Source organism: Hyla sarda, chromosome 8 (assembly GCF_029499605.1).
Source record: "Hyla sarda isolate aHylSar1 chromosome 8, aHylSar1.hap1, whole genome shotgun sequence".
NCBI classification, from domain to species: Eukaryota; Metazoa; Chordata; class Amphibia; order Anura; family Hylidae; genus Hyla; species Hyla sarda.
In genome coordinates this window covers 29,485,756-29,557,844 of record NC_079196.1, presented here as the reverse complement: position 1 = coordinate 29,557,844, position 72,089 = coordinate 29,485,756, and the positions used below count along the sequence as shown (strand labels likewise).

At 43.8% G+C, this 72,089-nt stretch overlaps 1 long non-coding RNA gene across 1 annotated transcript; it reads left to right on the top strand.

Moving 5' to 3' along the window:
- Nucleotides 1-37,345: 37,345 nt before the first annotated feature.
- Nucleotides 37,346-48,537, top strand: LOC130284937 (uncharacterized). The gene is made up of 3 exons (XR_008847193.1): nucleotides 37,346-37,403; nucleotides 45,771-45,815; nucleotides 48,455-48,537. It is a non-coding gene; the product is annotated as an uncharacterized LOC130284937 (long non-coding RNA).
- Nucleotides 48,538-72,089: the final 23,552 nt, after the last annotated feature.

Here is a 72,089-nt window from a genome sequence, read left to right as displayed (position 1 = left end):
TGGAGGAGGAAGGAGACGCTGCGGAGGCCGATAATGTTGAGCCAAATCCACCCGGGGGTCTGCAACATCTGACCCCATACAGTGGGCTCCCTGCAGGGCAAGTGGCGATGTCATCTGGCCGTGGCTCTGGCGGTTCGGGGGATGAGAGCAGCACCAGTCACCAGGGAGGGGCGCTGATGGCCCAGATCCAGCTCCTGGAGTCCCCAGGTCGCCTCCAGGACTTCACGTTTGGGGATGAGTTACCGGAGGAGGCACCTGGGGGAAGGAAAAAGAAGCTAAAGAAGACCAAGCTCCAGGAGCAGGTAACATTTGTATATACCCCCCTCCCTGAGCCCCCCAGACTGGCCGCAGGGTCAGCTCACTGTGTGAACCCCATTTCTCAGCCCAGCCTGAGTTCTGCTGTGGACTCAGTGCAGGAGAGTGGGGAGAGTATGGAGTCTAGTGTGGCGGTGAGCTCCATCGCTGTTTGTAGTAACAGTGGTGGAGCAGACAATGTATCGGCTGTGAGGTCGGACAGTGATATTTGCCCAGCGATGGGCATGGATGGCTCTGGCACATTGGGCTGCTCCCTAACGGGAGGGGGGGGCGGCTTTGTGCCAGAGTCAGCTGCGGGAGCTCCGGTGGCTCTGAACGTTGACACTGCTGTTCCTTTGGAGCAGCGGTGTCATCGTGAAAGAGCTGCTGGGGCCAAGATGTCTTCGCCTCCCAGAAAGACTGGACTAAAACCTTTATTTTGTATTGGCGCCGCTAATCCAGAACAGCGGCGCCCAGGAGCAGAAAACTCCAGTACTGATGAGGCGGAGGGTACCAGTAAAAACAGGGCTGGGGCCGCTAATAAACAGGCTAGGCAGGCTTCCCGGTCCTTGTATAAAGGACTGGTGACCTGTCCTGTGGTGGTGGCTCCAGCTCTGGTACCCAGTGATGCTGATGGTACACTATCTGCACCAGAACGCACCGGTCCAGCCAGTATGAATGAGGAGGTTAATGTTGGAATGAATTGTAGTATGGGCTGTAGCACGGGTGGAGGTATGGGGGGCACATCAGCTAAAACAGGCAATAATGGTGTGAGTATGGATTATGTGGAGGAGGGTGGTGAAGGGGCACAGATTAGTGGTGGGGATGTAGGGCCTGGTCCAGTTGCACCCCCAGCGGTGGCAGCACCGGTACGCAGCTACGCAAATGTCACCGCTGGGGGGAGGGGGGCACCTTCCTCGTCTTCTGGCTCTGGGGGGGGCAATTTGCAGCAGCGTCTCCTGGGGGCCTTAAGGAGAGGGGAGAGATCAATCAATGTAGAGGGTAGGGAGGTTGATCTATCCTTTTGGATAGAAAGACATGGTCTTTCAGCCTTCCGAGAGGAAAGAGGGGGGGATACTGTGTGGTCCCTCCCAACAGCCGGGCCAGGTGGTCTCCGAAGGAATGTGGTCCGGCTGAGGTGGGGAGGCAGTGATACATGTCCTCCAAGATCTAAAGTTGTTGAGCTTCTGCTGAAGTTGGGCTTTAAGGCAGCTGACATCTACGCCTTGATACATCCTTATGGTACCCCTGAGTTCGATATCAGCTTTGTTCGGCCAGAGGGGCTTGAGCTCTTCTGGTCCAATTATGAGCTGGTAAAGAATGAGCCCGGCTGGCGAGACCTTGCCATTCAGGCGGTGTCTCGCCAAAACAATGTCAAGAAGGTGACCGTTTTAACCCGTAACGAATCACTTTCTTGTATTGACATCATGACGTGGCTAGGTCGGTATGGAGAGGTGGTGGAGGTCCCAAAAAAGAACAGGGATGAATATGGCATCTGGTCAGGGGCCTGGACGTTTATGGTCAAGCTTAAGCTTTCAGGAAACACCGTTACCCATATACCATCTGCAACCTTCCTCGGAAGGGATCGTATCCAGATCTTCTACCAGGGTCAGCCGAAGCTCTGTCACAGATGTGGTGACCCCACACATTTTAGTGCCAATTGCACTGTGCAGAAGTGCACTCTGTGTGGGGAAATAGGCCATCTCGCTGCATCTTGTGCAGAGATTAGGTGTCACCTGTGTGGTGACTTAGGTCACCCATTCAGTCGCTGCCCTCGTTCCTTTGTCAACGCGGTTGTTGCCCCAGTGGGGGTAAGCCATGAGGTGAACTCTGCTGGGGGGATGGCTGGCGGGGATGAAGGGGTGCAGGTGCCAGGGAAGAAAAGTAAGCAGAAGACGCCTGCCCAACTGAGGCGTCTCAAGAAGCGTCAAAGGGATAGGGAGATTCGGGAGTCACAGGAGCATCAGCCAACTGAGGTGGCTTCTGATCCTGTCCCTGCGACCAGTGTTACTGCTGAGGCCCTGGGGGATAGTGAACTGGATGAGGAGACTGGAAGGATCCACAAAGAGGAGGATACTGTCTCCTCGCTGTCCTCCCATGGTGAGAGCGCGGATGAGGACAGAGGGAGATGGGCAGAAACAAAGCGGGGTACTTGGAGGAATAAGAAAAAGGGAGATTTAAAATCTTCTCCCACCCGCCAGATGCCAAAGGAAGGTACAACTGCCCCCCCTCTGATTGGTCTCTCCAACCGGTTCCGAGCCCTCCGCGACATTTCCTCTTCGGAGGAGGAGGCTGGGGGTGAGGTTCCGGATGTTGCGGTGGGGCCCACAGGGGACCCTGAGTCCTCTCTCCCTGGGGAACCTATGTCTTCAGGGGGGGGGACTGGCTCAGAGTCAGGGGACGAGGAAAATGTAAATAAAGGGAAAATGGACACATCCATCTCACTAAAAAGGGGTAAACCATCATCTGATGAGGAGGGTGGTGGGGTGGATGGGAAGGATGGTGGGAAAAAGAAAGCTGTCTAACTCAATCACCCTTGATGGCGGCACCCTCTCCCTTGACTCTGGCATCCATTAATGTTGCCAGCATAAAGTCAGATACGGCTCGATTTGCAGCCTATGATTTTTTTGCCTATATTAATGCTGATATTTTATTTTTGCAAGAGACCAGGCTAACAGATATGTCATCTATCTACAAGGCTAAAAGAGAGTGGAGGAATGGGCCCTCCTACTGGTCTCTTGGGGCCGAGCCGTATAGCGGAGTGGCGGTCCTTTTTACCGCAGCGGTAGAATGCCGACGGGTTATCGAGTTAGAAATGGGGAGGTGCCTGATCTTAGATGTCCTCATGAAGGGACAAGAACTTCGCCTTATTAACATCTACGGCCCACAGTCTAAGTGGGACCGGAAGTGTCTCTTTATGAGGATCAAGCCCTATCTTTTTACAAGTCGGCAGGTGGTCTTTGGAGGGGACTTTAATGCTGTCACGAGGCCCCAAGACAGGGGAGGTGCCAGAGACAAGCTGACTTATGATAGCGTCGCCCTTAATAGCATAGCGAGTGAGGCTCGCCTGGTGGATGTCCACATCCGGCACACCCCAGGCCACGCGGGATTCACCTATCATAGGGGTAGTTGTAGGTCTAGGATAGATAGGTTTTTTTTAAAGGAGGAGGCCGTCTCTTCAGCAGTGTCTGTTGTTGAGGTGGAGTTCTCCGATCACTGTTTAATTTTGTTTTCTCTGAATGTCACAGAGACCCCCCGGATGGGCAGAGGCTATTGGAAGCTGAATTCGTCTCTCTTGGAAGAAGCGGAGATAAGACAGTCCTTTGAGGATTTTCTTCAGAGCCAGGTACCATTGCTGGGCCTTTGTAGCAGTAAGTCAGAGTGGTGGGAGATCTTCAAGGAAAGGGTTGCGAGATTCTTCCGCCAGCTCTCGGGCCTCAGAAGCCTAAACAGGTACCGTTTGTACCAGGGCCTGAGGAAGAAACTTGAGAACCTTGTCTCGACTGGAGGTAGTCGTGACGATATCTCCAGAGTGAAGTCCTTGTTGATGAAGTGCCAGTATGACAGACACGCATCTTTGGTTTTTGAGAGGGATTACGGGAAGTACCGCTCGCCCGACCCTTACAGAAACTGCAAGATGTCAGTGAATAGTAAAATAGTCTCAGGACTGATTGATAGTACGGGATCCTTGAAAAGGTCCAGATCAGGGATCCTGGAGGTCGTCAGATCCTTCTACTCGCACCTCTTGGGAAGGAAGGATCTAGATCGAGATAAGGTATCAGCTTTCTTGGCTGAAACCGTCCCTGAACCAGGAGTAGACTCCTCTCTTGACGTTTTGACAGAGATGATCCGGGAAGAGGAAGTCAGGATGGCTATTGATGGGCTTGCCCTCAAGAAGTCACCCGGTCCGGATGGCTTAACATCTGAGTTCTATAAGACCTTTAAGGACACTTTGGTTCCCCTCTTGACTGGGGTTTTTAATGAGTGTCTATCCTCGGGCACTCTGCCAAAGTCAATGAGGAGGTCAGCGCTGATCATCCTGTCAAAGGGTAAAGACCCGTCCCACATTGAGAATTGGCGTCCCATAGCGCTTCTCAATGTGGACCGAAAGATTCTGGCAAAAGTGCTGTTTAACCGGCTGGTGGAGTTTGCACCCCGGCTCCTTTCGGGGGCTCAGCATTGCTCTGTTCCGGGCCGCAGTACATTTAGTGCTGTGCTCAGTGTCCGAGAGGCTGTGGAGCAGGGTAGGGCTGGCCACTGGAAGGGGTACTTGCTGTCCTTGGATCAGGCAAAAGCGTTTGATCGGGTTAACCATGAATACCTCTGGTCTGTTCTTCTGAGATATGGCCTGCCGGGGGGGTTTGTTGATTGGCTTAAGACCTTGTACGCAGGGGCAGAGAGTTTCCCGCTTGTGAATGGTTGGATTGGCCGCTCTTTTGAGGTTGGGTCTGGCGTCCGTCAGGGTTGTCCTTTGAGCCCGTTGCTGTACGTGTTTGCAATTGATCCTTTCCTTAGGAGGATTGATTGTGGACCGTTGGCGGGGGTGAGAATGGACCTGGCGGTGACGGATTTGGCTCTGAGGGCGGTAGCGTATGCTGATGATGTCACCGTGTTTGTCTCCTCACAAGAGGAAGGCCAATGGGTGATGTCAGAGGTGGACCGCTACTCGGAGGCATCCGGGTCCAAGATCAACCGGGATAAGTGCGAGAGTCTCTGGCTGGGAGGGGGAGATCCTGGTTTTGATCTCCCGGACGCCCTTCCAGAGCCCCAGGAATCTGCAAAAGTTCTCGGCATCGAATTTGGCCAAGGGGATTACCCCAAACAAAACTGGGACAGCAGGCTTAAGATCGCCGCTCAGAAGGTGGATCAGTGGAAGGGTTGGTCTTTGACCCTCGGGGAAAGGGTTAACCTGATCAAAACATTCCTGCTCCCTTTACTGATATATCTGGGCAGTGTATGCATGTTGCCAGAACCTCTTTGGACCCGGGTCTACAGTGTGTTCTTCCAGATGTTATGGGGGAACAGACTGAACCTAGTGAAGAGGGAGGTTACTTACCGTACGAGGAGACTAGGGGGGTTGTGTATGGTCAACCCTGTGGTGTTCCTAGTGAATACATAGTTACATAGTTACATAGTTAGTACGGTCGAAAAAAGACATATGTCCATCAAGTTCAACCAGGGAATTAAGGGGTGGGGTGGTCCTTTCTTAAGACCAATATAGCAAACCTCTGGTCAGAGAGGGCTCCTCCGTGGGTATCCTCCTGTAGGGGATGGTTTTGGCCTTTCTTCCAGGAATGGGAGACAGGAGGGCAAGTGAAGGATCTTCGCACACCACACGGGCATCTCCCGGCTTACACTACCCCGGTTCTGAAGGTTATTCGTCGGTGGGGTCTGGGGATGGGGGAGATTAGGACTCTGTCGAGGAAATTCCTTGACAAGAGGGTCCTGTCTTCTCATTTCCAGAGGCCATTGGCGCTCAAGGACTGCCCAAGTCGGGATCTGGAGGTGGGTTTAGAGCTTTTGAATTCTATCAGGATCCCCTTGAAGTTTTGGGACTTGACTTGGCGCTGCTTCCACGGGAAACTGTGTGTGAGGGACAATCTGAAGTGCAGGAGCTCTGATGACCGGGGATGTCCCCGCGAAGAGTGTGGAGGCATGCTGGAAAGCATGGAGCATTTTCTGCTTCATTGTCCCTTTAACACAGAGGTTTACACCAGGGTGGGCGCTTCCATTGGTTGGCCTTGGCTGGCCAGTCTCTCCTATGCGGAATGGGCCTATGGGGCATTCAGAAACCTTGGAGGCTGGGACCGGTGCACTTTATTCCTAGTCAGCTCAGTGGTTAGGTACTACACGTGGAACGCACGGTGTTTAGTGTCGACGCAGCGTAAAATCCTCCCTGTGGATGTGGTGGTTAGGAACATTCTCGGTGACCTGGTGAAGGTGCGTTCTCTGGAGTACGAGAGGCTGGGTGCTGGCAGGGCCTCTCGTCTATGGAGGGGCTCTGCCTTTAAAGTGCCTTAGCCTGTTGTCTCCCCCTGGTGGTGGGCTGATGCTGGCACATTAGTCTTTTTGTTTTGAGCAGTTGGTTTATGGTAATATAGGGCTTGCAGGCGCTGAACTTGAGCTTTAGGGGTTTGTTGTTTGGCTTATAGTGTTATATGTATTTGTTATTGTATTTATTGTTGTAGTCTATTTGTATACTTATGTATTGTATATATTGTTAGTCTGTGTATATTTTATGTAATGTATATATTGTATATATTGTGTGATGCCACCTGGGGTTTGGGTTTAGTTTAGGTTGGGTGGTGGGTTAAAAAGGGGGGAGGGGGTTTGTATGGGACTTTTATATATACAGAAAATCCTGGACTGGTTCATGGACGTCTGGTAACATGTACTGGGGGCATGGGATGCGGGACCAGCTCAGGGCCAAAAAAAAAAAAAAAAAAAAAAAGTAGTGTTATTTTGTTTGTGTTGGTTTTTATTATTTTGTATATATTATTATTGTTGTTGTTGTTATTCTTTTTGGTATATTACTGGTATTGGGTTTTTGGTATTGCAACTGGGCCAGGAAATTCACATTTAGTATTAGTGTATATAGTTTATTAGTATGGTATGGGTATTATGGGTATTATAGGAATATGTCTTTTGTAAATATTGTATATATTTGTTTGTGTGCAGGAATGAGTGTGTGGTGGACCGGTGTTGTATTTTATGCTATGGTGTTGGTTTTATGATCGTTATATTGATATGTTCTGTCGGATATGATATGTTTATGTTTTGTAATTTTTTTTATTGTTATGTTTGAAATTTTAATAAAAGATCTACAGGATATAACTCAGGATCAGTACAGGATAAGTAATGTAATGTATGTACACAGTGATCCCACCAGTAGAATAGTGAGTAAAGCTCTGGAATATAATACAGGATATTACTCAGGATCAGTACAGGATAAGTAATGTAATGTATGTACACAGTGACCTCACCAGCAGAATAGTGAGTGCAGCTCTGCAGTATAATACAGGATATAACTAAGGAACAGTACAGGATAAGTAATGTAATGTATGTACACAGTGACCTCACCAGCAGAATAGTGAGTAAAGCTCTGGAATATAATACAGGATATTACTCAGGATCAGTACAGGATAAGTAATGTAATGTATGTACACAGTGACCTCACCAGCAGAATAGTGAGTACAGCTCTGGAGTATAATGCAGGATATATGTCACGATTCGGCTTACAGGTAGTGGATCCTCTGTGTCAGCGAGGGATTGGCGTGGACCGTGCTGGTGGACCGGTTCTAAGAGGCTACTGGTGTTCACCAGAGCCCGCCGCAAAGCGGGATGGTCTTGCTGCGGCAGTAGCAACCAGGTCGTATCCACTAGCAATGGCTCAACCTCGCTGACTGCTGAGAAGGCGTGGGACAGAAGGACTAGGCAGAGGCAAGGTCAGACGTAGCAGAAGGTCGGGGCAGGCGGCAAGGTTTGTAGTCAAGATGGATAGCAGGAGTTCAGGTAACACAGGCTTTGGACAACACTAAACGCTTTCACTGGCACAAGGCAACAAGATCCGGCAAGGGAGTGCAGGGGCAGTGAGCAGATATAGCCAGGGAGCAGGTGGAAGCCAATTAAGCTAATTGGGCCAGGCACCAATCATTGGTGCACTGGCCCTTTAAGTCTCAGAGAGCTGGCGGGCGCGCGCCCTAGAGAGCGGAGCCGCGCGTGCCTGCACATGACAGCAGGGGACCGGGACGGGTAAGTGACTTGGGATGCGATTCGCGAGCGGGCGCGTCCCGCTGTGCGAATCGCATCCCCGACGGCCATGTCAGTGCAGCGCTCCCGGTCAGCGGGGCCGACCGGGGCGCTGCAGGGAGAGAGACACCGTGAGCGCTCCGGGGAGGAGCAGGGACCCGGAGCGCTCGGCGTAACAGTACCCCCCCCCTTAGGTCTCCCCCTTTTTTTGTCCGACAACTGCTTTACCTGGGACGAGGACACCGGGAGAGAATGGAGGGATTCCTCAACGGCAGGCAGTACAGCAGGAGTGGGAATGGGGAGGGAGGGCAGAGGGCGAAGCCTGGCACGGGGCAGTGTGTCACCAGGACGGGGGCCATGAGGAGGCACTGAGGCTTGCCTGACGGGACTGGGAGGGGGGGAGAGGCACTTCCTATGGCAAGCAGAGTCCCAGTTCTTGATCTCCCCGGTGGTCCAGTCAAGGGTGGGAGAATGAAGCCGGAGCCATGGCAGACCGAGGAGGACCTCAGAGGTACAGTTGGGAAGGACGAAGAACTCATTCACTTCGTGATGGGGTCCAATACACATCAAGAGGGGTTCTGTGCGGTAACGCACGGTGCAATCCAATCTGACTCCGTTGACCGCGGAAATGTAGAGCGGCTTGACAAGACGGGTCACCGGGATGCGGAATTTATTCACAAAAGAATCCAGAATAAAATTCCCAGAGGCACCAGAGTCCAAGCAGGCCACGGCTGAGAGGGAGGAGTTGGCTGAAGGAGAAATCCGCACGGGCACCGTGAGACGTGGAGAAGCAGACTTTGAACCAAGAGACGCCACACCCACGTGAGCTGGGTGCGTGCGTGCGTTTCCCAGACGTGGAGGACGAATAGGGCAATCCACCAAGAAATGCTCGGTACTGGCACAGTACAGACAAAGATTTTCTTCCCTACGGCGATTCCTCTCTTCCTGGGTCAGGCGAGACCGATCCACTTGCATGGCCTCCTCGGCGGGAGGCCCAGGCGTAGATTGCAACGGATACTGTGGGAGAGGTGCCCAGAGATCTAAGTCTTTTTCCTGGCGGAGCACTTGATGTCTCTCAGAAAAACGCATGTCAATGCGGGTGGCCAAATGGATAAGTTCTTGCAGGTTGGCAGGAATCTCTCGTGCGGCCAGCACATCCTTGATGCTACTGGATAGGCCTTTTTTAAAGGTCGCGCAGAGAGCCTCGTTATTCCATGATAATTCGGAAGCAAGAGTACGAAATTGGATGGCGTACTCGCCGACTGAAGAATTACCCTGGACCAGGTTCAGCAGGGCAGTCTCGGCAGAAGAAGCTCGGGCTGGCTCCTCGAAGACACTACGGACCTCAGCGAAGAAGGACTGGACTGTGGCTGTGGCAGGATCATTGCGGTCCCAGAGCGGTGTGGCAAAAGACAAGGCCTTTCCTGAAAGAAGGCTCACTACGAACGCCACCTTAGACCGTTCTGTAGGAAACAAGTCCGACAACATCTCCATATGCAGGGAACACTGAGACAGAAATCCACGGCAGAGTCTAGAGTCCCCATCAAATTTGTCCGGCAGGGACAAGCGGAGGCTAGGAGCGGCCACTCGCTGCGGAGGAGGTGCAGGAGCTGGCGGAGGAGATGGTTGCTGCTGTAGCAGAGGCAGAAGTTGCTGTAACATGGCGGTCAACTGCGACAGCTGCTGTCCTTGTTGGGCAATCTGCTGCGATTGCTGAGCGACCACCGTGGGAAGGTCAGCGAGACTTGGCAGCGGCACCTCAGCGGGATCCATGGCCGGATCTACTGTCACGATTCGGCTTACAGGTAGTGGATCCTCTGTGTCAGCGAGGGATTGGCGTGGACCGTGCTGGTGGACCGGTTCTAAGAGGCTACTGGTGTTCACCAGAGCCCGCCGCAAAGCGGGATGGTCTTGCTGCGGCAGTAGCAACCAGGTCGTATCCACTAGCAACGGCTCAACCTCGCTGACTGCTGAGAAGGCGTGGGACAGAAGGACTAGACAGAGGCAAGGTCAGACGTAGCAGAAGGTCGGGGCAGGCGGCAAGGTTCGTAGTCAAGATGGATAGCAGGAGTTCAGGTAACACAGGCTTTGGACAACACTAAACGCTTTCACTGGCACAAGGCAACAAGATCCGGCAAGGGAGTGCAGGGGCAGTGAGCAGATATAGCCAGGGAGCAGGTGGAAGCCAATTAAGCTAATTGGGCCAGGCACCAATCATTGGTGCACTGGCCCTTTAAGTCTCAGAGAGCTGGCGCGCGCGCGCCCTAGAGAGCGGAGCCGCGCGCGCCAGCACATGACAGCAGGGGACCGGGACGGGTAAGTGACTTGGGATGCGATTCGCGAGCGGGCGCGTCCCGCTGTGCGAATCGCATCCCCGACGGCCATGTCAGTGCAGCGCTCCCGGTCAGCGGGGCCGACCGGGGCGCTGCAGGGAGAGAGACGCCGTGAGCGCTCCGGGGAGGAGCAGGGACCCGGAGCGCTCGGCGTAACAATATAACTCAGGATCAGTACAGGATAAGTAATGTAATGTATGTACACAGTGACCTCACCAGCAGAATAGTGAGTACAGCTCTGGAATATAATCAGGATATAACTCAGGATCAGTACAGGATAAGTAATGTAATGTATGTACACAGTGACCTCGCCAGCAGAATAGTGAGTACAGCTCTGGAGTATAATGCAGGATATAACTCAGGATCAGTACAGGATAAGTAATGTATTGTATGTACATAGTGACCTCACCAGCAGAATAGTGAGTACAGCTCTGGAATATAATACAGGATATAACTCAGGATCAGTACAGGATAAGTAATGTAATGTATGTACACAGTGACCTCACCAGCAGAATAGTGAGTACAGCTCTGGAGTATAATGCAGGATATAACTCAGGATCAGTACAGGATAAGTAATGTATTGTATGTACATAGTGACATCACCAGCAGAATAGTGAGTACAGCTCTGGAGTATAATGCAGGATATAACTCAGGATCAGTACAGGATAAGTAATGTAATGTATTTACACAGTGACCCCACCAGCAGAATAGTGAGTACAGCTCTGGAGTATAATGCAGGATATAACTCAGGATCAGTACAGGATAAGTAATGTAATGTATGTACACAGTGACCTCACCAGCAGAATAGTGAGTACAGCTCTGGAATATAATACAGGATATAACTCAGGATCAGTACAGGATAAGTAATGTAATGTATGTACACAGTGACCTCACCAGCAGAATAGTGAGTACAGCTCTGGAGTATAATGCAGGATATAACTCAGGATCAGTACAGGATAAGTAATGTATTGTATGTACATAGTGACATCACCAGCAGAATAGTGAGTACAGCTCTGGAGTATAATACAGGATACAACTCAGGATCAGTACAGGATAAGTAATGTAATGTATATACACAGTGACTTCCTATTCTGTTTTGGATTATCTTGACAGCTTTTTATTTTTATTTTTTCTGTCCATTGAGAAACTGTTCTGGGTAACTGAAAATTTTGCTGACTATTACCAAACATTTGTCACAAAAAAATTCCAAAAATATTTTCTGAATTTGCTCTGAAATATTTGCAGTTGGTCAGTTCTGGCAATGCTTCCCATCAGCTGTGTATGTTGTAGAGACTCTGTCCTCCTACCAATCTTGAAATAGTCCCTTTAATGAAGCAGCGATGGCTCATGATTGTCTGGTGACATAGCAGCATTCCAGACACACCAAATAATAAGACCACATAGCTGACCTATAAATAATCCCCATGAGATACCGGGCTGAAGGGCTCGTAGAAGTCAATAGAACCTATCAATAACTAGCAGTAACGAGAGCCATAGTGCTGCCCTATTACCCTAACTCCCAGGTACCGGGGGGCTTCAACATGTGGATTGTCTGCTGCAGATGTGGGTGGGAGAAATTACGCACTAGCATAGGTGACGTATTACTGAATTCTCATTAGTTTTGGGAGCAAATATTCGCATTTCAAATTTTTATCGGGAATATCGCAAATTCACGAATTCGTGAATATTGCGAATATATTCGCTATATATTCGAAATTGTGAATATGATGTATGTACAGTACACATAGAGCAGTGGTCACAAACTGTGGCACTCCAGATGTTGCAAAACTCCAACTCCCGGCATGCCCGGACAGCCGTTGGCTGTCCGGGCATGCCGGGAGTTGAAGTTTTTAAACATCTGGGGGACCACAATTCGAGACCACTGACATAGAGTATTCTCTGTTGAGGAGGGCCTAGACAGATTGGATGCCTGTGGTGATGATACTTGAAACTATTCCCAGTTGCAGGGGGTATGTTTCCCGTATGGGCACATACCGATGTCCCTGCTCCTGTATGTACATTGGCGTGAGTACAGTTGGAGGCTGCTACAACTGTATATCCATATATGCCTATGATATGACCTAGAAGTATAATGAATCACTGCGATAGGAGTTTGTAAAAACCGTAAGGCAGCTTTTCTCAACTAGGATACCTCCAGCCGTTGCTAAACTACAACTCCCAGCATGCCCATAGAACCAAATGCTTTATTGTTTGACTTTGTGTAATATGAACAGAAATGTTAGGCTAGCATGTGGTATGATGTATAGAGTCGTGCAGTGTTTCCTAACCAGTGTGCCTTTAACTGTTGCAAAACTACAACTCCCAGCATGCCCATACAACCAAATGCTTTATTGTTTGACTTTGTGTAATATGAACAGGAATGTTAGTCTAGCATGTGGTATGATGTATAGAGTCGTGCAGTGTTTCCTAACCAGTGTGCCTTTAACTGTTGCAAAACTACAACTCCCAGCATGCCCATACAACCAAATGCTTTATTGTTTGACTTTGTGTAATATGAACAGGAATGTTAGTCTAGCATGTGGTATGATGTATAGAGTAGTGCAGTGTTTCATAACCAGTGTGCCTTTAACTGTTGCAAAACTACAACTCCCAGCATGCCCATACAACCAAACGCTTTATTGTTTGACTTTGTGTAATATGAACAGGAATGTTAGTCTAGCATGTGGTATGATGTATAGAGTCGTGCAGTGTTTCCTAACCAGTCTGCTTTAACTGTTGCAAAACTACAACTCCCAGCATGACCATAGAACCAAATGCTTTATTGTTTGACTTTGTGTAATATGAACAGGAATGTAAGTCTAGCATGTGGTATGATGTATAGAGTAGTGCAGTGTTTCCTAACCAGTTTACCTTTAACTGTTGCAAAACTACAACTCCCAGCATGCCCATAGAACCAAATGCTTTATTGCTTGACTTTGTGTAATATGAACAGGAATGTTAGTCTAGCATGTGGTATGATGTATAGAGTCGTGCAGTGTTTCCTAACCAGTGTGCATTTAACTGTTGCAAAACTACAACTCCCAGCATGCCCATAGAACCAAACGCTTTATTGTTTGACTTTGTGTAATATGAACAGGAATGTTAGTCTAGCATGTGGTATGATGTATAGAGTTGTGCAGTGTTTCCTAACCAGTGTGCCTTTAACTGTTGTAAAAACTACAACTCCCAGCATGCCCATACAACCAAATGCTTTATTGTTTGACTTTGTGTAATATGAACAGGAATGTTAGTCTAGCATGTAGTATGATGTATAGAGTAGCGCAGTGTTTCCTAACCAGTATGCCTTTAACTGTTGCAAAACTACATCTCCCAGCATGCCAATAGAGCCAAATGCTTTATTGTTTGACTTTGTGTAATGTGAACAGGAATGTTAGTCTAGCATGTGGTATGATGTATAGAGAAGCGCAGTGTTTCCTAACCAGTGTGCCTTTAACTGTTGCAAAACTACAACTCCCAGCATGCCCATACAACCAAACGCTTTATTGTTTGACTTTATGTAATATGAACAGGAATGTTAGTCTAGCATGTGGTATGATATATAGAGTCGTGCAGTGTTTCCTAACCAGTGTGCCTTTAACTGTTGTAAAAACTACAACTCCCAGCATGCCCATACAACCAAATGCTTTATTGTTTGACTTTGTGTAATATGAACAGGAATGTTAGTCTAGCATGTAGTATGATGTATAGAGTAGCGCAGTGTTTCCTAACCAGTATGCCTTTAACTGTTGCAAAACTACATCTCCCAGCATGCCAATAGAGCCAAATGCTTTATTGTTTGACTTTGTGTAATGTGAACAGGAATGTTAGTCTAGCATGTGGTATGATGTATAGAGAAGCGCAGTGTTTCCTAACCAGTGTGCCTTTAACTGTTGCAAAACTACAACTCCCAGCATGCCCATACAACCAAACGCTTTATTGTTTGACTTTATGTAATATGAACAGGAATGTTAGTCTAGCATGTGGTATGATATATAGAGTCGTGCAGTGTTTCCTAACCAGTGTGCCTTTAACTGTTGCAAAACTACAACTCCCAGCATGCCCATACAACCAAATGCTTTATTGTTGGACTTTGTGTAATATGAACAGGAATGTTAGTCTAGCATGTGGTATGATGTATAGAGTAGCGCAGTGTTTCCTAACCAGTATGCCTTTAACTGTTGCAAAACTACATCTCCCAGCATGCCAATAGAGCCAAATGCTTTATTGTTTGACTTTGTGTAATGTGAACAGGAATGTTAGTCTAGCATGTGGTATGATGTATAGAGAAGCGCAGTGTTGCCTAACCAGTGTGCCTTTAACTGTTGCAAAACTACAACTCCCAGCATGCCCGGACAGCCAAAGGCTGTCCGGGCATGCTAGAAGTTGTAGTTTTGCAACAGCCAAAGGAACCCTGGTTGGGAAACACTGCAGTAAGGAGTTAATACAGAGAATATATTGGACATTATGCAAAAAATAACCTTAATACCTATAATACCCCTTTAAGGACATCTTTCGAATATAAAAAAAAAATGTCTCTGGCTTGTGACCGCCAAAGGTTGTTCATCATCCGGCTTCACGTATGTATATAGAAAAAGGCCAGACAGCTGAAAACACATTATCCTATATTGTAAAATATAGATTGTTTTATTGCACTCCTTAAATTATCGTCAGTGAAGCCAATTCTGGATCTGTATATATAACAGTTTTATTATATCCGGGATTTATGGCGTTGTAACGTGTCACTTGAAAATGACTGGGACAAACTCTTACATAAATTTGTGTTTTTTTTTTTATTATTATTATTTTTATTTTTTATTTTTGCTGACCTCTGGAGAAAACAAATGTTCCTGTAATATCAGTTTTTTTTTTTTTTTTTTTACTTTACCGGAGGATTCCTGGAACAGCGCAGCTTCTGGGTAACAGTAATACCTTTGCTTTGTCTCAGTTAATGCCAAAGAAGGAGCCGCTGAAGAATGTATCTCTCCTTCCAGTAAACACTGAATATAATTTACAAAATTAATACTTTTGTGTTAGCGGAGTAAAAGACAGACAGGAAAGTCGGAGACTGCCACACGAGGGCTACAACATAAATATTTTTCTGTGGTTTACCAATTTAGTCCCCCAATGTAATTACTGTAATGTTCCATCTTGTGTCCCGGACGCTGCCTGGACTGTGGAGCAATGACTCACGTAAGGAATACTTCTCAGCCCACCTCAGCATTCCTGGGGGCATCTTATCTTCTGAGCTGAGGTTCTTATCAGGAGACGCTCATATCTTACACTACAGATCACCCGCTGATACGTGGGAAGTTGTCTGACAGCAAGCATATCTGTGGGCTCCACAGGGGGGATAGTCATGGAGATACAATACATTCGCTTTAGGTGTTACTCTTGGCTTCTTGATAAGATGAACTGTTGCCAGATGCCTACCAGGGAAGAAGAATAGTGTTGGACAATAGAAATATGATCTGTCCAACCTATGTTTGCAGGGTCCGAATGGCCCACAAGAACCCCCAAAGCTCCAGCAGAAGACAATTCCATTTGAAGATGACATTGGAGCCAACCACCAGAATCCCCAAAGTTCCAGCAGAAGACAGCTGTATTTGCCAGTGACATTGGAGCCAACCACCAGAACCCCCAAAGCTCCAGCGTAAGACAACTCCATTTGAAGATGACATTGGAGCCAACCACCAGAATCCCCAAAGCTCCAGCGTAAGACAACTCCATTTGAAGATGACACTGGAGACAACCACCAGAATCCCCAAAGCTCCAGCGTAAGACAACTCCATTTGAAGATGACACTGGAGCAACCACCAGAATCCCCAAAGCTCCAGAAGAAAACAATTCCATTAGAAGATGAACTTGGAGCCAACCACCAGAATCTCCAAAGCTACTGCAGAAGACAACTCCATTTGTAGATAACATTGGAGCCAACCCCCAGAATCCCAGAGGCTGCAGTAAAAAACAATTCAATTTGGAGGTGACATTGGAGCCAACCACCAGAATCCAGAAGCTGCAGTAGAAGACAACTCCATTTGAAGATAACATTGGAGCCAACCACCAGAAGCCCCAAAACTCCAGCAGAAGACAACTCCATTTCTAGGTGACATTGGAGCAAACCACCAGAATTCCAAAGCTCTGGCAGAACACAACCCTATTTGAAGGTAATATTGGACCCAACCACATGTACTTTCCGCATGTACAATGAAAACAAGAATACAATAACATTAACAATAGACAGTCATACACATGATCTGTATTCATCAAAATAATTTCCTATAGTGGGTCCAAAGAAAGCCGGTCTAAGGGCCCTATTACACTGGGCGATTATTGCCCTGCATAATAGGACTAGCAATCAGCCAACAAGGGTGAAAATGCTCGTTAGGTCATTTTAAAGGGGTACTCCGGTAAAAAACTAACGTTTAACGTTCTGGCACCAGTTGATTAAAAAAAAAAAAAATTTCATCGGAATACCCCTTTAACCCATCAAAAAATGATTTGGCCGTTGGCTGCACATCTCCTCTGTAATAGGGGATGTGCTGATAGGAATGTGCTGATGGCTGATTAAAGTAAAGTTCCGCACATCTAGCGATTGTTCATGTAGCCCTGGCTACGCGATTACTGAGCCATGTAGTAGGCTTAGTAAATGAGAACCAATCTATGAGATGTTCAGGTCTTGTTATAGGGCCCAAACTCTGTATTTTCCCCCCAACAGCAAAGGTAGCTATACACATAAGATAGCAGTCAGCTGAATGACCTCTCCTGGTACCCCCAATACACATCGGCTGATTGTTCATGTTGCGGTGTCCCAATATCCCTGCCCCACCTACAAAATATAAGAAGTTGTTGTTTGGCAGTGAAAACCTACTCCTAGCTGCTGAAATCTGTGTATGGGGCACTGTGAGCTAAGGTATTCTGGGGATGTAAAGGTTAAATGGGTACTGTGAGATACAAAAACGTTTGATATGTTGTAAAGCATGTATAACCAATAGGTTTTGCAATTGCCTTCATGAGAAAATGTTCAGTATTTCATACTGAAATAGCCAGTCAAACAACTGCCCCCCCCCACACACACACACACCCCTGCCTGCTCTGACACATACTAGTCCTGCTGTGTCCATGCGTCATCACCTATGTCATGGACACACTTTCTTGATTGACAGCTGTGAGCGCAGGGCTCAGAGCTGGAGGAAAAATCCTCCCACTATCAGCTTGTATCCCACTACTGTCAGTGAGGACAAGCTGGGAGTTGTAGTTTTGCTAATGCTAGGGGAGATGTGAGCAGACAGCATACTGAGGGAGGGGGCGGAGACCTGCACAGTGAGGCCACGCCCCCTCCCTTTGAGAGGAATTCAGACTAGTGAGCTAAATTAAAAGTGTAATAAAAAAATAAAGGTGCTAGACACATAAAAATTAGATGGACATGGTCAGGATTAGGTACTGAGTGATATATATAAAAAAAATGCTTTTTTGTTGGATCTGATGGGTACGCTTTAAGTATTTGCATAAGCAGCATCAAATGAGTGATTCATGAGTCACATGACATGCTCCCCATATAGGCTGCTGTGCAGAAATTTCCAGAAAGGCTGTGGGAAGAGTTCTTAGACCCTTTGTCCTAGGGATATGTCAAAAGTTGGTCATGGTCTAAGGGTTCAGACTGCGACCGATGACAAGAACGAGCAGGGAGAGTAGAACAGGGCCTTGTGCTTCCCTCCCTGCTCTGTATCAATGAGACCAGGATGGGCCAAATAGACTTAAATTATAAGTTACACGACTCAGAACCAAGAATGCACTAAGCGCACACTTCATCCTGCTCATTTTTGGTCAGATCTTCCCTGACTAGGGAAAATTTTTGATAATTCTATATATATATAGTTAGTACGGTCGAAAAAAGACATATGTCCATCAAGTTCAACCAGGGAATTAAGGTGTAGGGGTGTGGCGGGATATTGGGGAAGGGATGGGATTTTATATTTCTTCATAAGCATTAATGTTATTTTGCTCCAGGAATGTATCTAACCCTGCTTTAAAGCTGTTAATTGTTCCTGCTGTGACCAGTTCCTGAGGTAGACCGTTCCATAAATTCACAGTCCTCACGGTAAAGAAGGCGTGTCGCCCCTTGAGACTAAACTTTTTCTTCTCCAGACGGAGGGAGTGCCCCCTTGTCCTTTGGGGGGGTTTAACCTGGAACAGTTTTTCTCCATATTTTTTGTATGGGCCATTAATATGCTTATATACGTTTATCATATCCCCCCTTAAACGTCTCTTCTCAAGACTAAACAATTGTAACTCCTTTAATCGCTCCTCATAGCTAAGAGAGTGTCTATTTAACGTTAAGAAAAGTATTCATATAAATGAATGGGTACAGTAATGGCCAATTAGAGAGGGTGTCGGCCATTGGGAAATCTTTCCGATATGATCTGTATAAACTGAACACTTATGACCACACAAGGGTCGGTACCTACAACAAGAGACACAGAACAGTCCTGGCCATATTTCTGTGCCTGTAAAGTTGTTTCATTAGATCTCAGCCGTATTTTTAGTAAATTGCATTTGCGCTCACGGCTCAGGAGTTGTTTGGCAGTAAAATAACTTCATAAGAGTTAAAGAGACAGCTGTGACAAATTCTGCCGTAGCGTTCCTCTCGTGACACTTTTTATATAAAAATAAATCTCCATGTGTTATTCATTGCTCAGCTGAATCCACGTACAGCCCAGTTCATTGAACTCTGTATCTCCTCATCAAGAACCATAAATACTGGAGATATATTTGTATTAGGGGCTTCTGATCTGCGCTGGAAAACTGAGATTGAAGGAAATATCATCAGCGATCTATTAAATTCAGTGAATCCGCTCATTTCGCCATTCGGTGAGGATGGAAGACATTGGTGTAAATTTATCATTGTCTTTAGACTGTTTTTTTTTGTGTCTAGAAAAGGCGTTAAAAAGGCGCAAGCAGGGTTTATTTGTGCCTTTTTTGCGCCTTTTGGTTTACAGATTTCTACTGATTTGGGCAATACACATTACAGTGGTCCCTCAACATACGATGGAAATCCGTTCCAAACGGACCATCGTTTGTTGAAACCATCGCATGTTGAGGTATCCGTGCAATGTAAAGTATAGGACAGTGGTCTACAACCTGCGGACCTCCAGATGTTGCAAAACTACAACACCCAGCATGCCTGGACAGCCGTTGGCAACATCTGGAGGTCCGCAGGTTGAAGACCACTGTTAGAGGAAGTTGTACTCATGTGACCCCGCCGTTCCGGACCGTCACTGATCGTCACCGCTGCCCTGGATGTCGCCTTCCATCGCTGTCGCTGCGTCCCCGAGGTGTCCCCGACGCTCCGACAAGGCCTCTGCTAGCCCGGCATCCTCGCTCTCCATCGTCGTCATCACGTCGCTACGCACGCCGCTCTTATTGGATGACGGGACAGCGTGTGTAGCGACGTGATGACGACGATGGAGAGCGCCGACGATGCAGGGGATCCCGAAGAGGATGTGCCGGAGCCCCGAGGACAGGTAAGTGATCGTCAGCGGACCACACGGGGCACCGTAAACGGCTATCTGGTGGCAGCTGAAGCAGTCTGCGCTTCCGGATAGCCGTTTATGCGATGGCCCCGACATACAAAAGCATCGGATGTTGATGCTGCCTTCAACATGCGATGGCCTCTGAGAGGCCATCGCATGTTGAAATTATGGTATGTCGGGGCCATCGTAGGTCGAGGGGGTCACTGTATATGGAAGGGTTTTATGAACTGCGCCTTTTTGTGAAAAAGCACAAAAAAGGCTCTAAAACAACACCAGCCCAGACTTAGCTTAGCTTTTTGGTGTATGTGAAGAGAGAAATTTCAGAAAATATTTACCTGCACAAAATTTATCAAATCAAATGTTATCAAAAAAGGTGTAGAAAAATGCTTCACTTATACCTACAATGATAAATGCCGGCCATTTATCATTGTAGGTGTAAGTAAAGCATTTTCTACACCTTTTTTTGTGTGCTGGTAATGTGTAGGAGCACCAAATATATTAAATGGTCACAGAGCATTTGATAAATTTTGTGCAGGTCACATTTTCTGAAATTTCTCTCTTCACATTCACCAAAAAGCTAAGTCTGGGCTGGTGTAGTTTTAGACTTTTCAGTCTTTGCGCCTTTTTTGCGCCTTTTCACAAAAAGGCGCAGTTGATAAAACCCTTCCATATCATGTGTATTGCCAAAATCAGTGGATTGCCACTCAAAATCAGCAGAAAAAGGCTCAAATAAACCCTGCTTGCGCCTTTTTTGCACCTTTTCTAGACACAAAAAACATCCTAAAGACAATGATGAATGTCGGCCATTGTCTCTGCATTTATATATATATATATATATATATATATATATATATATATATATATGGACTGTATAGAATTGCGCTGTATGAGTAAATCTGGCCATTCATATTAGATATCTATCAGCTATTCCCCACCCCCAAACACTGGCATGCTTGAATTAACTGAGCATTTAGATGTTTTGTAACTGGAAAAGGTAGTAAGCCGCTGCCAGAAACCTATAGCAGCAGAAACAAAGGATTGGGCCTAATGAATTCTACTACTAGCTATCTCTCCACCACCCTTCCCATTCAATACACTTCCATGCTTGGATCAGCTGTGCATGTGTTTTGAAAGGGTAAGCCGCTGCCAGACACCACTACTACTGCTTTATCTCTAAGGGGACAAAAAAGAGTCAGCCATGTTGACATTCTACAGCATCATCTTTTTCTCCCTCTGCATGATCGGCCAATGGAGAGTTTGATGGAATAGTTATGTCTAGTAAAACAAAAATATAGAAACAGAAACATAGCCGCACATCCGCCATTTGTATTTTGTTCTAGTCGCTTCTCAGCATAATCTCAAAAACTAACAGGTTGTTAGTATACATCTTGATCAAAAAGTACAAGTCCACTCACCACATGAAGGTATTATGCTGAGAAGCAAGTAGATCAAAATTAAAATAATGGATGTGCAGCTATGTTTCTGTTTCTCTATTTATTTTTTTTACAATTGTAGTCTCTCCCCTCTTTCATAGCCAGCACTCTGCTCCACCCATTCGGTCCAGGCGTTTTTAATTAGCAGGAGACTGCATAAGGGATTCCGCTTAGCATTCTCCCAGCCCTTTGGCAGTGAGCACATGGTAGGTGTTCCCTCTGGTGTGGTGGTCTGTGGCGGCCATTGTTGCTGTAATGCTTTGCCTGTGGGGTGGGGTGGCCCGGAGCCGGGGGCTTGGTTGGGCAGCAGTGGGGCTGCCTGGCCACTGGTTCGTTCCCCCTGTGGGCTTGGTGTCATGGAGGCAGTGGTCGCCGCCCGGCGCTACGCCAGTGTTAGGTTAAGGAATCACTCTGACTGGGTGGCCTTGACGTGGAGAGTGGGCGTGTACTTTTTGATCAAAATGTATACTAACAACCTGTTAGCTTTTGAAATTATGCTGAGAAACAAGTAGATCAAAATACAAATAGTAGTTGTGCAACAATGTTTCTGTTTCTCTATTTATTGTTTTATAGTCATGTTTAGAATACTGAGGTATGTGTCTCCAGCTCTCTATTGTTGTAAAACAAAATATACAGCTGTATTCACACTGGCACAAAGTAAAACCCAATCTGCTTGTCTAAGCAAGTACACGTGTTAAATTGCCCTCACTATACATGTGGCTTACTACCAGCGCAACATAATAATTTTCAAATGTGTTACCTCATACAAGTTGAAATTGTCCCAGGAGAGGCTAGCAGACCCCAGGACATCAGAAAAGAGAGAAACAGAAGGCGCTCCTTGTGGAATATCACTTATAAAAAGGATACCGGGGAGGGGGAGGGAAAATCACTGCTTACCGATGTGAGTTGTGTACCCTCATACACAACAATGGTAAGCGTATGTAGATGACATATGCCCGTTTGCAGCCTTCCTGAAGTTTAGTTAACAGGATAGAGAAGGACTTCGTAGGTGCAGGAATTTCGGCACTGATCAAGGCAAGGGGTCATAGAGGTAGAAATATCCATCATGAGGTTTATTAACAACAATGCAACGCGTTTCGCTGCGCATGCGCAGCTTCATCAGGCATGGCGATGCGGTGCAACACCCAGGATTTGTCCATCTTGAAGGATGAAGTAGAGCGATGAGCAGGGGACTGGAAGATGTCACAGTGGTAGATTACCTAGGTAGGTGAGTATGCATTTTTTTATTGTCCCCATTAGAGAGGAGTGAATTTTTGAAAAATTTGATTCGGCTGATTCGACTAATTTTCCGTAAAAATTTGGTTCGGTCCGATTTGTTTACGGCAAATCTGTATTAAAAACGGCTATGTCTGGCCTACAGAGAGCCTCAATAGGGGTGTAGAACACTTTGTCGTGCTGTAACATGCATAGGGTGTGTGCTGGGTTAGTGAAATAATACTGTTAATTAGTATGACATGCAGATTAGAGAAGTTGCTATTAGAATCACTGTTGCAGAGCGGCACAATGACAGAACCTGGAGGTGGCATCAGTATGAGAAGACCATATAGTGGCTGAATGACACAGTGTGGAGGTGGCGGCAGCATGAGGAGACCATTTAGTGGCTGAATGACCCAGCCTGGAGGTGGCAAAAGCTTGACGAGACCACAGGGCCTCACAATTGAAAAGATTAAAAGATATTTTTTAACATTTAAATTGAAGATTTCAAATAGATAAAACAAAAAAGTTTTTTTAATGTGCCAGCAGCATGAGGAGGCCACATGGCTGTACAGTGACACAGCCTGGAGGTGGCGGAAGCATGAGGAGACCATATAGTGGCTGAATGACACAGCCTGTAGTTGGTGGCAGCATGAGGAGACCATATAGTGGCTGAATGACACAGCCCGGAGGTGTGGAAGCATGAGGAGACTATATAGTTGCAGAATGAGACAGTCTGGAGGTGGCAGCAGCATGAGGAGAACATATGGTGGCAGAATGAGACAGCCTGGAGCTGGCCTCAGCATGAGGAGAAGATATGATGGCAGTATGAGATAGCCTGGAGGTGGCATCAGCAGTATCAGGAGTCCTGAAAGTGACCCGGTGACATAATGGGTGACAAAAAGGAAAACTTGGCATCAGATGTGTGGCATTAGGTGGGTGGCAGGATTAGAATAGTAGCTGAGACAGGTAGACAGAAGAAAATGGTCTCTTTTGTAAAAGTGTTAGTGTGCACAAGTAAGTATTGAGGATATGCATTATGTAAATCTTAACTTTTAACAATATTCTTAGGATAAAATATATGACCCCTGTAAGGCCCTACTCTCGCATTATTGATTCCCTTACTAGCAAGTGTTACTAGCCCTAGAAAGGGCGGCCCCACACAGGAACCTCTCCCTATTTCCACCTGCAAACACTGCCATTTTCTTTTTAGGTGGAAATAGGGAGAGGTTCCTGTGTAGGGCCGCCCTTTTTAAGACGAGTAACACTTTCCTCGAAAAGGTGGAAGGGAACAATGTATTGTCCATTGTAGCAGGTGGGGGCAAATACTTCCCCTGTAAGGCTCTACTCTTGCCCTATTAATTCCCTTCTTGGCAAGTGTTACTCGCCATAAAAAGGGCGGCCCCACACAGGAAACTCTCCCTATTTCCACATAAAAACACTGAGAAATGGCAGTGTTTGTAGGTGGAAATAGAGAGAGGTTCTTGTGTAGGGCCACCCTTTTTAGGGCGAGTAACACTTGCCAAGAAGGGAATTAATAGTGCCAGAGTAGGGCCTTACAGGGGAAGATTTTACCCCCACTAGTTACAATGCACCATACGTTGTTCCCTTCCACCTTTTAGAGGTCTTTGCATCACATCAATACTTGGTGGTGTAGGTGGCACATGATGTTTTTTGCACACCTTTCCTTTAGTTTGATTTCTAAAAAATTTTGGGTACATATATTTTATCCTAAGAAAAGTTAAGTTTTAGCTAATGCATATCCTCAATACTTACTTGTGTTCTGATGCGGAGGAATGTCTGTAACTGGGGAGCAGCACCTTAAATATGTTTTGCACTTTCCATATGTGTGAAATGTTGGTGTGGCACCATGGTCAATCTACTCTGATGCATCAGGCATTGGTGGGTGGAAATCCTGGCTGATCCATGCCTGATTCATCTTCACAAAGGTCAGTCTCTCCACATTTTTCATGGACAGACAAGTTCTCCTTGGGGTTACAATGGCCCCATCCTCACTAAACACCCGCTCTGATGGCACACTACTGGCCGGGCAGGACAGCTTTTCCAGGGTAAACTCTGCTAGTTGCGGCCACAAATTAAATTTGGCTCTCCAAAAGTCCAGAGGATCTTCCAGGTGTATTGGCATGATCATGTCAAGGTATGCCACCACCTGCTGGTCCTGCTCCAGGTCTACCTGCTGCTGATGAGTTGCTTCACTGTGCGGGTGAAGAAAGCTACTCATCAGCTTGATGGAACTGGTACTGCTCCCGCAACACCACCCCTCCTCAGCAGCCATGGCAGTGGAAGGTGAGCGCAGAGGGCCTCTCGATTCAGACCTGCAAAGGTTGGACGATGGCACAGATCGGCCAACTGACTACGTAGGATGTCTCTGTAGTAGGCTAGTTTGTCCTCCCTCTCAGTGGGTGTAAAAAAGGCCCCCATTTTGTGCCGATAGCGAAGATCCAATAAGGTGGAGAGTCTTCCCGCTGCCAGATGGTGACAATTGGGAGGCCACTACGCAAGCAAGTGAGCATGCATCATGCCATTTGTGCAAGTGACTCGGAGGGACTCCCTGCCTCCATCTCCACTGCATCCTGCCACGGTGTGTCTGGGTCCTCTGTCTAGCCTTCCTCATAACCCTAGCTCCTCTAGATGCTACTGCTCCTCCTCTCCTGTCAGATGACTCGAAAAAATTGCCCATCTCGTGAAACCTAAACTGTGCTCCACTGTGCCCCTCCCCCTCCTCCTCCAGTTCAGCCCCCACAAGGCTCATGTGGCCATGAGATGTAGGCGCCATGTCTCCAGTGCCTTGACCCGCCATCATTTACAACACTTGTTGTAGTAAATGAGCAGTTGAATGATGTTGTTCACCCCGTAATCATGGCGACTGATTAATAATGTGGCTTCCTCAAAGGGCCTGAGCAAATGGCAGGTGTCACGTATGAGCTGCCAATGGTGGACATTGAATTTACACAGGAGATTCCCAATATCCGCGTGGATCATCAGGAAAAAGGTGATCGCTTTTCTCTGTTCATATAGTTGGTCCAACATATGGAGGGTGGAATTCCAACGTGTGGAAACATCGCAAATCAGACTATGTTGGGGGATACCGTTCTGACGCTGCAGCTCAAGGAGGGTGTGCTTTGCAGTGCATGAGTGGCTGAAGTGCATGAAATTTCTTTCCCAATGTTAGGATGTCTTGCAGATAGGGGGAACACTTCAGGAACTGCTTGACAACCAGATTGAACACGTGTGCCATGCAGGGCACATGTCTCAGGCTTCCTTGTTGCAGTGCAGACAAGATGTTCTTCCCGTTGTCGGTCACATTACTTGGTTACCATTTCCAGTCTTCGTGGAGTAAGCCGGGATTCGATGAATGACATTTAGTAGTTCCTCCCCTGTGTGACTCTGTTCGCCAAGGCAAACCATGTGAAGAACAACGTGACACCGCCGTGCCCTGCACACACGGTATGCTGGAGAGGCACTGAGACTTGTCTGGGCAGTGGAGGCTGAGGACACAGTGGAGGATGAGGAGGCGGAGTTGCACACTGTCACAGGACCAGAACGTGGAGGCGGAAGTGGCGTGACCAGTCCAAGTTGGCGTTGTGGCTTTGCAGGAACCACATTTACCCAGTGGGCCGTAAAGGACATGTATTGTCCTGATTCTAGTTACAGCTCCACACGTTGGTGCTGCAGTGCACTTTGGTACACAACGACAGGCTCAAGGAAGGGCCCACCTGCTGTTCTACAAAATTGTGCAGGGCTGGTACGGCCTTCTTCGCAAAGAAATGATGGCTTGGGACTCTCCCCCTCCTCTCGGCACAAGCCATCAGTCCTCTGAAAGGTGCAGAGTCCACCACTTGAAAAGGGAGGTACTGCAGCACCAGCAACTTGGAGCATCTTCAGCTTCTGCACCGTGGGATCAGTGAGCGCATACTGTTGTCTCTTGGACATCACTTCGCCGATGGATTGCAGGCGGAATGACTGACTCGAAGTAGGAAGAGCAGGAGCATCTGGAGCGACAGAAGGATGGTATGACACATGGCTCCCTTCGGCTGAGGTGGTGGAGCCTTGGCTGGATGAGCAGGGTGCCACTTGTTGATGCAGCAGGCTGGACCACCACCGCTTTATGGTGAAGCTGCATATGTTGACGCAGGGCCGTGGTACCAACATTGGGACCCTGGCCACGCTTCACCTTCTGCATAGACATCTTGCATGTGGTAAGGTTAACATCCTCCGGATGCTTAATGAAAAACTACCACACCGCCGAGTAGCTTATTTTCCAACCAACAGTCCGCACTGATTGACTGCTACTGCCGCCGCCTTCAGGAACCCCTGTTCCACTACCTCCTAGGAAGGTAGGCTGCCGCAAAGCAGGTGGTCTACCTCGGGCACGTTTGGCTCCAGACTTTCCACTTCTGCCACCATGCTGACTCCCAACCATGCTACCACCTTGCTGGCTCAACTGCTGCCTCACGGGCAACCTGCAACCTTCTTCTCCTGATGATGATGAACCCCCTTCTGCACCCGGCTCCCAAGTGCAATCAGCTTCATCATCATCGAGTTGTGTCTGCACGTCACTGATGTCCTCCTCAGGTTCCTCAACTGTGCCTGCTTCAGGACCCTGGCAACACCGTCTCTTATGTCACTTTGGTTAGGGGATAAGATGTCTAGGGGCTGAATACCCCTTTAAGAGGTTGTCTGTGTTCCTAAGAAGTTGTATGAAAAAAATAGTGCATGTGGAATAGATGATGGACAAAAGGAAACAAATATTCCTGGAAGGATATACAGCACTGGCCTGTAATTACATTGATCACATGGATGACTGACATTGCTTTGATTTTTGTATCATCCATTGCAGGGATGGAATAGATCCCATTGAATATATAGTATATACATCTTTAAGGGAATTGGATTTTTAGAGTGTTGGAGTAAATGTCCTGGTTCGTCTCCATGATTAGTTCATCTATACATTAGAATGACATGCTCCAGCGACCTCCCGAAACGTTTCTCAGCAACAGATCGATAGATCCAGTGTCTTTATTACCTGCGTCATATGAATATCTGCTGCTCATAAATCCAGTCAGGTGAACTAACCCCATTCTGAATCAATATCCAGGAGACGAGGTGATGTTAAATAACATGCACAGGAAGGACCACCAGTCATCTCTCAAATCTTCAGAGCTTTTGTTTTGCATATATTATTCAACGTAAGTGCTTCATCTGTCAAGTGCATCCTCAGGCATGAAACATACAGGGCCACACGACTATATTTAGATCCCATGCAAAAATCTCCCCTGTGAGGTGGGTAGATAGATGTCATCGCTAGGCATCACAAATGTAGCCTCTCCTGGATCTCCTCAGACCTCACCAAACGCACATTTAGTGTCTCCCACTCCCACACTACCTACTCACCTCACCCTCTCACTGGTGGAATCCCCTAAGGCTCTAGAATGGGGCCGTTACTCTTCTGTCTATTCCCTTGGCCTTGGACAGGTTATAGAATCCTATGGCTTTAAAGGGCCAGTGTTCGGAAGTAAATAGTCCAAACACTGTTTTCCTGCTGCGGGGTCGCCCACGCCCCTTATGACATCACAGATATGAGATAGATAGATATGAGATAGATAGATATGAGATAGATAGATATGAGATAGATAGATCGATATGAGATAGATAGATCGATATGAGATAGATAGATAGATAGATAGATAGATAATTAATGAGGCAAATAAACAAAGCAGCAAATCAAAATGATGTGTTAATAATGGGGGACTTTAAATGGGCACTCTCATTAAAACTAATTTTTGCTGTTGCACTCCTTATGGTAAATAAAAAATATTTCTGATATAATTTGTTTAAAAAAATGAAGTTTTCTATGTTTTATTTGTGCTTAAAAAAAAGCTCAAGAGCACATTTTCCCCCATCTCATACACAGACTTTGGACCAAAGTCCAAACACAGGAAGTGCAGCCTGGAGTGCTGAGGGGGGTGTTTCCAACCAACAGGATATGGCAGTTAAGTGTGAGAAGAGCTATGATTGGATGAGGCTGGACACCTCCCCCCCCTTAGCACTCCAGGCGTCACTTCCTGTGTTTGGACTTTGGTCCAAAGTCTGTGTATAAGATGGGGGAAAATGTGCTCTTGAGCTTTTTTTAAGCACAAATAAAACATAGAAAACTTAATTTTTTTAAACAAAGTATATTAGAAATCTTTTTTATTTACTTTTTTTTTATTATTTAATGAGTGCAATAGCAAAAATTTGTTCTAATGAGAGTTACCCTTTAACTATCCTGATATAAACTGGGAGACTGAGACCTGTGAATCTCATAAAGGAAACAGGTTTCTAACTATAACTAAATATAATAATCTGTCCCAAATGGTGCAGGGCCCTACCAGAGGGGGCGCCTTACTAGACTTAATATTAACCAACAGACCTGACAGAGTAACTAATGTGCAGGTAACAGGACACCTAGGAAATAGTGATCATAATATAATACATTATAACTTATTCTTCAATAAGGGAATCTCTCGAGGGTCCACAAAAACGATGAACTTTAGGAAGGCAAAGTTTGATCAGCTCAGAGAAGCCCTTAACAATATAAAATGGGATATTGTCCTCAAAAATAAGAATACTGACACTAAATGGGAGACTTTTAAAGATATCTTAAATTATCACTGTAATAAATATATACCTTATGGGAATAAAAGGGTCAGAAATAAAAGAAAACCAATATGGATGAATACAAACATTAAAGGGGCAATAAACAAAAATAAAGCATTTAAAATACTAAAACAGGACAGCAGTGAAGAAGCATTAAAAAGCTATGGAGAAAAATGCAAAATATGTAAAAAAAAAAACTGATAAATGCCGCAAAAATAGAGACAGAAAGACTCATAACCAAAGAGAGTAAAACTAACCCCAAAATGTTCTTTAACTATATAAATAGCAAAAAGGTCAAAAATGAAAGTGTGGGCCCCTTAAAAAATGATGAAGAAGAAATTATAAACGGGGATCAGGAAAAAGCAAATATGTTAAACAAATTCTTCTCCACTGTGAAATGCCAGGTGAAATACAGTGTGATAAGGTAAACTTTCCAGTACAGGTCACCTGTCTAACCCAGGAAGAAGTACAGTGCCGCCTACAAAAAAATCAAAACAGACAAGTCACCAGATCCAGATGACATTCACCCCCGTGTTCTAAAGGAATTAAGTAATGTTATAGACAGACCCCTATTTTTAATATTCCGGGACTATAGTAACAGGGACTGTTCCCCAGGACTGGCGCATAGCAAATGTGGTACCAATATTTAAAAAGGGAACAAAAGGTGACCCAGGGAATTATAGGCCTGTTAGTTTAACCTCCGTTGTATGCAAATTGTTTTAGGGTTTTCTAAGAGATGCTATTTTGGAGTTTCTTAATAAAAATAAACGTATGATTCCATATCAGCATGGCTTTATGAGGGATCGGTCCTGTCAAACTAACCTAATCAGCTTTTATGAGGAGGTGAGCTCCAGACTGGACCAGGGGCAATCGCTGGATGTTGTATATCTGGATTTTTCCAAAGCATTTGATACGGTGTCACATAAAAGATTGGTGCATAAAATGAGAAGGATTGGGCTGGGTGATAATGTGTGTAAGTGGGTAAGTAACTGGCTCAGTGATAGGAAACAGAGGGTGGTTATTAATGGTACTTATTCTGATTGGGTGACTGTTACTAGTGGGGACCACAGGGGTCAATCTTGGGTCCTGTTCTGTTTAATATATTTATTAATGACCTTGTAGAGGGGTTGAATAGTAAAGTAACAATCTTTGCAGATGATACTAAACTTTGTAAAGCGGTAAACACTATAGAGGACAGTGCACTGTTACAAATGGATCTGGATAGGTTGGAGGTTTGGGCTGGGAAGTGGCAAATGAGGTTCAACACTGATAAATGTAAGGTAATGCACATGGGGAGGAAAAATCCGGGCTGGGGTTATGTATTAAATGGGAGAACACTTGGGACGACTGACTTGGAAAAGGACTTAGGAGTCTTAGTTAACAGTAAATTTAGCTGTAGTGACCAGTGTCAGGCAGCTGCTGCCAAGGCAAATAAAATCATGGGGTGCATCAATAGGGGCAGAGATGCCCACGACAAGGAAATAATTATTCTGCTGTACAAATCACTAGTCAGACCACACATAGAATACTGTGTACAGTACTGGGCACCAGTGTACAAGAAAGATATAGTGGAGCTGGAGAGGGTTCAAAGATGGGCAACCAGAGTAATACGGGGAATGGGAGGACTACAGTACACAGAAAGATTATCAGAATTAGGGTTATTTAGTTTAGAAAAAAGAAGGCTTAGGGGTGACCTAATAACTATGTATAAATTTATCAGGGGACCTTACAGAGATCTCTCCCATGATCTATTTATACCCAGGACTGTATCTATAATAAGGGGGCATCCTCTACGTCTAGAGGAAAAAAGGTTTCTACACCAGCACAGATGGGGGTTCTTTACTGTAAGAGCAGTGAGACTATGGAATTCTCTGCCAGAGGAGGTGGTCATGGTGAACTCTGTAAAAGAGTTCAAAACTGGTCTGGATGCATTTTTGGAGAATAATAACATCGCTGGTTATGTATACTAGATTTATAGGGACAGAACGTTGATCCAGGGATTTATTCTGATGCCATATTTGGAGTCGGGAAGGAATTTTTACCTCTAGTATGAGGGTTTTTTGCCTTCCTCTGGATCAACTCAGTAGGGACTCATTAGGGTTATAGGTTGAACTTGATGGACTCCGGTCTTTTTTCAACCTCATGAACTATGTTACTATGTTACTATAGATAGATAGATAGATAGATAGATATGAGATAGATAGATCTCTGTTGTCTAATGACAATTTTTACAAGGCATTTTTTGTTTAATTTGTTTTAACTGATTCTTTCCTGCAAGGACTGAACATGTAATTATTAAAACATGCCTCAACAGGTAATGTTGTAATATGCAAATGCATTCACAGGAATAATAATATAATGCCAATAAATTTGTGCAAATGATAAAGCTAAATTAGTTCTTTTGCAATTTAAAGCAGACAGAAGACAACAGTCTAGGGCTGGGTTCACACTGACATTCATTCTTTCTAATGCTCTGCTCCGTCATAGCAGAACAACCAAAATAATAGCAGCATCAGATCCTGTACATGCCGGACACCAAAAGCAGCTGATGGATCCCATTACTGTATGTTAATACCAATGGTTTTTGGCAATGGAGGATAACAGAATGGAAAGAGTATATTGGATTTCAATAGATTTTATTGGTCACTTTTTAAAGCTACGGTGTAAAGAGTACCTCTCATTATGCAAAACTTTAGATATGTCCAAGTGACATGTCAAATGTTTTGATTGGTGGGGGTTTGGTGGAAATCTTCAGACCTCCGCAATTCAGGAGAACAAGATACCATTGTTCTCCCTGCCTTCCCCCCTGCAGGATTAATGTGATCGAGACACTCCCATAGACTTACATGGTCTGTATAAATCAGGTGACATTGAGTCGGTAGAGAACGTGCCATGCGTGAACTTCTCCCGATCTCCTGATCTCTTCTCTCTCTCTTTCTCCTGATTGGCGGAGACCTGAACACTCAGACCCCCGCCGATCAAAACTTTTAACATGTCACTAAGACATGTCAAAGGCTTTGCATAATAACAGTGGCCATTTAAGGCCTAAGCTTGTAAGTAATTAGAGGGTGGACCCTTAGAATATTACAATAAACATCAGCTCAACACTGAATGTTTCGTATCCGGACTACATTGGTGTTTACCACTCGAGGTACCCGTGGACTGATAGGTGTTGCCTCAAGTGTTGGTGACATTACGACTTGCTCCCTTGATATCCTGAGATGTAGATCCTTAAAGGGGTATTCCAGCCAAAGACATTTTATCCCCAATGGAAAGGATAGGGGAAAAGATGTCTGATGGGGGGGGGGGAGGGGAGGAGGCGCCGCTGGGACACCTGCGATCTCCATGCAGGACCCGCATTCTATAGCGGGCTGCTGCTTCAGTCTTGGAATCCTGTGTGTTTCCGGGACTTGAGACATGTGCCGAGGTTTCTGAGACTGAAGCAGCAGCCTGCTATAGAATGTGGGTCCTGCATGGAGATTTTGGAGAGCCCCAGCGGCACCTCCTCCCCCCCATCAGACATCCTATCCCCTATCAATCCTCTACAATCAGACATCTTATCCCTGGCACAAGTTGGCACATCATGGCAGGGGATAAGATGTCTTTGACCAGAATACCCCTTTAAAGTTTATGGATCGGACATCATTCTAAATCTGTGTAAAGAACCTGGCTTGAACTTCGAGGACGTAACCATAATGAGGAATTATGTGAGTGGATATCTCCTTTACCCAAGATTCTCCTAAACACATCTTAAATGAAAGCCATGTGAAGTGTAAAGCATTGCTAAAACATCACCAATACTTTAATCTTTATTTCATATCATGTCAGATGCCAAAATCCAAAGTACCCATCAGTTTTCAGCTGAAAGATGAGTAATGATACATTTGTAGAGCTTCAATAACTCGAAATGTCTGCACATGCTCGAGAACCGCCATCATTTGTAGATTTCAAGGGCATATAAAAATCTAAGCAGCTTCAATTATTTTAAATCACCGCGACCAGTCTATAGAAAGATTTAAAATTGTTGTAGTGATTTACATTTTTAGAGTACTTTCAGCTTGGAATTGAGTCAAGCAACATCAGAGTAAATCTGAAGACGTTGCAATTGCCCAAACTACGTTCCTGTTACAAATCTATAAGTGAACCAGGTCGGAACTACTGAAAAGGACATCTGTGCTTTAGATTTGTTGTTCTCTTCCCAAAAAGCAAAATTATCCAGAGTTGTCCTCTTTGGACAATCTGTTTCTGTTAGAAGGGTCACCCAAAAACAAGCTGATCATAGAGTGTTTTGTTGACGTGACTACCAGCAATCAATTTTAAGCAATGGCATTATCTGTTCTATTCTCTTACAGCACCACCGCAGTAGAAATAAAAATTGGCATGGTGTCTGTTGCAACCAATGGGTTTTAAAGGGGTACTCCGCCCCTAGACATCTCATCCCCTATTCTTTGGATAGGGGATAAGATGTCTGATCATGGGGGTCCAGCCACTGGGGACCCCCACGATCTCCCTGCTGCACCCGTCATTTGTTTAGAGAGAAGGGTGCAGCTCCGGAGGCTAGTGACGTCACGAGCATGCCCCACTTGTGACATCACAGCCACGCCCCCTCAATGCAAGTCTATGGGAGGAGGCTTGATTACCGTGACAACACGAGCTTCTGCTCTGCATCGACAGTCATCTGGCACAGAGCAAAGTTCGCTACGTGCACCGGATGTCTGGGGTGCCGCAGCTGAGATCGTGGGGGACCCCAGCGGTGGGACCCTCCACAATCAGACATCTCATCCCCTATCCTTTGGATAGGGGATAAGATGTCTAGGGGCGGAGTACCCCTTTAAGTGTTCTGCATGGAAGTTCAAGGTCCTCCAGAAAAAGAGGCCCTCCTTGTTGTTGACTCCTTTATTTACCAGACCATTTCATTGATGATATTACTAGCCGAGTACCCTGTATTGCCCTGGTGCCACCCAGAAGCTCCAGCAATGATAGGCTGCCTATCTTTCCTGCACTCCTCACTGCAGCAGCGCTACCATGCCCTCTCCGTGCTCACACACTGCCCCTCCCCCCCTCCCCCCCCCCCCCCCCCCGCTTACTCTACTCTCAGCCCACAATTAATCTTCTTTCCCCGCCGGCCTCATCCTCTCTCCCTGCCCCTGCACTAACTATTCTGAGCACCTGCCTGCCAGACAGTTAAATCACACTCTACCATGATTTTGGTCCAGCGGCATTCAAAAAATCGCGGGCAATCTCCGCAGCCGGAGAGTAGCGCAATCAGGATTGGGACAATCGGGATTGTCAGTATTGGGACAGCTCAAAACTGTACTATATTTTTATTTCACATACAAGTAACATGTGTACCAAGTTTAATGGAAAGTTATCCAGCCGTTCACTTTCTGCGTTTGTCTTGTCCACCAGTTTTCCGTTTGATCCATTCTAGCACCAGAATAAAAATGAACTAATCCCATTGATTTCAAAACTGGTACATTTTTTGTATTAGGTCAAGTCACTGAGCACTTTTTGAACAGACAAAAAAAATGACATGCACTATTTCCTGGTTCTATAAAAAAAAAAATAATACTTATAATGATAATAATGATGGGCAACTAACAGAAATGAAAAATTGTTCAAACTTCTACATTGAAGCTAAGGGTGAGGGACATAAATCGAAGAATATTCCATTTGTAGCTGTTCTGTTTTTTAGGATCCATTCATGTACTGCAGATGAGCGGATTTGTTCCAAACAGATGACACAATGTAGATGCGAACATGGGATTTTAATTATTTCATCTGATGTGCTCAAATGTTTTTTTTATTTCCATAAAACAATTTCCATTCAAACCGAAGTCATAAACTTGAAAGTTTTCTGCTTTAGTGAGGATAGATCTTTAATCAGATATTTCTATGGTTACTTAAGTACAATTATATGCATTTTTAATAAGTTTTTAAACTTTTAATGACAAATAAGTTTAAAGGAGTTCTGTAGCGAAATATAATTTATCCCCTCTCTAAAGGGGGGGGGGGGGGGGGGTCCGATCCTGCATGGAATGGCGGCCGACATGCCCCCTCCATGTATCCAATTGAGATACATGCAGGGGGCATGTCAGCCACAGCTTCCTGCGGGGAACACTCGCTTCCAGCAGACTTCCAGGGCCCCGTTTAGGAGATCGCAGGGGGGTCCCAGCAGTCGGACCCCCCCCCCCCCCCCCCCGCAATCTATAACTTACCCCTTATTCTTTGCCCAGAGAATAAGTTATATTTCACTGCACTACTCCTTTAAACAAAGATGCAATATTTATAGTATTCAACCTTCTTCTCTTTTTTAAGACTTCTACAATTCTGCCTGGTATCCTGGATATTAACTTATAGGCCAAATCCTGACTGATGAAAACCCATTCGAGCCTGAAGGGATTGACTACAGGTTCTCAATGGGATTGAGATGTGGGGAGTTTCCTGGCCAGATAGCGCTCCCGTGTCCTGCCAAAAGTAAAGCCTCCTGAAACCATTCCTGAGTGGTGTTGCTTTTTAATCAAGGGAGTGGGCTCACTACCAATTGTAAAAAATGTGAGAACTAAGTGGCAAACAAAATATTAGCATTTTTGGGTCCAAGGCCAGAAAACTTCCAAGATCTCAATCCCAATGAGAACCTCTGCCCAATCCTCAAAAAGTATGTGGACAAACAAAAATACAGAAATTGTGATGTTTGGCCCAGAAGCTGATATCCAGCATGTCAAGGTGAACTGCAGAAGTCATGAAAAGGGGGAAGAAGGGTCAACAATGGAAATACTGAGTCTTTACGCAAACGTGATGTATTTGTCAATTAACATTTAATATCCTAAGAAATGTTTATAATTGTACTTCATTCAAACATCTTACTAAAAGATCTAACAACATTGAAGTAGGAAACTTTGTTAAAAATTGAAACTGGTGTCAGAATTTTGGTATTAGATGAGCAGACTTCTGTCCTATGCCAGCACCAATCAAGTAGATTAGCAGTCAATTAAAGGTGCTATCAAGCTAATACAACTTACCCCCTATGCACAGGGTAAGGGGATAGGTTATTGATTGTGGGGGGGTCTAACTGCCATGACCCCCGACAATCTCCAGAACGGGTCTATTTTACCATCTGAGACAAACTAGTCTTAATAGTGATGGGCCACTCAGCCAATCACCAGCTGCAGCAACATCCCGCCTTGGCAGGGGATTGGCAGAGCGGACCGTCACTGCCAAGATCAGTTAATCTCATAAGGTGGGGGTGAGAGAGCATAGAGGTAAGAGACGAGGACTTTTCCGGAGATCACAGGGGTCCCAGCGGTCAAACCCCCCTATGGATAGGGGATACGTTTTATTAACCTGATAAACCCTTTAAGAAGCCTATTATACAGCTTCCTTACAAGAAACAGATGTATCATATGCACTGTATGTGGAGGATACACTATGACGTTAAATCCAGCTTGATATTGTCGATGACTGTAGATTGCTTATACAGAACTAATGCAATTCATGGCTCACTCTTACTGGTGGATACCTAGAGATATATTACTTAAAAGGGGGTGCTCTATGATGAGTTACTTGAATCTAAGGGGCCCTTATATTGGTCTTTTTTGGGGGTCCTCTGCTGTTTATGTTGCCCTTTCTCCTCCATTTGCATGCATTATTACAAGGCTTCCTTTGAAGTCAGTGCATATCCTTGAAATACATAGATTCATCACATGTTAATTACTATTAATATGAAAATCAACTGGAATCCTCCTTACAATAGAATGAATGAGATCTCAATGCACATATCTCCTTTATAGAGAAGTGTAAAGATGTCAGGCCCTACTCCCTTGCATTAATGGTCGAGACACTTCTCCTCCATTTCCCATTTATTTGCCCATTTAGAACAATTTAGTGATTTTTGTTTTAGTGAATTGCAGGTTTTAAACATTCACTTACAGGTTTATTTCTGTGCACAGTACAGATGATCTCATGAATTATTAGCGAGAGTATTAAAGTAAAATGTGTCTGTGTTCACCGGTTTGCAAAATCTTCCTCCTGCTTGTGTTACGAAAATTATGGAGGACAATCTTGCTCTGTATGTTTCATGTCTTCCTCATTTTTTAATGTAAATTTATATCTTTAGTTATAGGTCCACAGCCCCACAGAGCCCATTACTCCTGCTAAACAGGTGTGCCAAAGCATCCAAAGCTAAAGAAGTAAGAATCGATTCAAAATATCTTTAAAAACCTGTATAGTTTTGTTGGAATAACCCATTAGAGAGCTATGTAATATTAGTGCTGTCACTTCTGTTTTGAGCCCCTGAGAGTCTCCTCCATGATATACAGGTATTTCTAATTCTCAATCTCAGAAAGCAGGACCAGAGCTGGCTTGCACATACACCATTTTGCACACACAGGCACTTCCTTCCCCTTACTTCTCTGCCCAATCAGATCACATCACAGCACCTTCTCCCGACAGCACTGGAACAAACATTGCTGGGCTGATGATTTACACAGTACAGTGCTATAGATAGCATGTGTAGGGAGAAGGGGTTACTAATGCACTGGGTTTGCAAGGTGCTATGTGAGCAGAAAGGAAAGAAACACCAGCAGCATGAAAAGGGATACACTAAGCACTGAACTGCTGTTAATTAAGACAAGCTTGCAGACTGAAGAGGAGTGGGAGATCGCAATCATGAGGCAGCACTGTGTACATACAGTAGACAACTGCCCAGGCATTTAGAAATTGAGAGGAAAGACTTTTACCTTTTATTCACAGTGTAAGGCAGACAGGCTTACCGATTGCAGATAAGGCTCCTTTCACACTATGAAATGCATGCACTATTTCTCCCGCTACTATCTCCCATCGGTTATGAATGACGGGCGAGAATGGGTTAAAACGTGTATTAGAACAATCCCATAGACTATAATGGGATTTACTAACGTAAGTTAGGGCTCTTCTAATGGCCATTTTACCCCGCGATCGCCCGCGATTTTATAACGGTGTTATACAATGGGTCCTTTTCATAGTGTGAAAGGAGCCTAACACAGTAAAGCTCTCTCTTGGTCACCTCTCTTACCAAATCGCTTTACCCCCTGATTACTTTGTTTGATGGGGCTGCCAGCTCCAGAAGAGTCCTGGTTGTTCCAAACCTCTTCCATTAAAGAATTACAGAGGCCACTGCGCCCTTGAGAACCTTTTCCAGATCTGTGTCTCCATAAAATCCTGTCTCTAAGCTCTACAGGCCGTTCTTTCCATCTTGTGGCTTGGATTTTGCTGCTAAATGCATTGTCAGCAGTTGAGCCCTTATATAGACAGGGCTGTGTCTTTCCAAATCCTGTCCAATCATGTGAATTTACCCCAGGTGACTCCAGTCAAGGCGTGGAAACAGCTCAGAGATGATCAAGAGAAGTGGGAGCAGTCAGAACTAAATTTCATGTGTCCTATCAAAAGATTAGAACACTTTTCCATGCATAATGTTTGTATTTTTTTTTTTTAACTTTAAATTAGTTATAGTTATTTGAGCACCGAATTATAGTATTAGGTACTGTAATGTATAGTATATTTTTGTGCAGTGCATGATGGTGGCAGTACTATGTAGTATTGGGCAGATTCAGGCAATCTTAAAAAAGTGTTATGAAAACCACCCAGTTGGCACTTTTACAGTATTTTACACTACAGAAGGGACCATACCCACACAGGTCAGTTAAAGCTGGCAGTTCACACACCATGAAAGAGGTACTCCAGTGCTCTAAACATTTAGTTCCAGACGCTGGGTGCGGGCTGCGGGGGTTGTGATGGCACGGCCCTGCCCTGCCCCTAATAACACCATACCATGACCCCTCAATGCACGTCTAAGGGCGGGGGCGTGGCAGCCGCCAGGCTATTCCCATAGACTTGCATTGAAGGGGCAGTAGAGTACCCCTTTAAGGGTTAATTCTTAAACTGCAATATACATGAACTTCCAGTATGTTAAATTTTAAGCCTATTCACACACTTCTCCCTACATGCGCACTTCTGCTTCCCATCACCACTTTGGGGCTCGTCCCATCATTAATAATAGAGATTCCTTTTTATCTTAAAATATTGCTAATTATTAAAGTTTTAAATTAAAGATCACAGTCAGAGACATTAGGGTTTTCACATGAAAGACAAATATGCATTGGGGGCTATTACTGTAAGTTCACTGAATACACCCAATACATGAACTGAATATTCTGGTCAGGAAAATTATATGATAATATTGTGAAGAAGAAAAAAAAAAAACTTGATCCAGAACTGGCAACTGTATAGAGGAGATAGGTGGGCCGCATAGCAATGCCCCCACTACACCGAAACTCCCTCTACTATAAAGTGACACTAGAAAAAGGATCCTAACCCCTGGACAACAAGGTAGTGAACCAGGGTCACTCTGTCCATGAAGGGAGTTTAACTTCTTGCCTCGATGGTGCCCTGCTAAGACCATACCTCCCAACCGCCTTTTAAGTGATGTCCCGCCGTCCCAGAACAGCCCCCACATGTCCCGCATGTCGCGCTTGGTGGGAAGTTTGACAGGGTGAATAGTCATTGACTCCTCACCCTGTCAATCACTCTTGTGCCCTTGGTTACCGAAAGCCAGCAGACACAAGAGACTGAACACTTACTCTGCGATCCAGAGGATCCGGCACATGAGTGACATAATCAGATTCCGGAGCACAGAGGAAGAGGAAAGAAGAGGACATATTGAGGGAGCCACAGGAGCTGATGGGGAAGAAGACCAAAGACCCGCAGGAGGTAAGTATGTAGAGGTTTAAGGGGGAGGGGTGCTGCTGCCAAATATGGGGGAAATGAAACTTCTGCTGCCTACTATAGGGGAACTGCTGCTGCCTACTATGGGGGACACTGCTGCCTAATATGGGAGGGACACTGCTGCCTAATATAGGGGTGCTGCTGCCTTATATGGCGGAAACTGCTGCCTACTATGGGGGTACTGCAGCCTACTAAGGGGAAAATTCTGCCTACTATGGGGAAGCTGCCGCCTACTATGGGGATGCTTGTGCCTACTATGGGGCTAATGGCGCCTAATATGGGGGAAATCCAGCCTACTATGGGGGAAATCTGCTGCCTACTATGGGTGTATAGCCACCCACTATGGGAGTACTGCCGCATTTTGCCTAATATGGGGGGCACTGCCGCCTACTGCAGGGGAAACACAGCCTACTATGGGGAAAACTGCTGCCTACTATGAGGGTATTGCTGCCTACTATGGGGGAAACTGCCTCCTACTCTGGGTGAATTGCAACCTACTATGGGCGAATCTACCACCTACTATGGGGGGAATCTGCCACCTACTATGGGGGAACTGCCACCTACTATGGGGGGAATCTGCTGTATACTATTGGGGAAAATTTGCCGCCTACTAAGGGGAGAATATGCCACCTACTATGGGGAGGGGGGATTTACTGCCTAATATGTGGGGGACATCTGCTGCCTACCTAATGTGGGGGACTTCTGCTGTCTACCTAATGTAGGGGACTTTTGCTGCCTACCTAATGGTGAGGTCTTCTGCTACCTACCTAATATGGGGGTCTTCTGCTGCCTTCCTAATGTGGGGAACATCTGCTGCTACCCATTCTACTAAGAGGGGGGATTATGACAATTTGGGGGAATTATAGTTATTGGAAAACTAAAATGTTTTCCCTGCCATGTTCTCCAGAGATGAGTCATAGCCGGAAGAAATCATCATGGTGTCTGAGCTGGAGAAGAGAAAGGAAAATGAAGGACACTTATCAGAGAAGACGTCACTTGATATAACTGTATGTAATTACTAATATGGTCTGTAGTGGGTGGTAATGATGGGGGTTGTTGTCAGTCACCTGATATAACTGTATGTAATCTCTTATATGGTCTGTAGTGGTGATGATGGGGGTTGTTGTCAGTCACCTGATATAACTGCATGTAATCACTTATATGGTCTGTAGTGGTGATGATGGGGGTTGTTGTCAGTCACCTGATATAACTGCATGTACTCTCTTATGCGGTCTGTAGTGGTAATGATGGGGGTTGCTGTCAGTCTGTCAGTATGCAAGGTCTTCCTAAACTTAGGTGACAGACTGACATTACAAAAAATAAGGTTGCAGCAGCACTCTTGGTCAAAAAATTGAGGCGATTAGCACACTTTTTGATCAAAATGTGTCCCCCATCCACCACGCGGAGGTGGCCTCACTTCGTATGGGACCCTAACACGTTCATTCCACACACCTCTGTTGGGCATTCTAATCACAGGATCCACTATCAATTAACAGGGAGGTGTGCACGGCTAAAGAGGGTGCCACTCCCTAACTTGCAAAGCAAAAAAAAAGAAAAATAGCCATCACAACTACCTAATACGTCAATACACGCTGCTATACGTCTATACAAAAAAAGAAGGTTGCAGCAACCTTCTTTTTGTGTTCTTTGTATTTGCCCCCGCACCATGCACCTGCATATTAGGTAGTTGTGTTGGCTATTTATTTATTTTTATTTTTTAGACTGACAACATTATTGCTGTTAAAGAGGTACTCCCATTCTGCAGGTGAAGGCGTGGTCACGGCGTAACTGAGAGCATGGTTAGGGCATGACTGAGGGTGTGGTTAAGGCGTGACTGGGGGTGTGGTTAGGGCGTGACTGAGGGTGTGGTTAGGGCAAAAGCTGGTAGTCTTGCACACACTTATGCCTTTGGAATTATTGGATATTTCGGTTTTGTAGTGGGTTTTGCCACAAATTGCTGCAAAATCCACCACATAACCGCCACGTGCAATAATTAAGAAGGCATAAGTGTGTGCAGTAGAGGCCTGAAGGACCTGACAGAGGAGTCATATGACCCTCAGGTCCTCAATCTAGGAGTGTGGAGCGACATCAGCATGGCTACAGAGGGGAAGGGGGGAGACTGTGAGAGATGTGTGTGTATGCCAGTGGTGTGTGTGTGTGTCAGTTGTATGTTTGTGTCTGCTTCAGGGGTGAGCGAGTATATATGTGTGTCAGGGGTGAGCGAGTATATATGTGTGTCAGGGGTGAGTGAGTTTATGTGTGTGTCAGGGGTGAGTGAGTTTATGTGTGTGTCAGGGGTGAGTGAGTTTATGTGTGTGTCAGGGGTGAGTGAGTTTATGTGTGTGTCAGGGGTGAGTGTATGTGTCAGGGGTGAGTGAGTTTATGTGTGTGTCGGGGTGAGTGAGTGTATGTGTCAGAGGTGAGTGAGTTTATGTGTGTGTCAGGGTGAGTGAGTGTATGTGAATGTCAGGGGTGAGTGATTTTATGTGTATGTCAGGGTAAGTGTATGTGTGTGTATGTCAGTGCTATCTGTGTGTGTACATGTGTGTGTCTTATGGGTGAGTGAGTGTATGTGTGTGTGTGTGTGTATATCAGTGCTATGTGTGTGTGTGTGTTATGGGTGAGTGAGTGTATGTGTGTGTGTGTGTGTATATCAGTGCTATCTGTGTGTGTACATGTGTGTGTGTGTGTTATGGGTGAGTGAGTGTATGTGTGTGTGTATATCAGTACTATCTGTGTGTGTACATGTGTGTGTGTGTGTTATGGGTGAGTGAGTGTATGTGTGTGTGTATATCAGTGCTATCTGTGTGTGTACATGTGTGTGTGTGTTATGGGTGAGTGAGTGTATGTGTGTGTGTATATCAGTGCTATCTGTGTGTGTACATGTGTGTGTGTGTTATGGGTGAGTGAGTGTATGTGTGTGTGTGTGTATATCAGTGCTATCTGTGTGTGTACATGTGTGTGTGTGTTATGGTGAGTGAGTGTATGTGTGTGTGTATATCAGTACTATCTGTGTGTGTACATGTGTGTGTGTGTTATGGGTGAGTGAGTGTATGTGTGTGTGTATATCAGTACTATCTGTGTGTGTACATGTGTGTGTGTGTGTGTGTGTGTTATGGGTGAGTGAGTGTATGTGTGTGTCAATAGTGGGTGGGGTGTATACGAGTTGAGTGAGCGTATGTATCCATAAATGTCAGTAGTGAGTGTATGTGTGTCAGGGTTGAGTGAGTGAGCTTATATGTGTATGTCAGTGGTGTCTGTGAGTGTGTTAGGGTTGAGTGAGTGTATGTGTGTGTGAGAGAGTTGGTTCTTCCACAGTAAACATTGCGACCACTTGGGCCATTATTTAGCCATTTTTCTGTTGCATTGCCCCCCTGTGTGATACTCGTCCTGGATGCATGAAAAAGACAGAAGATCAGGGGAACCATACGGAGGCCTACAGAGTATTCAGGGGAACGGGGCTAGGTAAGTATAGATTTTTTTCTATTATTTCACCACCTCCAGTTAGATATAAATATTTAACAAAATGCTGGATAATCTCTTTAATCTTTTCCCCTGGTGGTCCCATAGACAACCCAATCCAACATTGGCCAGTCAATATTCATATAGAGCAGTGGTCTCCAAACTGTGGTCCTCCAGCTGCTGCAAAACTACAACTCCCAACCGTTGGGTGTACGGGCATGCTGGGAGTTGTAGTTTAGCAACAGCTGAAGGGCAACAGTTTGAAGATCATTAAGAAGGCATAAGTGTGTGCAGTAGAGGCCTGAAGGACCTGACAGAGGAGTCATATGACCCTCAGGTCCTCAATCTAGGAGTGTGGAGCGACATCAGCATGGCTACAGAGGGGAAGGGGGGAGACTGTGAGAGATGTGTGTGTATGCCAGTGGTGTGTGTGTGTGTCAGTTGTATGTTTGTGTCTGCTTCAGGGGTGAGCGAGTATATATGTGTGTCAGGGGTGAGCGAGTATATATGTGTGTCAGGGGTGAGTGAGTTTATGTGTGTGTCAGGGGTGAGTGAGTTTATGTGTGTGTCAGGGGTGAGTGAGTTTATGTGTGTGTCAGGGGTGAGTGAGTTTATGTGTGTGTCAGGGGTGAGTGTATGTGTCAGGGGTGAGTGAGTTTATGTGTGTGTCGGGGTGAGTGAGTGTATGTGTCAGAGGTGAGTGAGTTTATGTGTGTGTCAGGGTGAGTGAGTGTATGTGAATGTCAGGGGTGAGTGATTTTATGTGTATGTCAGGGTAAGTGTATGTGTGTGTATGTCAGTGCTATCTGTGTGTGTACATGTGTGTGTCTTATGGGTGAGTGAGTGTATGTGTGTGTGTGTGTGTATATCAGTGCTATGTGTGTGTGTGTGTTATGGGTGAGTGAGTGTATGTGTGTGTGTGTGTGTATATCAGTGCTATCTGTGTGTGTACATGTGTGTGTGTGTGTTATGGGTGAGTGAGTGTATGTGTGTGTGTATATCAGTACTATCTGTGTGTGTACATGTGTGTGTGTGTGTTATGGGTGAGTGAGTGTATGTGTGTGTGTATATCAGTGCTATCTGTGTGTGTACATGTGTGTGTGTGTTATGGGTGAGTGAGTGTATGTGTGTGTGTGTATATCAGTGCTATCTGTGTGTGTACATGTGTGTGTGTGTTATGGGTGAGTGAGTGTATGTGTGTGTGTGTGTATATCAGTGCTATCTGTGTGTGTACATGTGTGTGTGTGTTATGGTGAGTGAGTGTATGTGTGTGTGTATATCAGTACTATCTGTGTGTGTACATGTGTGTGTGTGTTATGGGTGAGTGAGTGTATGTGTGTGTGTATATCAGTACTATCTGTGTGTGTACATGTGTGTGTGTGTGTGTGTGTGTGTTATGGGTGAGTGAGTGTATGTGTGTGTCAATAGTGGGTGGGGTGTATACGAGTTGAGTGAGCGTATGTATCCATAAATGTCAGTAGTGAGTGTATGTGTGTCAGGGTTGAGTGAGTGAGCTTATATGTGTATGTCAGTGGTGTCTGTGAGTGTGTTAGGGTTGAGTGAGTGTATGTGTGTGTGAGAGAGTTGGTTCTTCCACAGTAAACATTGCGACCACTTGGGCCATTATTTAGCCATTTTTCTGTTGCATTGCCCCCCTGTGTGATACTCGTCCTGGATGCATGAAAAAGACAGAAGATCAGGGGAACCATACGGAGGCCTACAGAGTATTCAGGGGAACGGGGCTAGGTAAGTATAGATTTTTTTCTATTATTTCACCACCTCCAGTTAGATATAAATATTTAACAAAATGCTGGATAATCTCTTTAATCTTTTCCCCTGGTGGTCCCATAGACAACCCAATCCAACATTGGCCAGTCAATATTCATATAGAGCAGTGGTCTCCAAACTGTGGTCCTCCAGCTGCTGCAAAACTACAACTCCCAACCGTTGGGTGTACGGGCATGCTGGGAGTTGTAGTTTAGCAACAGCTGAAGGGCAACAGTTTGAAGATCATTGTTACTTTGCAAAAATATTTTCTTTACAAACAAAAATTATCAAAAAAATAAATATCAACTTATTACTGCCCACTTTACAAATAATGTCGGCGGCACCGAAATATGTGACTATTCCTGGAAGCGGCCAATTTAAGCCAGATATTTTCTGCAATAATTAGCTCCACATTATTGGATCATGCTTCTTCTATAAAGTCATTAAAAACTTAAATGAAGTGTTCTAGTAACATGCTGTCCTCTCTCCGTGTTGGTCTTGGTCGCTTTTGACTTTGCAAAATCCTATAAAAGTGCTTAATTTTTTAAAACTTTTTTTCTCCACAGAGAAACAGTTGCGAGCGAGTTGAACCGGAGGGCAGTCCTAAAGCAGTTAAGTAATTAAAGAGGGGGAAAAAAAGTCAGTGACAGCTATAGCAAAAGGCCCCGGACGGAACCCGGCTCCATTGAGCTGGATTAATGACAGCGAGCATCCAGTACCAACCATTAGCATGTGATCATTAATTATAATACTCTGTCAATAGGATCCGCGACCTTCTTACGTTTGGGGGCATTTGTCTAAATTACATGCAAAATGTGCCGCAATGTCATCTTCCACTATGCACGGGGCTCCCATTTATTCCTTCTAATGAAGGCGTAAAAGTTTCCTAATAGTACATGGCCGGTGATGACAAACACATTGAAGAATACAATTGGCTTCATCATTAAGCAGGATTCGATAAACAGTAAAAACAAAAAACAAAAAAATTTATAAAAAAAACCCTCAAACAAAAACAAAAAAACTTATAATAATAAAACTAAAGGAGTGATACCCATCCTCCCCTGATCCCTTTCAGCTGCTGTTCAAACAGTTCCGATCCCAGCTCATCACCGCTTCTTCTTCGTTCATCATCTCTACAGGAACTTCTCCACTCAGCCAATCACTGGCCACAACAGGGTCCCCCCTTCCTGTGGGGACAATGTATCATAAGAACAAAGAAGAAACGGTGACTGAGGGGATCACTCTAGTGATAGAAATTTATCCCCTATTCACAGGGTTGGTCTGACCACTGGGACCCCCCACTATCTCTAATAGGGCCCAATTCTCCTCAGTGAACACTTCAGGCTCCAACTATCTATCTATCTATCTATCTCATATCTATCTATCGATCTCTCTCATATCTATCTATCTATCTATCTCATATCTATCTATCTATCTCATATCTATCTCATATCTATCTATCTCATATCTTTCTATCTCATATCTATCTATCTATCTCCTATTTATATATCTATCTATCCCATATCTATCTATCTATCTAGACAAAGAATAAGTCAGCCAGCACTTTAGTTGATACCAAACTATTATATGGACCTGGCCTACAGGTGCACGCTACTAGGCTAGATATACAGCAACAGAAGAATGCAGCAGCACACTGCCAGCACAAGGATATAGGTGCAACATGAAAATGCAGTTAAAACATGGAGAGCTATACAGCTATGGTGTAATAGATGCAAATGTGAAACTATGAAATAGTGAGGCACTTAGCTCGCAAATTTGTCTCCGCCGGCGGTCAAATAGCTTGGACCGTCCCACCGCGATAAGGTAGCCTCCTGGGACGGACCCTACACTGTGAATATGCCTCTGTGTGAACAGTTCAGTAAGCATGGCAGGGTCTGGAACATCCAAGACACCTTATATACACCTGATAGAGGTGGGTGGGGTGCAAGGCCAACATGGAGGTAGCCCCTCCCCCGTATGTGCAATACAGACAAAGAATAAGTCAGCCAGCACTTTAGTTGATACCAAACTATTATATGGACCTGGCCTACAGGTGCACGCTACTAGGCTAGATATACAGCAACAGAAGAATGCAGCAGCACACTGCCAGCACACTGACCGCCGGCGGAGACAAATTTGCGAGCTAAGTGCCTCACTATTTCATAGTTTCACATTTTCATCTATTACACCATAGCTGTATAGCTCTCCATGTTTTAACTGCATATTCATGTTGCACCTACATCCTTGTGCTGGCAGTGTGCTGCTGTATTCTTCTGTTGCTGTATCTATCTATCTATCTATCTCATATCTATCTGATATCTTTCTATCTATCTCATATCTATCTATCTCATATCTATCTATCGCAATCTCATATCTATCTATCTATCTATCTCATATCTATCTATCTATTTCATATCTATCTATCTATCTCATATCTATCTCATATCTATCTATCTCATATCTATCTATCTATTTCATATCTATCTATCTATCTATCTCCTATCTATCTATCTATCTCATATCTATATATCTATTTCATATCTATCTATCTATCTATCTATAAAGAAATAATGTTTGCAGCACTCAAACAAGATTATGGTGAAAAAAAGTGTAGCTTTATTCCATCCAAAGAAAGTGACGTTTCAGCTGAAACGTCGCTTTCTTTGGATGGAATAAAGCTGCACTTTTTTTCACCATAATCTTGTTTGAGTGCTGCAAACATTTTTTCTTTATATCTTGAAAAGTCCTGGACCAAGACTGTTTGGCTTGCTGGCACCTACACCTATGCATCTTGGTAGTGCTGTTTCTTAACATTGGATTTCTATCTATCTATCTATCTATTCCATATCTATCTATCTATCTCATATCTATCTCATATCTATCTATCTATATCATATCTATCTATCTCATATCTATCTATCATCTTTCCATTTATTATCTATCTATCTATAAAACAGTAGGAAAGCAGCACGTCCTTGAAGCAGACTTGGTTTGGTTTCTTCGTGCACCATCCTTCTCTGCCCATATGCTTTAAGGACGTGCTGCTGTCCTACAGTTTTATTGATGGTCTATAAGCGTGCACTCCATACTTATTTGCTGTAACATGGACTTGGATAAAATGGCGACTGGTATGTCATCTTCTGCTATTAGAATCCAATGAGTGTCTTTTCATACACTGACGAGGAAATATTGCGGATCCTAGGGAGTGTGTCGGAGGATGCAACATTTCTAAATACTCCTTCGATTATAGATATCCAGAGGAATTCTGAATTCGCTACAAAGAAAATATTGAATCTACAACTCCATCTTACCATGCTGGCGGAATATGATAAGGTACAGAGGATCCTTAGGGGTCTGAGATCTCAACCTAAGGACAATGCTTACGTTAATGACATGGAATATCGTAAAAGATCTGAAGCAATCTCGAATAAATATGCTATGAATCTAATGTTGCTCCAAATGGAGTTCCTACAACAGGATATAGCGAAAGTTAAAGGGGTACTCCACCCCTAGACATCTTATCCCCTATCCTTTGGATAGGGAATAAGATGTCTGATCACGGGGGTCCCGCCGCTGGGCTTACGGAACCGCTGGAGGTCCTCAGGCTAATACCATCCCGACCGTGGGGACGAAAGATCGTGACGTCACGACTCCGCCCCGTGTGACGTCACACCCACCCCCCTCAATGCAAGTCTATGGGAGGGGGCGTGAAAGCTGGCACGCCCCCTCCCATAGACTTGCATTAAGGGGGCGGGTGTGACGTCACATGGGGCGGAGTCGTGACCTCACGATCTTACGTTCCCATGGTCAGGATGGTATTAGCCTAGAAACCATTTGGCCCATCTAGTCTGCCCAATAATCTGAATCCTATCAATAGTCCCTGGCCCTATCTTATATGAAGGATAGCCTTATGCTTATCCCATGCATGCTTAAACTCCTTCACTGTATTTGCAGCGACCACTTCTGCAGGAAGGCTATTCCATGCATCCACTACTCTCTCAGTAAAGTAATACTTCCTGATATTACTGCAGAAACCTTTGGCCCTCTAATTTAAAACAATGTCCTCTTGTGGTAGGTTTTCTTCTTTTAAATCTCCTCTCTTCCTTTACCGTGTTGATTCCCTTTATGTATTTATAAGTCTCTATCATATCCCCTCTGCCTCTTCTTTCTTCTATACATGTTAAGGTCCTTTAACCTTTCCTGGTAAGTTTTATCCTGCAGTCCATGTACTAGTTTAGTATCTTCTCTGAACTCTCTCTAGAGTATCTATATCCTTTTGGAGATACAGTCTCCAGTACTGCGCACAATACTCCAAGTGAGGTCTCACCAGTGTTCTGTACAGCGGCATGAGCACTTCTCTCTTTCTACTGCTTATACCTCTCCCTATACATCCAAGCATTCTGCTAGCATTTCCTGCTGCTCTATTACATTGTCTTCCTACCTTTAAGTCTTCTGAAATAATTACTCCTAAATCCCTCTCCTCAGATACTGAGGTCAGGGCAGTGTCAAATAATCTATATTCTGCCTGAGGGTTTTTATGCCCCAGGTGCATTATCTTGCACTTATCCACATTAAATTTCAGTTGCCAGAGTTCTGATCATTCTTCTAGTTTGCTGATCCGCCTGAGGGCCTCCAGTGGTTCCGGAAGCCGTTACAGGTGAGTGCCGCATGGTAGAATGCTGGAGTCCCCAGCAGCGGGACCCCCGCGATCAGACATCTTATCCCCTATCCTTTGGATAGGGGTAAGATGTCTAGGGGTGGAGTACCCCTTTAAGCAATCTGTGATGCAATTGGAGTCTACTTTGAAGGATAACTTATCCAAAATGTACTATGAGAGTACCCTTAATAAACAAAATGAGTTTTTGACCAAATTAAGGAGTGACTTGGAGGGCGTAAAAAACACATATGGCATCGTGACCTGCAAGACTACACATTAGGCGAGATTTATAACTGGGGATCCCCATTTACTAACTTTAGGAGGAACAGAAGGGGCAAAATTCCCTTGGAGGATACTGTACCATCAAAAAAACAATATTCAAGATAGAGACCAAAGAAAGACAGAGGGTGACATAGAATCACTGGCTTTTTTAGGGGTTCGAGAACCCCAAGGGGACGCCGCCAGCGGAGTGGCAGAAAACATGGCCGCAGGTACAAAAACCCCGAGCAGAAAACAAACAGAGACCCCACAGAACAAAGTGCCCAGACAGAAGTGAACAATACTGTGGTGAACATTTCTTCTAGAGAACTTTCTACTGATCAACTGAAACTTTTACAAAAAGGTTTTGTCCAATTTAATGGACTGGTTCCAACTGGACTTTTCACAGTTTGCAGGTAAACTTAAAGTGTGGTTTTCTTCTAGGTATGTGTCTGTCATACCTACTGCAAATGCCTCTGTTTTTTTCTTCATCTGTTTCTAGTGAAAGAAAAACTATGAAGCTACAGGACTTAGAACTTAAAAATGTAAGTGACTTTTTACCTGATATTGAAACTTATTCCATTGATGCCTATTCAGAATGTGTTAAAAGGGAATTTTCTAAACTCAAAAATAAATGTGCACGGTTGAAATATCTGAACATGACATGCAAAGATATGGATGCCCTTACTGCACTTGTCCGTGACCGCGAGCGCATCATCAAGCCAGCCGACAAGGGTGTGCGGTCGTGGTCATAGACAAATGTCAGTTTATTAGAGAGGTTGAAAGACAATTACATGATGTTATGGTTTGTGAATGCCTCCCAAGAGATCCAAAAAGTGAAATAGAAAGTAAGATCAAAACAGTTTTGGACAGGGGTCTAAGTACTGGGCTCATTGATGAGGATGTACATATGTATCTAATTGTTCTGTTTCCAGTGACAACACAATTATATGTTTTGCCTTAAATCCATGAAGATCGTGTCAATCAACCAGCTTGCCCCATTGTGTCCGGGAGGAATTCATTGACCTCCGGAATATGCATTTTTCTGGACAAACTTTTGCAGTCAACACTAGGTTGTATATTAGAGACACTTCAGACTTCTTGGACAAAAAATTGCAACAATACAGATACCAGATGAAGCAATTATTGCTTCCTTTGATGTGGTTAGCCTCTACACCTCCATACAACACCATGGGGGGTGTAGAGGCAGTGACTAGGAGTTTACGTTACGTCCATTTTTCTAAGGAAAAAATTGATTTTGTCATCTCATTATTAATTCTAGTATTGGAGAACAATTATTTTCTCTTTAATGACAAGTTCTATATACAAAAACGGGGCACCGCAATGGGTAGCAACATAGCACCTACATGCTAATATCTTTATGGCTAATTTTGAAGACCTGTTTTTCTATGTATCCCACCACTCCAGTAAAATACTGGGGGGGTGGAGGTACATAGACGGTATTTTTTTTTTATTGGACTGGATATGTAACAGACTTGTCGTTTCAGGAAACATTCAATAGTAGGGTCACAGGCATCAGCTTCAATTTGAACTATTCCACAGAGTCAGTGAGTTTCTTGGATGTCCTGGTGACTGTAGAAAATGGACAACTGACAACACACCTTTTTACAAAAAAGACAGACAGGAATACACTTCTGAGGTATGACAGCTGCCACCCGAGACCTATGGGGAACTCCTAGCCCTATAGCCAGATGCTTAGGGCAAGGAGGATCATGGATTCACCTGACAAATTAGACAGGGCCCTGAACAAAATGGTTTCTAACTTCAAACAATGGGGTTACCCTGATAATCTTATACAGAGACAGAACTGTAGGATTGTATCAGGTGACACTGACAATAGGGCGAAGCAGGAGAGACGGAGTTTGACAAATGAGAAACATATAGCCTTTGTCAGCACAAATAATGATTTATCTCCAGACATTGGCAGAGTTCTGCGTACACATTGGCATCTACTGAGTGGGCATGATAATATCCCTGCATTTACTTCCCCCCTTTAATGTCCTATAGGAGAGCTGTCAGCTTGAAGGACAAATTAGTGAATGCGGATATTTCGTTGAAAACTGGTAGGACACAATGGTACATCACCACACAGAAAAAAGGTAGCTACCCATGCAGGTCGTGCATTAATTGTAAATTCATGAACAAGGGAGAGAACTTTATACATCCAACCACTAATGTCACTTATCCAATTAAACATTACTTAACCTGCAACTTCTCTTATGTGATTTACATATTATGGTGTCCATGTGGTCTCCTCTATATGGGGGAGACCACATGGGACATGAAAACAAGAAAACAAGACTTAACCAGCACAGGTATACTATTAGAAAAAAGAAAAAAAAAAGACAACTGATCTACCAGTGACATTTTGATGATAAGGGACATACTGTACGGGGGGGTGGGGGGCGACCGACAGGGTATTCTCAAAAGACGAGAACTGAATGAGATCTTTGTTCTTAATCCTCTGAATCCAAATGGACTAAATGTGGAATTTAAGGTATTGCCGAGAGTGATGGGAAGATAAGGATTCTCTGGTTCAGCCTGGATTTATGATTTGTACATGTTAGTGTATTCAGTCCAAAATCTGAATTAAGTAATCATGGTATATGATTCTGATTATATTTCTGTTTTTCTCTCTTTTTTTTTTTTTTTTTTTTTTAACAGTGGCTTCATGGGATGAGCCTGCACTCACCAGACTGTGATTTAGCTTTTTTGTCATAAATATATTTTATTTATTTATTTTTCTTTCTCTATCAGTTTATTGAATTTGTAAATTTTTTATTTTTTTTTTTGATTTTTTATTTTATTATTTTTTTTCACATTTTTTTTTCATTTCTACATTTTTATGGTCTCCCAGAAGTAATTGCAATACACTAGTGCCCAGTAATATGGTGTCAGACTGAGAGGGTCAGGATTTGAGAGGAAGTAGGTCCGCGATCCAACGGGCTGCCCATCTATTTGATGGGACTCTAGGTGGGTATGCGACCATGAGGATTTAATCCTGACATATGAAGTGCCAGGTTTCCGGTCTTGTATACTCACCTCATCCATGTGCTATTAGCCAATTTATAGGTTCACTAGTGTGGATTTAGTGAGAACATGCCATGAATATGAGACTTTGTAGAGACCTTTATTTTTATTTATTTTATTTGGTTAATTTTATTAATTTAATTTAATTAATTTCATTTATTCATTTCATGTATTTATTTCATTCATTTTATTCATTTCATTCATTATTGTGCTGTGTTTTACTCCATGTGCCCTATTTACCCTGTTGTAAGATGGCCAAGCTATATTTAGGCCTCTTGTGCCCGTGCACAGAGGCAGAGTCAGTTTGGCTTTACCATTTAGTGTTGCCTTAAAAAAAATTAGGTATTTAGCTTACCATTTGACCAAATCTCATATCTATCTATCTATCTATATCTTTCCCTCTATTATCTATCTCTCTCATATCTATCTATCTATCTATCTCCTATATATCTATCTATCTCATATCTATCTATTTATCTCATATCTATCTGTCTGTCTATCTATATATCTCATATCTTTCTATCTCATATCTATCTATCTCATATCTCTCTATCTATCTATTTATCTAGCAACAGGAGAATACAGCAGCACACTGCTAGCACAAAGATATAGATGAAACATGAGTATATAGATAAAACATGAGAATATAGATAGAACATGAAAAGCTATACAGCTGTAGTGTAGTGCAATAAATGATTTTTTTTTCATTTATTGCACTACAGTTGTATAGCTTTTCATGTTCTATCTATATACTCATGTTTTATCTATATACTCATGTTTCATCTATATCTTTGTGCTAGCAGTGTGCTGCTGTATTCTCCTGTTGCTGTCTATTTAGCCCAGCAGCCTGCACCTGCAAGCCAGGTCTTTACAATAGTTTGGAATCAATAGTGCTGGCCAACTTATTCTTTGGTTGTATCTATTTATCTATCTATCTCATATCTATATATCTATCTCATATCTATCTCATATTTATCTCATATCTATCGATCTACCTCTAATCCCCTCTGCCTATGTGCCTGTCAGCTATAACCCTATAATATTATCCTGGCATGTAGCCCTTTCTCTCTCTCTTATAAATATAAACCAGTAGATGCCCGTGAGTCCACTCTGATAGTCGTCCAGGCATTTCCAAACATTCAAAGGGTTGGGAAGGATCTGTCAGATTCCAGAGATTTAAGGAGATGTGTAGGAGGATCTAAATCAGGAAATGCTGGAGAAAAATGGAGGAGCCGGTAATTAACCTAAGTCCCTTTCTATTCTTATCACCAATCTGTTCAACCTATTTTAAGTGAAGAAGGAGAGACAACCTCACTATTAATACTCCATCTCTAACAAAATATTTTGTGACCTACAGTAGATGGGTTTTTCTCCTCTGATGACCCTATAAATCCTGAGGAGTAGAATGTGTTGTGCTATAACAGCAAAATACTTTGTTGCTAGGAAATACTATTACAGCTCCTACTACTACATCTACTACTCTTTTAGGAAGAACATCATAGGGTCAAAGCAGCATGTTGCATGTTAGGGTCCATAAAATTAACATACGTATTCTGCACATATTGTGATAAAAAAAATTGTTTAATAATCCCATACAATCTAATTCAATAAGATTTGGGCCAAAGCCCAGAGTAAAAAAATAATAAAAAATTAAAATAAAAAAAAGCATAATCTATCTCCAGCTCTTGTGTTTGATCATGGGGGGTCTGACCGATGGGATCCCCAGCGATCTCCTGCATGGCACACCGACTCTCTCCAGGAATCGAGCATTTTGTGACAGATTTTCTTTAAGTATTTTACAGCCCTAATTACATGATAAATGAATTGCCTAAATTCTGCTGTGTAAACCCGCCCTTAGGCTATGTTATCCAAAGGATAGGGGATAAGATGCCTGATCGCGGGAGTCCCGCTGCTGGGGACCCCCATGATCTTGCACGCAGCACCCCAGTTAAAATCAGTCCCTGGAGCATGTTCGCTCCGGGTCTGATTACTGGCGACCATGGGGCAGGCGGCATGTGATGTCACGCCTCCGCCCTTGTGTGACGTCACGCTCCGCCCCTCAATGCAAGCCTACGGGAGGGGGCGTGAGCTGAATATCAGGTTTGAGATTCTACAGGCAGACATTTCCGACACTGTGGCTGCCAGCATATGGCAGTGGTGAGACCACATGGGAATGCCCCCTCTGATAGACAGCTATGCATTCTGTGGGAATTTTGGCCCTTGTATGAGCAGCATGATGACATTTATTAAATTTGACTTTGGCTTATGACAACTTACCTGTTTGCCCTCTGATTTGTCCTCTCTACGAATTTTCTCAAGAGTGGTCCTTTGTCTCACTTTGAGGTCGGAGAACCTCTTTTGTAGTTGTCTTGGCGTATGATAGTTGCCAAATTTCTTCACCATTTTCGGGGACAGGCGCTCCAGGATATGTCTTCCTTTTATATGACCTGATAAATCCTGGGGCATCATACATTTTCAGATCCAAAAACTCAACCAGGTACATCAGTTCCTCATGCTCAAATGCTGGGGCTCAGTTTTGGATGCTCTTGTCACCTTAAAAAATATGTAAATAAAATGCATAGCCAAACCATATCTAACAGTCTCAAAAACATTAACAAGCAGACAAGAAAAATAAAAATATGTTTTTCAAAAACAAAAAATGTCTGACCACAGTGCTCTCTGCTGACACTGTGGTCAGACAGAAAGGAAATTCAAAAAGAAAAGAATAGTAGTATACAGCAGCTGATAAGTAATGCTTTTTTATTTCAAGTTACGTTACCTGTTTAGCTTGTGTCCATTTTTTTTTTTATTACATTTTTGGGCCAAGAGTAAACCTTTAATGAAAATTTCTAAAATATTTGTAAGGGTTTTACATGCATTCTGTGGACAATTTATATAAACCTGTGCATAGGCAAAGCTGCCCATAGCAACCAATCAGATTGCTTATTTCAGTTTTCAGAGTCCTTGTTTGTAATGTAAAATGTGATCTGATTGGTTGCTATAGGCAACTTGACAACTTTCGCTCTGCACAGGTTTTTAGAAATTCCACCCATTTTAAACCATCCCATATTTTCAAAAATTTTGAGTCTATTCATTATTGTTTGGTTGTGCCATTAATGTCGGCTGTCATGCCCCCTCCCATAGACTTGCACTGAGGGGGCGGGCGTGACATCATGAGGGGGCAGGGCTATGACATCATGAGCTCCCGGCTCCAGCGTTCGGAACAGTTTTTTCCAAACGCTGAGCAGCGGAGTACCCCTTTAACCCCCATACCTCAATCCTCAAACTCCAGCAGAACACAATTACAACTATGCACATAAAAGAACAAAATCAAACAAAATCTATGATTGAAAAGGACATTTGGATTACTAAATTAAGAGTCGATTCGGATGTTTAGACATTTCAGGAGGAGCACTACTATATAATCCAAAGACGGCATGTAAAATAATTACTGCACGCTGCATGCTCACAATATTGCGCAGCCGCAGACATTTAATTTGGAAGAAGAATTGGCTGAAGACTTGAGAGAGGAGTTTTCCACTGGTGAAGAAAATGGGAGATAATGATGGTCAAATGTTAAAGGGGTACTCCAGTGCTTAAACATCTTATCCCCTATCCAAAGGATAGGGGATAAGATGCCTGATCGCGGGAGTCCCGCCGCTGGGGACCCCCGTGATCATGCACGCGGCACCCCGTTTGTAATCAGTGCCCGGAGCGTGTTCGCTCCGGGACTGATTATTAGCGGCAGCAGGGCCGGCGGCGTGTGACGTCACACCTCCACCCCCGTGTGACGTCACACCTCCACCCCCGTGTGACGTCACACCCCGCCCCTCAATGCAAGCCGACGGGAGGGGGCGTGATAGCTATCACGCCCCCTCCCGTAGGCTTGCATTGAGGGGCGGAGCATGACGTCACATGGGGGCGGAGGCGTGACGTCACACGCCGCCCGCCCTGCGGTCGACCATAATCAGACTGATTACAAACGGGGTGCCGCGTGCATAATCCCGGGGGTCCCCAGCGGCGCGACTCCCGCGATCAGGCATCTTATCCCCTATCCTTTGGATAAGGGATAAGATGTTTAAGCACCGGAGTACCCCTTTAAGACAGCAGATACGGTCACCGAAAAAAAGTTCATAAAAAAAAAATATATATATATTTCCAAGTTTTTTATTTCTATTATTTATTAGGTCAGAAGAAAAAAATTATTTGCATGCTGGGAGACATCTTTAATTTGAATTAAATTATTTTCAAAAAGTTCAAATGAATATTTGTTCATCTTTTTGGGGTAATAAAAAACATGAAACAACTTTTGAAGATAAATAACTGCACAGATTAATTTTTTAAAAATAGCGGAATAACCTTCACATTGAAAATATACGAAATACATTGTACAGTATTGATACTAAAAAGGTAAGACTCAAAAGATGCAACAAATAATAAAAAATAAATAAATAAAAAATCAGGACGCTTCTTTTGGAATAAAAAAATAGATATGCTTTTCTTTGTCGGTAAATTCTGAAGCAAAAAGTTTTCGTAGGTAATATTAGTAAATCAGTCGGCCTTTTCTAGAAATGTCGGGTTACGCCCCTTTGAGTTTTTGCCACTCCCATTTGTCGGGTTTTTAATCCAAAATGTAGTGTTAGTCGGATTTCTTGTCGCAGTCAGACGCAAACACTTGTCGCAGACAAGATGCGACAAAATTTAGGCGCATAGCCGAGTAAAAAAAGTAGGAATCAGCTTAGTAAATGAGACCCATTGGTTTACTAAGAGTGTAGTGTAGGTTTCTTTGTAGGTTTTAAAGGGGATATCCATGAAAAAACATTTTTTTTAATATATCAACTGGCTCAAGAAAGTTAAACAGATTTGTAAATTACTTCTATTGAAAAATCTTAATCCTTTCAGTACTTATGAGCTTCTGAAGTTAAGGTTGTTCTTTTCTGTCTAAGTGCTCTCTGATGACACGTGTCTTGGGAACCGCCCAGTTTAGAAGCAAATCCCCATAGCAAACCTCTTCTAAACTGGGCGGTTCCCGGGACACGTGTCAACAGAGAGCACTTAGACAGAAAAGAACAACCTTAACTTCAGAGGCTCATAAGTACTGAAAGGATTACGATTTTTTAATAGAAGTAATTTACAAATCTGTTGAACTTTCTGGAGCCAGTTTATATATATATAAATAAAAAAAAAAAGTTTTTTCCTGGATAACCCCTTTAATTACCTACAATTTTTTTCCACAGCATTTACTAAGGTTTCCCTACATTTTCCACATATTTAGCTTTTTTTTTACACATGTTCTGATCTGTAGGGTTTTCCTCAGTTGAAATCCACTACATTTTCTGTGGAAACCTTAGTAAATATGTTGTTTTTTTGTGAAAATGTTGGGAACACGGCCCCTTTTCTTTGATCACGCCCCCTTTTCCCAACTGCCACTCCCCTTTTTTCGGGTTTTCTCAGTAAAATGGAGAATTAGTCAGGTTTTTCTCAATTCTGGTGCAAATTCAGGTGTGGCGCCAAAATCTAGCGCACAACCCGACAAAAGATGTCGGGTTTGCGATAGTGAATGAGGGCCATTGAGTTTTATATACCGTGTTTCCCCGAAAGTACACCCTACCCTGAAAATAAGCCCTAGCTGTCTTATCGGGGTGGGCTGCACCCTGATAAGCCCTACCCCGAAAATAAGACCTAGGCCAGTGGTCTTCAACCTGCGGACCTCCAGATGTTTCAAAACTACAACTCCCAGCATGCCCGGACAGCCGTTGAAGACCACTGACCTAGGTAATGCCCGTGCTGAAAATTTTAAAAAACAAACTTTAACTTACCTTCGTCCTCCGTTCCCCCGTTGCTTAGGAACCGGCCTCATGTTCCCTCCGCTGCTCTTGCTGCTTCCTGGTGTTGGGACGTCACAGAGCCTTCAGCCTATCACCGGCCGCAGCGATGTCCCGCCTCAGCCGATGATAGGCTGAGCGCATTGTCATGTAAGGAGTCGGCCGTCTTCTTACATGACAGTCGGCTCAGCTTATCATCGGCAGAGGCGGGACATCGCTGCGGCCGGTGATAGGCTGAAGGCTCTGTGACGTTCCATCCCCACGACCGCAGCAAGAACAGCAGAGGGACCATGAGGCCAGTTCCTTAGCAACGGGGGAACGGAGGACGAAGGTAAGTTAAAGTTTTTCTATTTTTAATATTTACAGCCCGGGCACAGGAATAGAAAGTACAGCGCAGCGGCTGATAATTATTTGGCAGGGGGGGGGGAGAAGCAGCGCTCGCGGGTGACATACGATTAGTCCCCCAATGTGGGGTGCAGCGCTGGGCTGATAAACCGGAGGGGGGTGGGATGTTGGGAGGCAGAGCTGCGCCCATCACATGATGATGATGATGATGGGGGGGAGTAAATACCGTTAAATGTTGTTCAATGTACATATGGTACAAGCCCTATCCTGAAAATAAGCCCTAGTGTGTTTTTGGTGACTAAAATTACTCTAAGACCCGGTCTTATTTTCGGAGAAACACGGTATATAGATTGGGTGCACATTTATTTCTTATCTCAGAATAAAGGCGTAATCTGAGCGAAATGTCAGGTAAACATGTTTTAATTATTCATTTCAGATCTTGTAAGATGTAAAATAATAATAATAAAATTGTTGGCGTGGCGTTCCCTGCCAGACTGCCTAATTACTAATTACCTTACACAATGCCTGGAGTAGAACTAATTACACCGCCCCGGTTCATGACCATCCATACAGTATAGCAGTGCACGCTATGTAAATTCGATCTCACCTACGGTTTAATGACAGGAGGACGGTTCTACACACGTTTCTTTAAAAATAAAAAAAAAACTTGCATTCAATTATGTAACAGGGAAAGGTTATAGATAGCTGTTATAACTGTTAACACAAATGTGGTTTCTTGCTTTGGCGACAGGAGAGAAATAGTCTGCAGCTTCCCTTTTCTGTCTTGCAAAATCTGTGCGTTGAACAGGTGTGCGTAATCGTGAACCGCAGCGACCAGACAAACTGTTGCCGGTCTGCAGAGCCCATCAGCCCCATCATACGTGGATGGGGGAATTGCACAAGTTTTTAGTTTTTTTTCGTTTCTTCCGCTGGCCTCTTTTATGACTCATTACCATGTGTGTTACTTTAGGTGATTTCTATTATGGAGCAATTACAAAAGCATTTCCTCCTAACTCGCTGACCTGTACTTGTTTCTGTATTGTATCAAGAGACGGTTTTTAAAGGGGTACTCCGATAGAAAACATTTTTTTTTTTTTGTATATCAAATGATGCCAGAAAGTTAAAGAGATTGGTAAATTACTTGTATTTAAAAATCGTGATCCTTCCAATATTTATATAGAAAAGAGTAATATGCACTCACCGCTAGGCTCCGGTCGTTAATCCGTGGAGTCCGGGGACATGGGTAAAGTCGTCATGTTCTAGGAGCGCTCGGAGGCTACACCGGTAGTTTCGCGGGATTAACCCACTTCATCCGGCCACAGAGGCCGACTTTACCCACATCCCCGAACTCCATGGATTAACGACCGGAGCCTAGGGATGAGTGCATATTACTCTTTTCTATATACGATTTGTGATACTGCAGCTTTCCCTATATGCACCCCGCAGATGGTCGCAGTACTAGGATACCTGGACAGCCATATATGGAGGTATATGACACTTTGAGATTCCAGTCCAATTAGGACCGGTATATTGTATTTACCCCATGCCTCCTGCCTAGTATATACTTCCAATATTTATAAGTTGCTGTGTGCTCCACTGGAAGTTTTTTCTTTTTGAATTTCTTTTCTGTCTGACCACAGTGCTCTCTGCTGACACTTCTGTCCGTGTCAGGAACTGTCCAGAGTAGAAGAGGTTTGCTATGGGGATTTGCTCCTTCCTGGACAGTTCCTAAAATCGACAGAGGTGTCAGCAGAGAGCACTGTGGTCAGACAGTAAAGAAATTCAAAAAGAAAAGAACTTCCTGTGGAGCATACAACAGCTGATAAGTACTGGAAGGATTAATATTTTAAAATAGAAGTAATTTACAAATCTTTTTAACTTTCTGGCGCCAGTTGATTAAAAAAAAAAAAATTCCAGTGGGGTTCCCCTTTAACTGTACAGATTTGTACATTGTAGAAAATGGATGGGATTCCATATACTAGTGAGCATTGTAATAGAGAGGTAAAGGGGTACTCCGGTGGTCCAGCGTTCTGAAAATTTTGTCCGTAGCCGGAGTCCGTGATCGCGACATCACACGGCCCCCCTCCCATAAACATGAAAGGAGGGGGCACGGCGTGACATCACGAGGGGGCGTGGTCGTGCCGTCACAACCACTGCCGCAACAACCCGGCATTTGTTTGAACGCTGGGTGCTGCGGGAGATTGCGGGGGACCCCAGCAGCTGGACCCCTGCGATCAGACATCTTATCCCCTATCCTTTGTATAGGCGATAAGATTTCTAGCTGCTGAGCTCCCCTTTAAGGAGGGATTCAGAGCTGCAACATTATTCCACGTATAGGTAAAGAATCAAAGACTCTTAAAGGGGTACTCTGGAGGAAAAAAAAAATTTTCAAATTAATCAACTGGTGCCACAAAGTTACACAGATTTGTAAATTACTTCTATATAAAACTCTTAATCCTTCCATTACTTATGAGCTGCTGTATGCTCCATAGGAAGTTTAGTTATTTCCAGTCTGACCACAGTGCTCTCTGCTGACACCTCTGTCCATGTCAGGAACTGTCCAGAGCATAAACAAACCCCCATAGCAAACCTTTCCTGCTCTGGAATGTTCCAGACACAGACAGAGAGAGAGAGCACTGTGGTTAGACTGGAAAGAACTACACAACTTCCTCTGGAGCATACAGCAGCTGAAAATTACTGGAATGATTAACATTTTTAAATAGAAGTCATTTACAAATTTATATGACTGGCACAACCTGGTTTGAAAAAAAAAATGTTTAATACCTTTTTGAAAAGAGTGATATAGAGAGAAAGAACATTTTAATTAATTCAATCTATACTCCCATCTAGTGTCTAAATCACCATCTAGTACCCACTTGATCCATTTGGCATAAATCAAATTCTGTCCAAATTTCCCCAAAATTTGATGGTTTCACAACTCCCTCCCATATATCCTCCCGCAGTGCGGTCTTCAGACTGGACTTTACATAAAAACAAACTCCTCCCCCTTTCCATTTTGACCGATCTTTCCTGAATAGACTATATCCCTGTATGTTGACTGCCCAGTCACAGTTATCGTCCAACCAAGTCTCTGTTATATCCACTATGTCATAATCCTCCTCGGACATCAACCACTCCAGTTCATCAGTTTTATTGGTCAGACTTCTGGCATTAGTCAACATGCAATTCCATGGTGTATTTTTTCCTATGACGCATATCCCTATTAACTATTCTAACCCCCCCCTCCGCTCCACCCCCAGGTACATTAATAAGTCCCCCCCCCCTCTATCTACACTATCTTCCCCCTCTATGTTGAAGTGGAATTCTTTGGGTCACTTTCCTTTTTCAGACCCGCAACAGTATCTCGGTGATCAGCACTCACAAGTCGTGTGGCCCTTCTTAAACAGGGAGATGTGCAGCTAAATAACAATGATTTTATTGGCTACACAAAAGATCCAAAAAGACCCTATAGTGATGGCCCAGCGCAGGCGTATCTGCTGCTACACTGAACACAGTTTGGGTGGCTGTAGACTTACAACGTTTTCTGGTCAGTCAAAAGTCTTTCTCTAAAATGCTGCAACCTATCTGTCTGTGTTCATTACTTTAAAAATGTATTTTATGTGTTCCTGTGTATTACATGCATGCATTGAGTCTTATTTAGTATTAGGGTCTATTTACACCTGAAATGAAAGCCCAATACACTTCTATGGGATTCCGCACTCCCGTTGACACCAGTAATCCTGCTATTCCACATGAGTATTATGCACTATGTGAGAGCAGTAGTACACTGTCACACGTCTTCTCAGCCAATTAATTCTAAGGACTGTTCCACTCCACCCCTATTCCCAGGATAGGGAGTGCAAAAATCCCACATGCTAGGGAGTCTAGTGTTAACCCTGGTACACCCAAGGGGAGACTCAAGCTAGTTAGTTGTGCAATGGCTTAAGCACGTGCGCTGCAGCTTTCTCACCTTATGAGAGAGTTGGCCTATATCCCCAGCACTGTTCCATCCAGGTTTTCCGGCCTAGCATGTCCTGCTACTTAGTGACAAGAAAGAGAAGTGTTCTGTGGCTCGATTGCAATGAAGAACTAGGCGCTTGCCCTGACATTGGCCCTGATTTACTATTATAAAACGGACCAACTCTCTATTTTACTGAGAAAACGTGAAAAGGGGGCACGGCCATCAGGAAAAGGGGCGTGGCTACAGAAAAGGGCCGTGTCCCCGACATTTACACAAAACCCCAACATATTTACTAAGTTTTCCACAGAAGATCTGACGGATTTGAACTGAGAAAAACCCAACAGATCAGAGCATGTGTGAAAAAATCAATTAATTAAAACCCACAAAGAAAACTCCACTCTTAGTAAATAAGGGCCATTGTGTCACAGCATTACCCATAAAGTAAGGTTTCTTTCACACTGCCATTAGGACACGGTAGTGTGATGGCCATCAGGGGAGCGGGGGAGAATAGCGGGAGAAAAATGACTGCATGTGCTGTCTTTTTTTCCCACTACTCCCCTTACAAAATAACGGTGCCCGATGGACCCCATTATAGTAAATGGGATCCATTGGGACCCATTATTGCCCATTGTGCCCCTTCCCTATAAAGGCCGTTAAAGGCTGAAAAAAAGAGCCTAACGGCCATTTATATACGAGGAACAAAGTAGCGTAAGTGGGAAGGAGTCCTTGCAAACATTTACCATGGACCACCCCTGTGAAGACCTTTAGCTTGCAGTTAGATTGAACATAAGGTAGTGCTCCAACCCAGTTACAGTCCCAAGAAAAAGTGCAGGAACAATAATAATAACAGGTACAGGGATCCGATAATGTCCAGTATAGACCCCACCTCTGGAAAAAAAAGGAGGCAGCATTACCAAAGTAAAAGAGAACTTCTAGTAGAGGAATTACCCAACTAAATATCTCCTAATAAAGTTACCAAGTCTGTGAACAATGCACATATATCTCCTGGAAAGTGACTAGTGTCAATCTACTAAAGCTACGTGATACTACAACCCTCATCATACACTCAACACAACCATATTTCTTGTATCACAAATTTCACAGAGTACCCCGCCACAGCCTGCACCATACTTTTACATGGCCGATTATCAGCCCATGTAAAAGGGCCATTTAGTTTGTGTCATGCTTCGCCTCCTCAGGTCCTCCACTAGTCATAAACCAATGTGTTTAGGTTTTGCATAGAATGTGCCTTTAGTGGGTTGGTCCACTCATTGTGTCTTTCACCTATTCCCAGGCAGCAGTCTCAATGGGACTTTTGAACATTGTTGAGTGCTGAAGTACCATAGAAAGTGATTAGAACAATGGCTGAGGAAGTGTACACTCTTGGGATGACCCATTTGACTTATATGGAACTGACAATGATAGATGAGCCAGATTTCCATAATTCCCATTGAAGTGAATAGAGCATTGGCCTCACTACCGCTCCATTCATAAGGGACACTAGGGGACTACTGTTCTCTTCAACAGTAGTGGTCCCAATTGTTAGAACCCCAACAATTATACATTCATCCCCTATCCTGACACAAAATCTCTACTGACTGCCCTTCTAGGTATAGGAAGAATTTAGTTTTTCCCACCATAAAATTGTCAATAATTGTCTGGAGGATTGGGTTTTACCTTCTAGATCCGGAAACTAATTCTGAGCGAGGTTGCACTTGAGGAACATTTGTCTATTTCCTTCCTATATAATTAAGCAACTATGTTTGGTCATAGAGCAATACTTCATCTGAAGTCATGTAGTTCCTGTAGGCCATTAAGCTTACCAGCGGGAATGGACGCACTGGAGACTGGTTGTCTGAATTATTTTAGTCTTACCTTTATTTTTTGTAAGCTTTTAATGACACATTAACAATGTGCAACATATTTTGTAGATTATTCGAGTACTTGGACATTAGTATACTTTCCGTACGCCCCCACAGAGCCGCCAATAATCCTCCCACTACCTTCAGATTCCTCTGCGAGTTCACCTACTTAGACCAGTGTTTGTTCTGGATGACTGAATCCTGCAGAACTGGAATATTCTCTAAGACACTCTCTCACAAATACACAATATTCACAACAGTTATTTTTTCCTTCTATGCAGCCACTTGGTAAATACTTGGTTAAATCCATTAGGAAATGCCCATTGGATGAAAAAATACCTGTATTATTACAAAAACTTACACTTAATACTACAAGTTTGCTTACTGTCTTTTAATGTTTTAAAGGGCAATAAGCCATAATTGAATTATTAAAATTGGAGGAAACTCTTTATTTGTCAGTTTGCAAGACTTTCGATAATACCTGGAAGCACGGTACAGATTTAACAAAGAAGATATGCGTTGTTGTTCTAATAGGAGTGGCTTAGCTAAAGGGGATGGGCATAGACTACTGGGTCTCTATTGCAGATATCTGGTGGGCAGCAAACTCCTTCCAAACTAGATACATCTGACACAATAGAGAATATTTAGAGTTATAACAAACCAGCCTGAAAGTTCCAACATTTTTGAAATTTGACGCATCAGAATTTTGGGGAATTTAGTAGTAATTCCCAGGGATATGGGGAAATCTGAAGTAATTCGAGTTATTCTAAATCAATTTGCTCATCTCATGTATAAACTTGATCATTTTTGCCTGTGGTTAGGGCTTTATTCAAGGGTATCCCAGCGTTGTACTTTCTTTATATTATGCAAGGGGTAAGGTCAAGTAATTTTTACCTACCCCCGTTCCCCACAGCTTCTGTTCCAGTGACTTCCGTCTGCTAGTCACTGCTCTTTGTTACTTCCAAGACGAGTCATCTCAACGGGACCTGTCTACTCAGCCAATCATTGATCTCAGAGGTGTCCCAGCTTAGTCTGTGATTGGCTTAGAGGCTACTGAAATGGCTCATTTTAGAAGTATGAACAAGCGGAGACCAATGGAGGACTGGTAGGAGCTGGAATGGGATCTGCAGTGAACTAAGGTATTTAAGTAAGACTTATTTTATTTATTTTACTGCACTTCCAGCGTAACATCAAAATGTTATGATGCTGGAATACATCTTTAAGGTTGGTGGGAGCACCCATTCACCTCTGGGACCTAACTCCCACCAGACTCCATTTCTAAGCCACAAAAGGTTTTCCCCACTGAGGTCTAGGTGAGTTATGGAAACAACTAAGCCATTTACTCCTATAGACCTCAAAAGAGAGTCCCATGAATCTATGGCCACTTCTTGGATGGAATCACTGAATGCCCATCCAAGGTAGTAAAGGCCTAAGTCCCGTATCCATTATGCTGTCCCTATAATGTAGTTTAGTGTGTGGATACCACAAAAAAAAAAGAAAAAAGAAAAAAACATAAAATGAATATACATGTCCACAATACTCCCTAAAGATCCCATTCGTTGTGAATAATACAACATTCCAGGCTTCTTTATTACATACCAGCTATATATAAAAGCCTCCTTTTTACCTCCATGTCACTGAATTGTAGCATTTGTAAAAGTTTGGAGCGGCCATTCTATGGCTCTGCATATTTATAGGTCCATCATTACACTTGGAGAGATTTGCAAATTACACAACTAGTAAATAGCTTCTACCACGAAGCCATCTCAAATTTACTCTACTTCGCTGCAGACGATGGAAAATGAGTGTATTTAGTGACCATCTTGGGTGTTGTTGTTTAATTTCTTCATCAGGTGATAATTGTAACAACTGAGCCAAACAATTTGGCTGGGTTCATACATTACTTTGATATCACGGTTAAAACGCGCATTTCGTAGCTGGTGACCAGCTGTTTTATTAAAGATCGTATCATTTCATGGTATTGGGAGATATCCTGTAAAAATAGTCACATACGGTTGAAAAAGAACCTTAAATTTCCAGACATCTATAGAAAGACACGTTCTTGGCCATTTGATGTTTTCGAATTTTTCTGTTTTAAAGGGATCTTAAACATGAAAATAAACAGGAATATAGCATTGATGAAATACCTATTTATCTGTAAAAACACACAGAGAAGACCAGAATTTTTGTGCTATCAGTCCCTTTCATTTTCCCATGAGGGAGAGGCTTTAGCAGGGGGACAGGGCTTATGTTGCCAGTTGCCATGTTTAAAATGAAAGAGGTTTCTGATGCAGCAAGCTGCCCCCAATGCATCCTAAAAATGGCCATAAACATTAGATGAATGTTGGTCAAACCAACAAAGTGATTTTTGGCAAAAAAATAAAAACGGCTGATCATCTAATGGGGATGTCCAAATTTTTCTCTGTTGCGGAAAAGGATTCAGTAATTGGATTTCGACTTGTCTTGTTCTTTTGTTCTCAAGATAAGACACCACCAGAGATGTCTAACAGTGGATTTTGCCCTATTCTTTTTGAAAACACATGGACGCCCAGCCAAACCGAGTGGACGTGTATGGGTGTTGGAAGGAGTAGCTCTGTCCCAATTTTTCTCCATCAGCAGATTTATGAAGAAAAATGGGCCAGATAGTCAGATTTCCTTTTGTTCTCAAGGGACACATGGCACCATTAGGGGTGTATGGTAGTAGTTTAGGCTAAGTTCACACTATCGTTCAGCTCCATCACAAGATTTATTTGGTGCCACATAACGATGGATCCAAATGGATCTTTTGCACAATGGACTCCAATGGGTTCCATTGACTTGAATGGGGTCCATCTGGTTTTCTATCTGATGTCTATTGTTTTTGAGAAGTTGAGTGGAAAAGAAAAACAGACCTGCAGTATTTTTATCTCTGCTTAAGTCCCATACTTTTAACATACTGAGCGAAAGGTGCTCCCCTGAATAGAGCTAAATGGTGGTGTGAACTTAGGCTTGTTCCCCTGTCCTGAAATGGATCATAAAAGGAGGACACCTATAAAGAAAAGACTAGAACTACTACATTTTCCTCCATTCACAATCTGTTCCTGGCTATGTATTCCATTATTGAAACTAAAAACTTGACGGTGATAATCTACTGGATCGGCACTCAAATTGGGCACTAGTCTCTAAAAGGATCCCAAAGCACTGAATTAAAAGGGACATCTCCTACTTAACATATTACATGGATAGAGCGTCATGTGGCTCATTGTGGCAATCAGCCATTGGCCAAACATGCCCTATTACATAGAGAGATGTCAGGCCACACGCAGATCATTTTTTTAGTAGGTTAAAAATGATCTGTTCAGCCAATGAACAAGCGTCTGGCCACTGTCCTTATTGCACAGGGGGGTAAAAGCTTCTACACTTTCCCAAATGTATAAGTTTACGTGCACTAGAGAAGAGGAAAGGCAATGGAGACAAACTGATTGCCTCTAGGAAAATATAAAAAAAAATATCTATTTATATTATCCTTTTAGTAGCCAACTGGAACAGAATATGATCAAAGGAAGTAGGAATATTACAGTATTGTTAGTATATTTTTATTATTTTTAATCCTATGTCCCTTTAAATTCTTTTTCCACCCACAAATTGTATTATATCTGAGAACAGGGGAGGATCAATGCGTCTACAAAGACTTTCTGGTTTAATTTTTTTTTCCTCCCTGACTTGACCGCGACCACCACATGGGTTTTTATAGCAGCCAAGGATAAATCAATTTGGCAGTCAACTAAAGAAACCTCGACAACAAACAACTGACGCTTATTTAGAAAATAGCACAAGCTGGTCGGCGTTCAAAGCTTTGAAAGGTGTTTTACTTCGGCGCTGAGCGGCGGACGCATTAATTGATGTCATCTCACTCACTTTCATTTGCATTCGTGGTTATGATATATGACACTGAAAACATGAAATTAAATTGAAATTGTATAATCAGACATTCCTTCATAACAGGCCAAATATAATTACCTTTATAGATTCTGTCACCAGAATACTCCCCGGAATAGAATCTTTACAGAATGAACTGGGAACAGTCACTGGCATGCTCAGATGACGAGAAATAAAGGCTATTGTATGTGGCTTGTCAGGGATAGAGGCAGCGTATATGTAGGGGACATTCCACTAATGCCATTCTACAAGGTATTTCATGATTGTTAGTTATATTCGGACTTAAAGGACAAGTATCATGTAAAAACGTATCCCCTATCTGAAAGATAGGGGATAAGTTTTAGATTGCGGGGGTGAGGGTCAGAGCGCTGGGGCCCCCCGTGATCTCTTGTTGAGAGCCCCGGCTCTCCTAAACAGCAGCGCATCATGACCCCTCTATATAGTTCTATGGGAGAGCCAAAGATTGCCGAACAGCTCTCCCACAGAGTCATATGGAGGGGGCATGGCAGCTTCCATTTCGTTCATAATATTGTCATGACTCACTGGGTGGACAGGGAGAGTGAGCCCTAAGCTGTCCCTAGTGACACTCTCCCTGCCTACTTGCCCATACACCCTAAGAAGTGAATCGACAACTTGGAGCTGGACCCTGCCTGCGCTAAAGTGCAGTGGCGTAAAAACAAATAATATACATAGTCCAGGAACATAGGACACTGTTCACTATGGGACACAGAACAAACAAACTGGATACCCCAATCCACAAAAACAGTAGCCAATATAGTAAAGCCAAATAGACTACTGGCCAGCGGGCACACTCCACCGTGGGATCAGGATGCTGACCCAGTAGGAAAAAGAACCAGAACCAGATGAGTCTTAATAGACTCCAGGATACCAAACAGGAATTATTACATACAGAGCACAGGTAAAACTAGACTAGACTCAGACAGAGTGAAGACAGACTAAGGCCCCTTTCACACTATAAAAATACTTCCGTTCTGAACGCCCGTTATAAAAAGCCTGGAAATTGGCAGTTATACGGCCAGTACAAAATCACTAACTGCAGTTAGAAAATCCCATTATAGTCTATGGGATTTTTCTAATAGCCGTTTTAACCTGTTATCTCCCGTTATTAATAACAGCCATTATTTTTTGATGGGCGATAGTAACGGGAAAATTAGTGCATGCACTATTTCTACCGTTCATTTGCCCGTCACAAAATAACGGCTGTTATTAATAACGGGCGATAACGGGTTAAAATTGCTATTAGAAAAATCCCATTACAGACTATGGGATTTTTCTAATAGCTGTTTTAACCTGTTATCGCCCTGACTAGTGTCTGTACCTGTGTTTGAAGTATGGTCTCGCAATTCTTATCTTTGATGTTTATTTTTAACAGCATACAAAACGAGTGTTGTCTCAGGTTTTCCCAAGTTGCAATGCGGCCCAAGACATTACATCACCAGTCAGGTGTTCAAAAGAGCCTTTCTTTGCTTCAATAGATGAAGCAACAGCTGGGTGGGAGGAGATAATTTTCCACAGCAAAGCATGGAAGAGAGCTCAAGTGTGCTTCAATGGGTGGGTTGGCTGATGTGTGGGAGGAAGAAAAGTGACCTCACACTTACAAACAAGGGATTCTTGGGCTTGTAGTTGGAGGGGGAGGGGGGGGGCTCCAACAGGAAATATCCATTTCACAAAAAGAAAGCAGCAATGTTATGATGGACTCACAACACAGCAATTTAGCTCCAAGACAAGCACTGATCCTTCATGAGCATGTCCATTACTGTCTGACAAGTAAGTACTAAAATCCCCTTATGGTGGATAACCCCTTTAAAGGGGTTATCTAGGAAAAAACTTTTTTTTATATACCAACTGGCTCCAGAAAGTTAAACAGATTTGTAAATTACTTCTATTTAAAAAATCGTAATCCTTTCAGTACTTATGAGCTGCTGAAGTTAAGTTGTTCTTTTCTGTCTAAGTGCTCTCTGATGACACGTGTCTCAGGAACTGTCTAGAGTAGAAGCAAATCCCCATAGCAGTTCCCGAGACAAGTAGAGATGTCAGCAGAGAGCACTGTTGCCAGACAGAAAAGAACAACTCAACTTCAGCAGCTGATAATTGTTGGAAGGATTAAGATTTTTAATAGAAGTAATTTACAAATCTGTTTAACTTTCTGGAGCCAGTTGATATATATAAAAAAAAGTTTTTTCCTGGAATACCCCTTTAAGTGTTTTAGATTTACTCATATCCCATGCCTGAATTGTGGATTCTCTGCCATACATTTACTATGGCTACTAACTCACAAAGCCAATACAGAAGCAAGCCCTGACTCCTACAATAAATCCGTTCTGGGTGAACTTTGACAAGTGAGAACAATCTGGTATTATTGACACATGTTCTACACTTTCATAAACCTGGTGATGGGTGATGAGAAAGTCATAAAATCTGCAACTCCGGGGCCTCCACAGATTTTATGACTAGTTGTAGAAGAAGCTGATGCATACCCAATTCTTTTTAATATCTGTTTTTACTGGAGGAAAATATGTTTAAATGGAGTAATAACTTAAATCCAGTCACCTGATAAATACGCGCTCTGTTCTCCAGCTCTCGTGCGCCAAAATAGGACATTTATATGGCGAAGACGCTATTGAAAGCAGAAAAATGACCCTCATCTGTCACATTGTGTCAGTCGTTTTAATATGACACTTTCCGGAAAACATTAAATGATGACTCCGGCTAAGTTTTCCTGTAGATCTCAAAGTTATGCTCCTTGTCACAGTAAATTCTATCAAATATCATAAAATGTGTCTATTTCTGAGTACAGCAAAAATATATAGCGCATTTTATGTCTGAGCTTCCAAAAAAAGGTTTAGAGGAGAAAAAAAAAAAGAATAATCCCTGTGGCGTAAGTGGTTTTTAAGAACAGAGCGCGGTGTCGTAACTGTGGAAAAAGTACGTTTTCAATCAGCGATGAAAGTTTTAATGACATGTAAAATATACAGCTATGTAGGACC